Source organism: Cololabis saira, chromosome 3 (assembly GCF_033807715.1).
Source record: "Cololabis saira isolate AMF1-May2022 chromosome 3, fColSai1.1, whole genome shotgun sequence".
Taxonomy (NCBI): Eukaryota; Metazoa; Chordata; class Actinopteri; order Beloniformes; family Belonidae; genus Cololabis; species Cololabis saira.
In genome coordinates, this window is record NC_084589.1 from 43,708,541 (window position 1) to 43,780,629 (window position 72,089).

The window sequence follows — 72,089 nt, forward strand, 5'->3', positions numbered from 1 at the left end:
TATTTAAAGAATTCTAAGCATGCACCTTTATCATCCCTTGCAACATCTTGTAATCCTCATCTCCTCCTTTAGTAAAATCTGGCCTTTCTTTTGATTAGCATCAGCAGGCACCACATGGCTGCAGCAGAACAAAGATTATTCTGTGACCCATCTGTTTCTGTTGTCACCGTAAAAACAGCTATCCATGTGATTCGTGAACAAGTGAGTCAAACCAATAATCATTAATCTTTTTAAAATTCCAGCCAACACCAGACTAATCAAATTGATCTATTGTCAAATTAAACTACCGGTAATCTAATTGTCGGTTGTTTTCTAGCAGCCCACGGAGGCTAATGTTAGGTTGTTGAACTATTAACTGACTGACTGGGTTTGACATGTCAGATGAAGTTAGGGCCAGTCCCAATCCCTCCTAGTCCTACTTTTCAGCACTACCCCTAAATTTTGCGTGTTCCCGTGAGGGTAGTGGTGTCCCAATTCCTCTTTGCATGTAGGGCTAGTGGGGATAATGAGGGGTAGGGTATATGAATCTATCCCTTCACAGCAAGGGTTTTCAGATACTGACTTCGCGACCGAGGGCAAGAGAAATTTCCCAGAATGCTTTACGTCAAAATTTGCGGACTGAATCAAACAAAAAAACATGGTGGACATTTCTTATTTTTCAGTGAATAAAATCAATATTTTGAGTTAGTTTCTGCTTAAAAAATGCGTTTTGATTACATTTCTAGCAAGAAATATATATTTTACTTTCATAATATTCACTCAGTGAATGTATATAATCACTCGCTTGCCCGTTGTTACGAAGTTTTTTCATCATCTTGCCAGAATAAAGGCTGATTTATGGTTCCGCGTTACACCAACGCAGAGCCTACGGCGTAGGTTACGCGGCGACGCGCCCTGTACGGTGCGCGTCGCCGCGTACCCTACGCCGAAGGCTCTGCATCGATTTAACGCTTAACCATAAATCAGCTCCCGAGCCGGCGGCTCTTCTCATCCCGAAAACATCGGAGCAAATTTCTTAACAGGCGTTATTTGGATAAACTGAGCCCAGGTTGGGGATCTTAACGGTTACTTTTACGCCTGAAAAGATATTACAACTTAATAAAGTGGCATATTAACAGCACTACAGCGGAAATTAAAACAGCTTTTAGCTCTGGGCTTCCTGATATGGTGTGACGTATGTGCAAACGTAACTACGCAGTCGCTTACGTACCCGAACGTAAACCACGCAGTGATGTAGCAAGTGGTGTCCCAATCCCTAGGGAGGATTACAAGGGCCCTACGCCTGTGGCTTCATTATTAGGGCTAGTGGTAGAAAGTAGGGGGTGTATTAGGATTGGCCCTTAGTCAACCCAACATTTTTTGATTCTGCAAATTGCAGACCTTGAAGTCTATTATTCTCTTCTCTTATTTTTCCAATGTAAATAGTTGCTGCAGCCAAACTTTATCACCAGAGGTATTGCAGCCACAAGTGGGTTAGCCATTGTTCCTGCAGTCTTCTATGGCACATTAATGGTAGGGAAGCGAATGGCATTTAAGAAGAACATGTAACACAAAGGATTAGCCATATTTTGAACTGTATCACTTGACTTAGGGCACTAGCTACTCACCAACCCTCCTGCAGTCCATAGTGTCCTGGAGAAGCTTCCATCAGCTGGAGCTGGCTGGCATCTCCCGCCTTCTAGGAGTGACCTTTATAAGTCTTCTGAGGTTTGATAAACAAATCAACATTGTGGTTAGGACTATTTTCAATTCAATTCAATTGAATTAAATTTTATTTATATAGCGTCTAATACAACAAAAGTTGTCTCTAGACGGTTTCCAGAGACCCAGAACATGAACATAAAGCCCAGAGCAGTTATTACATAAACAATGGCAGGTAAAAACTCCCATAGTGGGAGAAAAACCTTAAGCCAAACAGTGGCAAGGAAAAACTCCCCTTTAGGAGGGAAGAAACCTTGAGCAGGACCTGGATCATAAGGGGGGACCCTCCTGCCGAGGGCCAGACTGGTGGGTCAGGGACGGCAACAGCACAGCAGGCAGGTGGAAGCAGCAACGGGATGACTGGGGGTGGGGACCGCAGGCCAGCACGCAGCTCCCGAAGCTCAAACCCAATCAGCAAGCCCAAGGTTAGGTGCAGGGTCGGGGAAAGGTTGAGAAGGGGTAGGGACAGGGAGAGGAGTCTTGACGGACAAATCTCTCCCCCGCCTGACCTGGCCGTTACCCTCCCCCTCTCGCTCCCACGCTGCAGGTTCCGGTGTTGTGCATTCAGAGATGCTCTTCGCCATCGGCAGAGGATGCTGCACCATGTACAAAAGAGAAAAAAGAGAAGAAAAGGGGGGGCCAGCACAAGAAACTACAGGAGCGACTCTAACACACTAGAGATTTAGAGGTTTACTAAACACTAACTATAGGCTTTACTAAACAGAAAGGTTTTAAGTTTAGTTTTAAAGGTGGAGGTGGTCTCAGCCTCCTTAACCCAGATTGGAAGTTGGTTCCATAGTAATGGTGCCTGATAGCAGAACGCCCGCCCTCCAAATCTACATTTAGATACTCTAGGAACTACGAGTAAACCTGCACTCTGAGAGCGGAGAGCTCTGCCAGGAACATAAGGCACAACTTCCAGTTGCATGTCCTGGCCAAAGTTAAAATGTTTCTAAGTTGACGTGACCTAGAGAAGGCCACCCATACCCTAATTAACTCACAGTTAGACTACGACAACGCACTTTATGTTGGAGTCTCCCAGTCTTCTCTTAGTCACCTTCAACTGGTGCAAAATGCTGCTGCTCGTCTTTTAACCAACACTAACAGATGTGTGCACATCACTCCTGTCCTTTATAGAATTGATTTTAAACTTTTGATGTCCATTTTTGAAGCTCTTAACAGCCTCGCACCCTTGTATCCATCTGTGCTTTTAACTGACTGTAATCCCACTAGGTCTGAGGTCAACAAATCAACTTTTGCTGGGAGTCCCGAGGTCAAAATGAAAACACTGGGGTGACTGAGCCTTTTCCGTTGCCGTCCCCAGGCTCAGGAAGAAGCTCCCCGCCGAGATGCAGCTTATTTCTGACCTCGGCATCTTCAAATCTAGGCTAAAAGCCTACCTAGGATGGCTTTTATCTTATTAGATTTGGTAGTATTTTATTGTTCTTTCATTGTTTTTGATTGTTCTTATTTATCACCTGCTGTAAAGCACTTTGTTACACCGAAAGTGCTGTATAAATAAAGTATGTTACACTACATTACATCAGCCAGGGGAAGCTGAGGCCACTGCAGCGGTGTGTGTACAATATGACAAATCCACTAGAAACTTTATTTCCAACTGACTTTTTTTAAATGCTATGTTTTATTCAACGCCAACTGAATAAAGTAGCCAGTGATCAGAGTTGTTAAAAACGTGTCGCTGACTCTGGACTGTGAAACAGAGAAAGGGGACTTTCTTTAGATTATGGAAGGCTATAATGCTTTGTTAAAACAGGGGAAGGGAATATTATGCCTTCCTGAGATCAATGTGAATGCACAGATGGAGAGAATGGACAGGGGGTTTCCAGTATCCATGGCCATATGAAGGTGACTCAAGCATACAACAACTAATTTAACATATTGTGATGCCAGCGTTGCACTCTCCATTAAATTATCTGTGTTGTATTACATAGTACAACTCTAATTCTAAAAAAGTTGGGATGCTGTGCAAAATGTTGAAAAGCGTTGATTTTTTCTTTTTTGTCAAATGTCATAAACCTGTATTTTATTTCCAATAATATAAACATGTAGGATGTTGAAACTGAGGCATTTCTACCTATTTTCTTTTTAAATATTAGCTCATTTTGAACTTGATGGTGGCAACACAACTCATAAAAGCAGGAAGAGGGTGATGTTTACTTTATGTAGCATCTCACTGTTGAACAGTGTATGTGATATTTACCCAGTAAGAGAATGACATTAACCAAGAAGGACACTGATTTGTCAATTGTATCTATATAAAAAATAATATTAGCGATTAGCGAATAGAAACATGTGATCAAGTGATTCAAATTCAAATCTTTGTCTCAAAAATTCAGCGGTTGGATACTTTTATTTAACCTTTATTTAACCAGGCAAGCAAATTAAGAACAAATTTCTTATTTACAAGTGCAGCCTAGGAGGGTAAGGGGAGGGAGCTAAGATGAAAAAAAACAAAGTTATATAAATACACAAAAAGACATTAAAACACAATACAAAAGATAAAGCAATTAATCAAGTAAAACAGTCAGTATGCCTGAAAGAGGACTAAAGGCAAGTGCAGGAGTCGGTTGTACTTAACAAAAGATGTAGTTTGAAGGTGGAGATGGAAGTGAGAACAGAAAGTTTAAGGCTTTTTTGTAGGGTGTTCCAGTCAGAGGCTGCAGCGAACCGGAAGGTTCGCTGCATTACATTTTATTAATCAATTTAAAATGAGTTTCCTTGACTTTGGGGGAATGGGCCATTTGATATAGTTTGATTGGGCTTTTTCTGGTGTAGACAAACTTGTGAAGTGTCAGAATATAACCCTCTGTGATAGTCGTTAAATGATCACAACTTCTCTCCCCATAAATATATTATATGGAACAACAAGGATCTACTCTTTAAACACAAGTCCCTTTTTATTGAACATTGGTTTAAAAATAACATATTTGTGGCTCAATTGTTTGACAGGGTTGGTCATCTCTATTCTTACATTGAGTTCTTAGAAGAATATAATATCCCTATATCACCTGGAGACTATGCAAAAGTTTTTGGAGCATCCCATTTGGAGTGTGCATGTTATTTAAGTCTCAAATTAGAATGGAAACCTGACAATTAGCCTTGCTACCTTTGATTGATACGACAGTTGGCAAAATTTCCCTATCCTGCAACCATAATAAGAATAACTAGACAATTTCCTCGCAGAAATTTTGAGAGTGCGACGGCGGGCTGCTGCCCATTTGTGTACATTGTTGCATTTTGCACCAATGAAGGTCAAGGAATCAATACCGAGTCCAATGACACCACCCACGACTCTCTATGTCAAACCATTCAAAAGTTATTTGAATATCACATATCGGCCAATCAGAAGAAGGGGCGGGGCTAATTTGTATATATAATATACAAATTTATATATAATAATAATAATAATAATAATATATATATATATATATATATATATATATATATATATATATATATATACCATGAACCGGTTCCCAGCAGGACAGGGGATCGTCTAAGGTCAAAAGGTCAGGGGTTAGATTTCTCCATTTTCCAGGTTAAAGTATATGAAGTCTGGACTGATTGAGTCATGTGACCAGTTCTGGGTCAGTAAATCACTCAGCAGCTGAGCTTTGGTTGCCCCGGCAACAAGAACCTCGACTTGAGGAACATGCCGGTATGGCTGTGAGAAAAACCCAGATTTTGACTTGTGACAAGTTCTCAAATAACTTCGATTTGTGAGAAAACCGTAGCTCCTGCAGAAAAACAAAGACATCGTGAGAGACACAGAACCCGGCAGATTCTGACAATCTTAATTTTATTCAGATATTCCTTAAAATGTGTTAGTAACGGCAGTGCGAAAACAAAGTGTGATTTCTTTGAAGAAAACTTTTGATTACATTACAGTCAATGGAGACCGAGGCAGGAATTTGCGCCGCTTTAGAATCCCCCCCCCCCCACCGTTTAAATTTTGTGCATAACCCGCCTGTCAAAGTCACATTTTATGAATCCCAACACGTATGTCTACATTCTGACCAAACATTATTGGTCTCCTTACAAATAAAAATTACGGTAATTTTTTTACTGTCTCTCCCACTCTAAAAAATGACAGCTCCACTCTAAATTTGACAAAAAAGTGATTTCCATCCCTCGCTTGAGTGTTCATATCTTGAAAAGTGTACATTTTAGGAAAAGACTGTCTGGTGTTTTGGAGAGAACAGAAGTTTTCCTCCGTTTTGAATTCGAATGACATTTCTACGTGCAGGTATGGGAAAGTTAGATAACTCAGAAAAAAGGTGATTTTTTTTTGACGTTTTCCCATTCGCTTTGAATGGGTTTTTTTGGCCGTTTTTTTGGGAATAACTTTGGGAAAAATGGGAATTTCAACACCAAAAGTCATAGCACACCATTCCCGATCGAGCCGCACGTTTTGATATATGATGCGCCTCGGTCGTCTGAAATCTGTAGGAGGAGTAGCAAACCGAAATCTTTCCGGAAAATGAATAAGAAAAAAAGAGGCACTCCTCCTCCATTGCTATGGCATAGCTATGGAGGAGGCGTGCCTCTTGGCGCAGCCGTGGCACTAATAAAACAATTAGAACTTTATTTTAAAGGGATATCTCTTCAGTTCCATACGTGATCCCATATTGGAATAAATATGTAGAAAATATTAACTGGAAGGTCTGGCTGTCACCCAACCAATACCTGGTGACAAACAAATGAAAACAAATTTCATTCAAGTTCATTCATAAATTCTATCCTACAAATGATCACATTGTCATTGACATCCACTGCCAATCCAGGAAGCAGGAACACACGGAGGCACACATCAAGCACTGGAAATCTGCAACAAAAACCACAGACAAAACACAAAACCAACACGGAGCCGACCAAAACACGAGCATCGATTGACCCAAATCTCGAGATCCAAATACGGTCTGAGCTAAACTACCGCTAACTAACTTCAAAAACTACAGAGCAAGCGTGCAGGTGAACAACCCAGTGTATATATCTATGTGTGTGTATGCGTGTATGTACTGTATATGACTATGTGTGTGTGTGTGTGTGTGTGTGTGTGTGTGTGTGTGTGTGTGTGTGTGTGTGTGTGTGTGTGTGTGTGTGTATGTACTGTATATGTATACGTGCATGTGTATGTATATGTCTGTGTGGCTATTTGTGTGTGTATATGTGTGTATGTATTTTTGTGTGTGTGTACGTATATGTTTGTGTGGCTGTGTATGTGTGTGTGGCTATGTGTGTGTATGTGTGTGTGTATATGAATGTGACTTAAGTGGCTGTATGTGTGTGTATGTATGTGTGGCTAGGTGTGTGTGTGTGTATGTGTAGCTATGTGTGCGTACGTGTACATGTATGTATGTATATATATATATATATACATATATATATATATATATATATATATATATATATATATATATATATATATATATATATATATATATATATATATATATGTATGTATGCTTGAGAGAGTGTGTGTGTATATGTCTATGTGGCTATGTGTATGTATGTGCGTGGGTATGGGAGTGGGAGTGGGAGTGTGTGTGTGTGTGTGTGTGTGTGTGTGTGTGTGTGTGTGTGTGTGTGTGTGTGTGTGTGTGTGTGTGTGTGTGTGTGTGTGTGTGTGTGTGCGTAAAAATCCTGTCAAAGTTCCACCTGAAGTATATCTATAGTGGGGGAGGGGCGGAAGCAACCCCGCCACCCGCGAAACCAGGGGCCGACGAGGAAGAACCCGGAACCCAGGCCACCAGCAACCCCACAGAGGGGAGAAGTAGGAGGGAGGCAACCCACCGCCAGCGAGACCCGGTCTCACTTATCCGATATCTATAATAATAATATAATAAAAAATAATATAATATATAATGAATAAAAAATAATATAATATACTAAACACAATAATGAAAATAAAGATAATGATAATAATATAATTATTATTATTATTATTATTAAATTGTTGATTATCCTTGCAAAATTCCACATCCACAAATCCAAATTCTTACACAAAAAACCTCTTTTTTTACTTTTCATTGTGAATTCAATCAATATCTGGACTCTATTAAGTGTTCTACTTATTCAAAAGCAATCAAAACCATAAATGTATGTAAATGTTTTGGCTTTCTGTTATAATTTCATCCCCCCCTGGCTGCTTATAATGTGTTGTGCTTTTTGTTTTGTTTTTTATTTGAGTTATACTCTTTATATGTTATAATTCAACTTGAAATTGCATTATGTGAAGATTTGTAATCATTGTACTTTTTGCAAATGTTAAATAAAAAAAATAAAAAAAACTGTGACACTGTACATCAGGGGGGGTTGCATGATGGGGGAGGAGACTCAGAAGTCTCACATCTCCGAGGATTTGTGCAGGCTGATTTATGGGTCCGCGTTACACCAACGCAGAGCCTTCGGCGTAGGTACGCAGCGACGCGCACAGGCTACGCCGTCGATTTAACGCAGCTCCATAATTGAGGCTTCACGTGACGGCGAGGGGCGGCCGGAGCAGAGCTCCGCCAGCTGATTTCAGACGCTCATTCAGGGCGGTGGACGAGCAGAGTCAGGGCGGACGGTCCCTCCTCACCATGTTCCTCTATGAAAACCCCATCTTTTAAGCAAATGCCTCAGGTTTGAGAGCAGACGTGCGGGTTTTGACTCCATCTCTCGGCGACAGGAGGAGACAGATGAGTGCGCGTCTGCCGTGAAGCTGCGTCTTTGTTCGGCTGTGGTTTGTGTCCTGCAGCAGCAGCATGGAGCTGCAGAACGAGCTGCAAAAGGAGCCTCGATCCGAGGACGAGGCTGACTACGAGGACGAGGAGGTGGACCCCAGAATACAGGTATACCGTTTTTATTTTCTGCATTTTCTACCTTATTTTAATGAAATAAAGGCTTGTTGCAGCTCAGCCATCCAGTCTGCCCCCAGACAGCTGCAGCTAAACCACAAAGTCCTGGCTGGTACTATCAAACAACAGAATAATTTCAGTAATTTATTGAAAATATGAGCAAAATAAACATAAAGTATCCTGTTTACTTATTGTATCTTAAGATAATTCGTTTGGTTGCGCAGTTTAGGTGGTGGCTTTGTGAGCAGCTGATGCCAAAATGTTTTACAAAGACAGTTTTATGGCTCTGCTGATGTCATTCAAAAACAGTTAATTATGAGAGTTAGTTCAGTTCTATGAGCAAAACGTCCATTTTTTTTTACCCAAGACATATCAGTTTATAATTGATATTAGGGCTGTTCGATTTTGCCCAAAAATAAAATCTCGATTTTTTTTCTCTCAAAATCCGATTTTCGATTACGATTATTTTGTGAATTCACAAAAGGCAAAGAAATGATTTCAAATATGCTTTTTTTTTATTGAACATTTGCCCCATTGGGCATTAAGTGCAAACTTTGCTCTTATTAAACCAAAAATGAATGAATAAAGTGCAAAACTCTGTAAAATAAGTTGAAAAAAAGTTTAAAAAAATATGATAAAATATAAAGTTTTATCTCTGAAAAAAAAAATCAGCAAATCAGCACTTGCAAACATACAGTAAGTTATATTTCCAATTAAATAAAACAAGACATTTTCTAATTAAACTAAACTGGGTCTTTGCATGCTAAATAATAATGCACTAAAGAGCATTATCTCTGCATTAAATGGGGCATTTGTCGCAGGTATTGAGAGGTATTTCCATCAATCATTAATATGTGTGCAGACAAGGTAAAAAAAAAGTGAAAATTCGATTTTACGAGTTTCACGTTTTAACATCGTTCTAATTACATAATCGCGATTACGATTTAAAATCGATTAATCGAACAGCCCTAATTGATATATTTGATTGCAGAGTTGTTCAGAGAAACAACACCAGTCTTAATAAGTGACCATGAGCCATGAAAGAGGTGGTGAAAATAGTGAGGCAATGTGAATAAAACTCCTGAGATCAACAGACAGTGAAAGGACTATTGATTGAGAGCTTAAGTCAGTTAATCAGTAAGTCTGCAAAAGTCAGAAACCTTGAAAACAAATGGGCTTTCTCAGAACTCCCATTAATCTCAGCTGATCCTCATAAATAATCATTTTTACTGACACGTACTGTGAGACGGAGAAAACTGAGGCTGGAACTGGATTGTGTATTTTGTAGTGAACATAAGGTAATCATTACAGCTCTAGATATTTAACATAACTTGAGTCCACAGTTTCTTCATGTAAGGCCTAATGACGTGATGTCTGTCAGGACTGGAGTAGATGGTTGTTTTTGAAGCCCATGTTAAAAACATTCCCCTATCTGAATTTTACTGATGATTACAGTAAGTTACTCGCAGTCTTTCCTACTAAGTAACTCTGTAAATTGCAGAACTGAGTTATTTTTATTCGTGCTCTTTCATCCATGGTTGCATTTATATGCCAGAAGAGAAGTGGTCCCCCTTTGTTTGTGTTTGACGTTTAAACAGTTTCATGTTGGAATGACTTCCAGTTAATTCATGAGGGGAAAGAAGATGAGGATCAGAAGTCAGGACAACAAATAGTTTGGTTTGGGCAAATATGCGTTTTCTGTTATTGCTATATTTTGTGTGGTTGAATTGCAAAGGGAGTTTGTACATTTTGAGAAGTTAATGTTTGTTATACTTGTGTAGAAACACTAAATGACTCGATCTGCTGGCTTGATCTTGGATTTCTGCTGATGCATCACATACTCCTCAAATTCACAACAATTGCTCCATCAATGTGATTTAGAATGTCTGTGTTTTGACGTGTCGTCATTCAGGAGTCCTGTACCTAAATATTATTAGTTGTTGTTATTGTATTAAGTCCTGCCACAACCTCCTTACAGAAAGGATGCCATGAGTTCATAACAGTGGATTTGTACCTGCTGTTGGGCTTTTGTTGAGGCATCAAGATCTCCTTTTAGAGATTTTGGGGATGATAAATGTGTTGCCTGCAAAGTTAATTTAAATATAAGAAGGAAAACAAGTATTTTATGAGTAATGCTATGTTATTTATGAGCTCCAAAGATTTTTTTTTCTATAAAAATAAGATTACGAGGATCTAAGTTTTCACATTCCTGACTCCCAGCTCATTAAATTCATTCCAGATGTTTCATACTCCCTCTCCTTAACTTCCAGGTATTGTAACTCCCCTGCCATAATTTTCTGTATCTCATTGTGCTTGTATCTCTTTCAGGGCGAGCTGGAGAAACTGAACCAGGCCAGCGACGACATCAACAGATGCGAGACAGAGCTAGAGGTCAGACCAAAGAGCTGAGTTCAGTCTGTCAGTTTGGCTTTTCAGAAAAATGTGTTGTCATGAAACGATCACTTTCTGCAGATGCAGCATTTAAAAATGTCTTCTTTTTTTAACTGAGTCAGATGGACCTTTGCTCTGATTCCCAGCTAACTGTAAATTTCTCATCCTGTGTCAGCAAGTTTCAACATACTGACAGTTGATGGGGTTTTTTTGTCAGAGAAATTCACATAGTAGAGTACTACAGTAAACTACTTTACAGGACTGTCTCAGAAAATTAGAATATTGTGATAAAGTTCTTTATTTTCTGTAATGCAATTTAAAAAAAAAAAACAAAAAAAAAACACAAATGTCATACATTCTGGATTCATTACAAATCAACTGAAATATTGCAAGCCTTTTATTATTTTAATATTGCTGATTATGGCTTACAGTTTAAGATTAAGATTCACAGAATATTCTAATTTTTTGAGATAGGATATTTGAGTTTTCTTAAGCTGTAAGGCTAAGCCATGATCAGCAATATTAAAATAATAAAAGGCTTGCAATATTTCAGTTGATTTGTAATGAATGCAGAATGTATGACATTTTTGCATTACAGAAAATAAAGGACTTTATCACAATATTCAAATTTTCTGAGACAGTCCTGCATGCTAAGTAAGTAGTATACTTAGTTACAATATCACTTGAACTTAGACATTGTACCACCTATCAATATGATGTCAAAGCATTTAATCTAAAACTACAGGTTCCAAATTGGAAACTCTCATTAGTGCAACAGTCTGAGAAATGTGAATTTCCGATTATAAGACTTGACATAGATTGGGAGGGGGCAGCTTGCTGAGAACTGCTGTGGAAAAACTAATCAGAGCCTTAGCGCTGTCCTCTCTGTGGGATTTATGTAAATGTATGATGAAACCTAACGCTGAGGGTTCTCTCTGGAGATCCCACTGGGACGGCTCAGCCAGGTGTTTCTGGAGGTTTAAGAGCACAGTCTTGCATGCTCACGGAAGATTAATTTTGGCTTAAAAACACGATGAGTATGAGTATTTGGACTATTTTTATTTATTTTTTAAACCATATGTGCAAATAATGAACTGGTTTGAATCAGTCAGGGTCTGTCTTGTTTTACATGAGCAGGACTTTTACTGTGAAGGCATACAGGACTGTCTCAGAATATTAGAATATTGTGATAAAGTCCTTTTATTTTCTGTAATGCAAAAATGTCATACATTCTGGATTCATTACAAATCAACTGAAATATTGCAAGCCTTTTATTATTTTAATATTGCTGATCATGACTTACAGCTTAAGAAAACTCAAATATCCTATATCAAAAAATTAGAATATTCTGGGAATCTTAAACTGTAAGCCATAATCAGCAATATTAAAATGATAAAAGGATTGCAATATTTCAGTTGATTTGTAATGAATCCAGAATGTATGACATTTTTGTTTTTTCAATTGCATTACAGAAAATAAAGAACTTTATCACAATATTCTAATTTTCTGAGACAGTCCTGTAGTCTAGTGTGGTGATGACTGCATGTGTGCAAAATGTGTTGGAAAAACCTGCTTTTATTTATATAAAATAAACCCGTCTACGCCACATTTACACTAGGATTTTTGCTGCGTAGTGTAATTTTTATTGTGGACTGTATTTAGATGAATTAAGAGTCATCGAGCAGGCAAAGTTCATCTTGTGTCCGACCTGTGAACCCGTCAGACGTAACGCGGAGATGAGGCTCATTCAGGTCCAGAGAGGCATCTCAAACGCTGCACAGCTGATCTTTGAATCTCTGTAAAGGCTGATGGCTTACATTTATGTAGGTCAGCAATAAACGAGCACTTTTATAGAGCTGAAAGTCCAAACCCCCGTGGCACTTGGGAGTTTAAAGCCCTACATGTGTTGGGCAATGCCTTGACAGTTTAACCAGAGGTCGATTCTAGATGGAAGGGAATTCCAGTTTCATGATCCGAGTAGGGCTGCAACTGACGACTATAACGATAGTAGGGATGGGCGGTATGGACTAAGAAATGTATCACAATAATTTCTGGCATTTATCCCGATAACGATAAAAATAAAAAATACCAATTCAACTCCACCTTTTTAACTATAAATCTATCATCAAGACATTCAGTCTTTGGAGCCCCCAAAACACTGCTCTAAAAGAATACTAAATGCTACTAAACTACACCAATTAAATTGAATTAATAAAAACCAATTAAATTAGTACACCTGTACTGCAAAACTGTAATGACTGAAATGAAACAAGTTTGAAATGTGAGAACCGATTCAACATTTATTCAAACTGTATGGCTTAAACAGTGGGATAACAGTGCAAACAGCAAAAGTACCGGTAACATTGTCCTTCAAGTTTTCTTAGCTTATAAAATCACAAAATAGAAAAAAATACAACCTGATAAATAAAGAAACGGGACAAATAAATAAAAGTTCACTGAAAATAAAATCCTATCAGTGATGACTCTTCTAATATAAATAAAATGTTCAAATTAACCTGTGGTTGGAACATGCCACAAATTAGATACTATTGCAATTTTGTTTCGTAATAGTCAAACGTTATATCAAAATGTAACAACCATTTCCTTCTGTTTTTGCAGACTCTGCACATAATAGATGATGTTTGCTCCTCGTCTCTCTTTTTAAATCCAAACCAGTTCCAGATAACGGAGCTGGAGCCTCGTTTAACAACGAGCTCCTCGTTCTCAGATCCGCCTTCCGCCATGTTTGTTACACAAAAACGTCATCAACGGGAATTTATCGTTTTTACAGCGAGATGACTAATTCTTACTGTGGGGAATTTTTTTGACGGTATATCGTGAACGGTAAAATATCACCCATTCCTAACCAATAGTCATCGACTATTAGCCGAATAACCGGATTGTGAATCTCAGAATTATTAATTGGTTCTTATTTAGCTCTCTGCCTTTACATTTTGCATTGGGTTGTTTAAATTATGTGCTGGTTAAAGATAAAAGACAAGAAAGATGGACTCTGCTATTGCTTATATGCAATTCTTAGCAGAGATGAGAAGGAAGGTAATGCCTCTCTCTGTCGTTTTATTTTTTTGTTGACGATTAAATGTGTTGCCGACTGTTTTTATTATTGATTTGTGATTGCTAAAATCTACAGGTGAATTTGCTCTATTGTCCCCACGGTGACATCTTTGCAAATAAGAAAAATGTGACTAAATGTCCATATTGTCAGCATCGTATCTGGATTTCAGTTCATTACCTTTTGGCATCAATACACACATTGTGTGACTGCATGAAACAGCTCAGTTTTAATTGCTACTCTGCTTGGTGCTGTAACAATGACATGACTTGTAAAATATATAATGAGATTGCAGGTTTTTGTCACATGAGATTATAAACTGTAACCTACTGAGTGAAGATGGGAATAGATGTTCAGCTCAAATTTGATCTAGGTGATCATGTAGATCATGTCTCTTGAAGAAAGAGCTGAGGAAACACTGCTCTACTGTTTCTTTACCCCGTTAATTACTTTAGGAGTCAGTGCAGTCTCTTCAGCTGAGCTTATTGTCTTGTTGTCGTGCAGACTGGGATGTAAGAAACCTACAAATGTGGTTTGGTGTCTGTAGCGTCAAACTGGCAGAGGTGTCAAGTAATGAAGTACAAATACTTGTAATTTTGGTTATCTATACTTCACTGGAGTAATTGTTTTTCAGACGACTTTTTACTTTTACTCCTTACATTTTCACGCAATTATCTGTACTTTTTACTCCTTACATTTTAAAAACAGCCTCGTTACTCTATTTAATTTCGGCCTTTAAAAAAAAACTATCCAGTTAAATTGCTCCATCCGGATAGAGTGAATTTGGTTGTGGTTGTTTCAGATGTTCTTGTCCAGTTTTGTTCTTACATCCGTTCCCTCAGATTCCTGCAACTAAACTTGGATGTACATTCCAATAAAGGTTATGATAAATGATAACATGCCTCTGAAGATTGACTTTTTGCACCATTACAATACTTATAGGCAACTAGTCATCATATCTCCTGCTCTCTGAAACACATGTTAATGCTCAATAGTACACATATATGGTTCTTTAATATATTTGCATTATACTAAGATGCATTCATTTTCAATGGCTTTTGTCCTTAATGGTTTTTTTCCCCCTTACATTACTTTTACTTTTATACTTTAAGTAGTTTTGAAACCAGTGCTTTTATACTTGAGTAAAAAACTTGAGTTGATACTTCAACTTCTACAGGAGTATTTTTAAACTGTAGTATCTATACTTCTACCTGAGTAATGAATGTGAATACTGAAGACACCTCTGCCAACTGGTGCATTAGCAAACTGAAAGAGCTTATTACAAGAACAAATATTTGTCTGTTGCCACATTAGAAGATCACTCCCATCACTCTTGGCTACGCGGTCATTGTTGTATTATTGTTTTATTTCTGGCCACACAGTCAGATTCTACTGCTGTCTAAAATCCCAGGGAGATTAGGAGATATTCCTCTGACTTGCAGCTGCACGTCTGTCGGCTGAGGTTTGGGGATATTGCAGATACTGTAGTAGAACAGCAAGAAAAGAGATTCTGCAAATGGAAAAACATCTGCAATTGCTCTGTGGTTCCAGTACATAACCTTTGGTTGCTGGCCAGTGGAGCAGCGCTGTGTTTTTCTCTGTCAAGGCTCCTAAATCAGAAGAAAATGACCGTCCAGTGAGACCGGAGTGTTTTTCTGAATGATTAAAAATGTAAAGCATAACTGCAGCTTTACTGGTAGGCAGTAAATATTATCAGACCCCAACTCTGCAGCGGACTAAGGCGGTGGGAGTGACGTACAGTAAATGAGGCTTGTGTTGTGTTTGCAAATTCATCTTCTGCCTTTTTAGAAAACTATTTTTCACCAACGCTCATGTACTGTAAGTAATGTTGACAACATTACTGTTAAATCAGCTGCTGGTGTCGTATATTTAATGCCCAACCGTGCATTCAGTTGGTCAGATTTGATCTTGCTGGTTTGGACGGGGATAATAGCAGGTATTTCACATATTTAAAATGAAAAATGTAAGTAAATCTAAGTTTAAATAAGTCATTTCCTTCAGCAACTCGTGTACCTGATTCTGTTAACTTTCTTGCTATGATTTATATATAAAAAAGACTTTCTGTGTACAGTCTCCTCTTCTTTTATCTTGTAATTTGTTGTTATGATACCAGTATAGTCGGTTGCACTTCTTTTCGTGTCCTATAAATACCTGATGGAATCAGTACCAGTCTGACCTCTTTTCTATTTACTTTCTCTAAAATGAGATTGTTTTAAGTGTTAACATTTTTCTTCAGTACCATGAAGGTCTTCTCTTAGGGGAAAAGGTTTTGTCACAGGTAAAAAATTGTAATGTTTTATGGGAGTTTTGTAAGATGGAGCCTGACATTGATGATGGGGGAACATTGTGTTAGGGCTGGGCGATATATCGAGATTTTAATATATAGATATATTTTCAAACGCGATATGGTACGAGACAATATCGTTTATCGATTAAAAAAAAATTATTTTTTTTTTTATGATTTTGATATAGCTTATTTTGTGACAAATTGACTTGAATGTTTTATTTGAGATTTGCACAAATGTTTTGTTATTTGCACAACTGTCAACCTCAGTGGAAAAGTCTGCCTGTTACTGTCTACATTGTATTAATTGCACAGTGTATTCTAATTTAATTGTTATGCAGGAAAGGGATATTTGTTTTATTTTATTCAAGAAGCATTTTTATTCTATATATGCAGGCAGTTTATTTTTATTTCATTTGTTTTATACATTTTGATATTGTGCAGACCTCTGTTAATAAAGGAACCTGTGTGACATTTGGCACGAGGCTTTGTATTAAAACTGACTGTTTTTTTAAAGGTTTGCCTCAGAAAAAATGAAGCTAACAGAGATGCTATGCTATAATGCTTTGGGGGAAACCCCAATTATGCCACAGAGAAAATATTGATATATATCGAGTATCGCCATTTAACTAGAAAATATCGAGATATGACTTTTGGTCCATATCGCCCAGCCCTACATTGTGTAACCTGTTGGTTGTTGCTGAAGGGAGATGGCATCACTTCTTTCCCCCACTAAAGGACACAGTCTTCTTATTTGAAGAAACGGCCAGAACTGGGAAAGCTGAAAATGGCTCTTATTGCATTAAACAGCTGAGAAATCAATGCATTGGTAATTATGAGCTGAATTGTGTTACATTTCTTATATACTTACCATTTTAGTAGTTATATAAGTACAGTGTATGGAGTGACTTTTATGGCTCAACTCCAGCACAGTTCATGGGAAATGATGTAGAATTGCTGACTTGAGTTGAAATGAAGGGTGTGCCAACCCACATTGAGAAAGTCTGTGGTAACCGTGTTCCAGTTTTACATTCATGACCGAGTTTAAAAAGGGTCAGCATTCCATTCGATGTTTAGTCAAGTCAGCATTTTAACCTCCTTTTACTCTCCGTTTCCCTTGAAATCCGGTCGAGCGTAATATCAAAACAAAAGGACTGTGAATATTTTAGTTCCGTTTTTGTCTCTAAAGTAGTCTTGGTGCCAGCAAGTGGATTTACCAAACACAAGTCTTAAATAATTAAGATAGCTAGCAAATGATTTATTGCATTCATCAAGAAAGAAGGAACATATTTGTTTCTTTTGTGTGTACCATTTTTCTCAGCTTCTCTAAATATGTTTGAGCTGTAAACTCTCGATTAGGAAGCATGTAATTCCAAGAAACTGCTCTGCACTTTTGCTTATAAATGCAACTCAAACACTTAGTAAAGTTTGTATTTTGTCTTGATGACTTGGCTCTAAAAATAAGGGTAATGTGAAATAACTTTACATAGATTTGATTGTAAGTTCAACATTGTTCTAATGCAATGCTGTGCCATGATGCAAAACTGAGGCTGAATTTAAAGGTAATTTCAAGCTATAGTTCTTATAGAAATACTGAAATATGTTGTCCCTTTGGTTTTTCAAGGATGGGAACACAATTTAGATGATTTTATAGTTGACTACTGTTGCCTGTATGCCAACTTTTGGTCTTAGAATTGGTGCATGGCTTTATTTTTAGGAAAAATGAAAAAGGCATGACACCCTGAATACTTTGTGTGTTCCTTCAACATGAAAAAAAGATCTTAACCATCACAGCCTGCCGTGTGGGTTTTTTTTTTTTTTTTTTTTTTTTTTTTTTTTTAAGCTGTGATTGAACTGCTGCTCCGTAGGACTTCATTTTTCTAAAAGTGTTAGTCAGTTGAAGTGTTAGACATTATATCACATCAATTTTAAGTTTCAATAAAACATAGTTCTGGTCTTGAGGGAAATTACCCAAGACTGTACATTTCAAAACAAGCAAATTAGCAGAAGCAACATGTACGTAGTCATAGTCAAGAAAACTTGAATGTATGAAGGGATTAACATATGACATTTTTAACAAAAGTAGAGCTTTCATTGAGTAAGGGTCTGATTGATCTACCTTATTTCAGATGAATTGAAAACAGTCTTTACAAAATATCCTACAGTTTCATCCAGAATTGACAGATTTTAGGAAGCAATAATTAAAACTCTTCTGGTTCTCAGCTCTTTTCACTGGCTTACTTCCTCCAAATTTGCAACATGCATGCAGGAACATGCACGTAACATCAGTTCCTCTTGCTCATTTTTACATCCTGTCGATCAAAATCCTATCAATGTAGCTTATAGATAAAGATGCAGCTTCTGTGAAAGTTGTGATCTTATTATCTATAAGTTGTAAGTGGTAGTTGTGAAGGTTTTTCAATTTAACATGTTGACTTCTAGCCATACTGAAGCTTTATTTTAATCATACTCTTTGACAAGACAGACTAGACTCTATATTGATTCTTTACATGTTTATTAACAGGACAGTCAGAGTTGTTGGCCTCATTCAGCATGTCTTAATCCTATTGCCCTGCATGCTTTTGATGTTTCTCTGCGTCAACACACCTCAAATTAATGGATCACCATCAGCCTGTCATCAAGGTCTGCAAAGTGGGTTATAAATAGAGTACACATACAGTATGCAGAATAAGAAGTCGTGTTTGTTTGTTTGTGTGAATGACTAATAAAAAAAATGTTGCAAACCACTTTGAGGAACTTGCAGAATGTGCGGACCATTTAGCAAGTAACCAGTTTAATTTTAGGCAAATGATGTGCAGCAGCATGGGAACTGACTTTAAAAAGAAGTTCCCAACTTTATCTTTTTGATAAAGTTGTTTTGGTTATGATGAATCTTTCTTTACATAATTAATACTGCATGTAGTTGAATATATCCACGATATTAACAGCATGCCTTAAGGCCATACAAATGTACAGAGACCATAATGTAAAGTCACCATTTCTGTGGAAAATCACGCATTTTTTGCACTTCTATTAGTGAGCTGGCCTGGTAATCTACAGGACTGTCTCAGAAAATTAGAATATTGTGATAAAGTTCTTTATTTTCTGTAATGCAATTTAAAAAATTATGGTTTACAGTTTAAGATTCCCAGAATATTCTATTTTTTTTAGATAGGAAATTCGAGTTTTCTTAAGCTGTAAACCATGATCAGCAATATTAAAATAATAAAAGGCTTGCAATATTTCAGTTGATTTCTAATGTAGCAGATGTAACTTGGTCAGAGATTTATATGGTACGAAGGATTTCTTTTTTTCTGGCTGTTTTTCTTCTTAGATGACTTGGCACCCTTTATGCCATTTGGATCATCATAATTACATTTCAGAGTTAAAGGTCAGAGAAATTCCCCTTAACAAATACCAGTGGATTAACAAAGATTTAAAGGCTCCACTTCTTGTCGGTTAACAAAATTGCACAAGTCATACATTCTTCAGTGTCGGCTCTTTATCTGATGGGGTTTTTTCTTTCTCCAAAATGGTTATTGAGAGAACTTTTGACTTTGTTGAGTTGACTTTCCCCACATTCAGTAGAATTGAATAGCTGGAAGCTAATGTTTATCACGCACTATTTACTTCATTGTTTTTCTCTTTTTTATTTTGGACCTTTTAATGGTTTTGGTGCTTTGGGTTTTCTTTGCCATGACCAATATTGGAGGCAACAATAGCTCGCTTCCTTTCCTCTACTCGTAGCAACTTTACAGTCTTTACAAATTTATCAAAATCCTTTTTAACAGATTTCTGAAGTGTTCTTACTAGGCCTGTGTTGAAAAGATCGATTCTCCGATTTTAAATCGATTCATATGTCTAAAAATCGATTAAAAAAAATAAATAAAAATAAATACTTTTTTTTTTTTCATCATTACATTACAACTTTTGGTACTTTTTTGTTTATGCCCAAAAAAGGAATGTTTTGTCGGACACGAGAATAACTGGTGCCATGTTTTTGCCTTTAAATATGTTTAAAGGAAATTTTCAGTTATAATTGCATAAATTGTCTATATTTCTTTGCTTTATATATTGTCTTGGGGTTACATTTGCATAAATGTTAAAAACCTAATTCTCATAAATGGGGAAAAAATAAAAGCGATTTCTTTCGTCTCTGTTTCCTCCCTGGATCTGTTTGGTAATTCTGACCGACATGATGTTTCTGAAAGCAGTTCTATCAGCATTCTGGGAGCTGATTGGTCCTTACAGCATCATTAGCTGCAATACTTGCTGTTGAATCTCAATATAATACTAGTATTAATATGTTGCATAACTAGACAGTCATATAATTCATGCAACAGCTGAAAAAACAGTTTTATTAACAGTAACCCAAATCAATATCTGATCGTGATAATCGATTCTGAATCTTAAGAATCGGAATCAAATCGATTCTTGACATTTGAATGGATCCCCAGCCCTAGTTCTCACATCCTTCACCAACTGAAATCGGGCCATGCCTTGCTCTTAGCTGCTTCTTTTAGTTTCAGAGTATTCTGCCGCCAGACGATAATGACTCTCTTCTCCGTTTTGTTCAGGATGCGAGGCAGAAGTTCCGCTCGGTGTTGGTGGAGGCCACGGTGAAGCTGGACGAACTGGTCAAGAAGATCGGCAAAGCTGTGGATGAATCCAAGCCGTACTGGGAGGCTCGCAGGTTGGCCAGACAGGTCAGTCATCGATAGATGCGTGGAAGACCGGGATAAATGACAGAAACAATTAAAAATCGATATCAGATCACAAGTTCAATATGCAAACTTCCACTCAATTGTGTGTCAGATGTGAAAGCAGACCCAAAATAACATTCTCTCTGCTGCATTTCCATAGTTCCTTAACAGAAACTGACATAAATAATGGCATAATAGTATAAAGTTTAGCTTTACATGTGATATATCAAGCTGACATGCTTAATTCTTCTACAGGACTGTCTCAGAAAATTAGAATATTGTGATAAAGTCATTTATTTTCTGTAATGCATACATTCTGGATTCATTACAAATCAACTGAAATATTGCAAGCCTTTTTATTATTTTAATATTGCTGATCATGGCTTACAGTTTAAGAAAACTCAAATTTCCTATCTCAAAAAATTAGAATATTCTAGGAATCTTAATCTTAAACTGTAAACCGTAATCAGCAATATTAAAATAATAAAAGGCTTGCAATATTTCAGTTGATTTGTAATGAATCCAGAATGTATGACATTTTTGTTTTTTAATTGCATTACAGAAAATAAAGAACTTTATCACAATATTCTAATTTTCTGAGACAGTCCTGTATTTGTGTCAAGTTGCGCCTGGTCTGGTTATTGTCTTATTCTTTAACAGTGAGGGGTTGACCAGATCAAACACTGGGACTTATTTGCTTGTAAAGCAAACGTGACGTGAAGTATAATCAAGTCTTTAGCCACTAAACATTCATTTTGAAAGTAAAAAACTGACTTGTTTGGTCAGAGCTGAAGTGGGATGGCTGGATATACAGTAACTTATAATTGACAAAACAAGTAAGGTCACCATTGTTTTTGTACTTCTTCTCAGAGTATTTTCCAAGTCCTGATCTTAAGGAGTCTGACATTAATTTCCACCTGTGTCGTTTTTCTATCTTTTAAACGGTGCTAGTCTCTTGTAAATTCCCTGCCCCCTCACAGGGAGAGAGGATTTAACTTCAGAGTGATTTCAGACTCCAGCCTCACTTCCCTTTTCAGCTCGGCCTCGGTGAAGAGCGTGTTTGTGTGTGTGTTCACACGATATCGATGGAGGAAGCCACCTGCGTGTCTCCATATGAGCCCACGCAGCTGTGAGAGGAAGCTCAGGGATCGGCTGCCATTTTTAAAGCTCTTATTGTGTCCTCCTGCGCCCTTCTATCCCATGACATGATGCACAGACGCCAGCTGTCGTTGGCGTTTGAGTTATGCAGTTACTCTGAACGTAAAGGGTCTTTTTTAACGCTATGCTGAAATGGAGGCAGTGGTGAAAGAGTTTCTGTGAAGTAACACTGCAACAACTACACTTCCCTGTTTTCAGCCGTAATGCCCTTTTTTAACCCACATCAACAACGTCCTCTGAGAAACCGCTGCTGCCGTTTTCATTAGGAGTCACATGAAAATATTCACATGTTAATTTATCAAGAGGGTGCACGTGCATAGAGCATCTATGGGAATTTTTAGAAAATCCAGATTAGATCTGAATGCTGACATCAGCTGTGGATTTGATTGTGATCTTTTATTTATTTATTTTTTGCATTGGGTATCCCAACTTATGAATCTAAAATTATCACAAAACTCAAATTATTATTAAGGAGTTATCAAGTTTTCAAGTCAAACTGCCTAAGTTTGTATAGTTATGGAGGTTGTTGTGGAAAAACCCATAAAATGCTCTTTATACATTCTTTCCAACTAAGTGAATAACTGGACTGAAACTGAGTGTCTAAATTACCAGGAATAAGACTTAAGAGATGATCCAGATTTCAGTAGATTTCATTAAACCGTTGCATGCAAAAGGGAGAAAATACATCAGGTGTCTCGATGCAGAATGAAGATGAAACAAAGAAGCATAATGATTTTAAGGCATAAAGGATGATTCTTTCTTAGAATTCGAGTGGACAAACACATATTTAAGGTCAGTGTTAATCTTTTTCTGAGCAGACGACCAGTGTTTACACTTTTTGGCCACAGCTATATTTCGCTGGTCTTAGCAGTTTTGTGCCAAGGCAAAATTTTCCATCACAGAGGTGGAATAATTGGGCAAATAAACTGAAAATCTGATCATAAATGAAAGATATTGGGAATGTGGCTGTGATGAAGGCAACATAAATATGATAACGGCCCTGGAGGAGACTGAGTTATAGATGCTCAGTTCATTTTAACTTGCACCTGCTGTCTCACTTTTATTTTGGTCTTCTCTCCACATTTATTCTCACTCTTTAGTGTTTGTATGAAACAACTAAAGTTTAACATTCATAATGGATGCTTTGAAAAGACATGCATTAAGACAAGAAACAAAGAATATGAGGATGGGAAGGTCTTTCTTAGAGAGAGGGTGGGATTACAGACGGGGTAAAGCTTTTGGCTGATTCCTTATAGGATCAAATAGTTTTAACCTTTTCTACTACAGAAACTGTAGTAGAAACTGCTGTGAAAAGTAATCGGTTTATATTTCATTGATAATTTTAGTTTGGCTTCATCTTACCTTCTTAATTACTCTATGGAAAAGCAACTGCCATTTCTCAATATTCAGTTTATCTTAATCTCCAGTTTTATTAACACAAAGAAGATAAAACTGCTGTAATTCCTTGTTTACAGTTCAGCTTTTTCCCTCATTTGCACGCTGTAATCGCACCAAAATCGCACAAAAATCTTTGAATGATGGCTGATGGGTGTCTAATTTGTAGCACTCTTAACCAAAAAGTAAAAAAGACAGTAAAAGTAACCAAAAAATGTTTTTGGTCCTGAGTTTGCTGATTATTTTACAGAGAGAATCTCGTACCCTCATCTTCACACTACTCCAGAATTGATCTGATTGTTTTAATGTTTATTTCAGTGTTTGGATGTTTCAACCACAGCCAGTTTGGTAAGACGGTGTGTCCAACTGATGTATCTGAGATTAGAAAACTGCATTTTAAATCATAGTCAGCTTTTCAAACATCAATGTTAAACCCACTAAACAGTTCCATCTGTTGAATGGATGTGTGTTTGCTGTGTTGATGTTTCCCAGCTCTTCTAGTTGTTCAGCTTTACATCAGCATAGAAAGACCCATGGCACTTTATTTCAGATCTTTTCATCAAAGTCTCTATTGTTCTCCGGCTCTCTTTCCCTCGTCCTCCTGCTCCCTCATGGAGCGGTATCTTTTCATCAGGTCTCTGCGGTAGTTCACATCACTAGGCTGCACCCAGGCATCCTAAAGCCAAGGCTTAAGTTTCACTTAGAAGAGAAAGGAAAATCTGAGTGGATATTTGGAGATTCATCATTCAGTAGTTGCTACAGCAGTAATGTTTAACTGGCAGAAGAGCTTTCTAGTGTGGCCTTTGTTTCCTCATCTCAGCTCTGCCCATCTTCCGTTATTCAAATATGCACTCAAGAGAGTTTGATGCATAAAACTGAGATCTGAGTCGTATTTTACTGCAGCTAATGTTTACCATTTTTCAAAAATGACACTTTGGATGGAGAGTTCTCAATAATTTGGGGCAAACAAAGGCCTTTTTTGTCATTGCATGCATAATGTCATGATGCAAATGTTAGAGCTTTGGAGTCTCATGGGAGTGGTTTTGTTAGTATTAGTATTTGTACAGCGTTTAGCACCTGTGCTTTAGTAATGCTTCCAATAATTTAGTTCTGCTGACAAACTGACACTTAAAATGATGATAAAAGCGTCCTGATGCTGCAGAGGACGTTCCCTCTGCTGCAGCTTCCACACACTCTGTACAGTCAGTCTCTTAAAACCTGAAGAACTGTTTTCCTCGTAGCCCAGATAATTCGGTGATTCAGAGATCCGGCTGCTGAGAGGAAGGACATTTTTTAAATATGCTTTTTCATCTCTGCACTCACAAGCTCGCTCATTAGAATATGCAGTGTAACTTTCATAAGAAGATGAAAGAAGGGAACTGAAAAAGTTTTGGCAACATAATTCGTCTCAAAATCTCTTGCTCGGTGTTACTTTAAAGCATCAGAACATGCCCGACAGAGCTTTATAGGGGTTTTAAGGGTACTTTAAAGTTTAACCAGTCACAAATGGATAATTCCAATTCAAATCTCTTGGTAGTAAATGAAACCTGTTTTGAAATAATTTGTTTGTTGCACTTATCTTTTTTTTTTCTTTATAAATTGAGTATACTTCTACTTAAACCGATGAGATGCCTCTCTGACGTCATTATTTTGTCTGCTCCTCCTTATTAATATGATGGGAATCAAATGTTTTTGCAGTTTCAGACGAATAGAAGGCACTGCCCAGGCAGCGTCTCTGATAGCGGTGGCTGGGAAGAGATAAAGACTTCAGTCTGACCCGTCTGACCCGTCTGACCCGGACACAACAGTGTTCAATAATGTGCTTTTACATCAGGCATTAGTGGATCTAATGCCTCATGAATGAGTCATCGTGCAGACGAGAAATTAAGATTTCCTCGCTGAGTAGCTCCATCATTTTTAAAAACATCCACAAACCTTTCAGGGTTTTAAAGGTTTTTAAATTTAAGATGTTCAAACACTGTTATTGCATGTTCTTCTTCTTAAAAGGCAACATTTGCACTTTTAAACAAAGGTGAACAATTGTGGATGCAGTATTTTGTTGAGAAAATTGACTTTATTTTCCAGACACAGTTATCACAGTAGTATGGAAGCCCATAAAATATATTATTTATAATATAAATGACATAAATGAGATAGAAAGTCATAATTATGAGATAGAAAGTCATAATTATGAGATAGAAAGTCGAAAATTATGAAATAGAAAGTCGAAATTATGAGATGGAAAGTCGAAATTATGAGATGGAAAGTCGAAATTATAACTTTCTATCTCATAATTATGACTTATTGTAGGGATATTTTTATTTTTAAGGCTAAGTTTTCATCTTATTTTTTTTTTCTTTTACTGGCAGAAATGGGCTTCCATACAGTAGCTCAGTATTTTTTTTTTTTTTTTTTTTATTCTTCCATTGTAGAGTCAGTTAAAGATCAGTCATCAGTTAAAGAGTAAACGAGTGCAACCTGAAGAATCCAGCTATCAGGAGATCTTTTTTTTCTTCAAGGACTCCTCTGGCAGATGTAATGAAAATTGCATGAATCAAACTCTCGACCTTTCTGGTGGAGAGAAGTGTCTGCAGGCATTAACTTAAATGACTGCACTTCTCCATGATGATCTCACTGACAAAGTTTAGTCAAGTGGCCCTAAAAGGGGGTTGGGAGAGACTTATCAGTGACTTGGACAATAATCAGAATGGCTGAAGGTGGCAAGGTGAAAAGTTTGCAGTGATTTCTCAAGAGCACATATTACTTCAAAGGGTTTGAGTTTAAGTGCTGACCTTGCTGTTTCTCATGTTAAAGTTTCAGTAGAAGGGTTTTTATTTATTTATTTTTCTTAAACTTAATGAAATATGCATTTCGCCCCCTTTTTATTCCAGTTCATCTCGGAGCCACTTAAGGATGGAAGTGAGGCGGTAGCAGACACGGTTTCTCCTCTTGCTGCCAGACTGGCATGTCAATTCAACTTCTTTTTATTGGTTGCACTTTTATAAAGTCTCTTATTCTGCCATCTGTCATGATGGATGGATTGGGCAGAGCTGCAGTGAATGTTCTGGTTTTATGCCGTGATGGTGCAGTGGAGTCTTTAAAGTGGACGACTCGGTGCTTTTGATGAGTCTTGTGACGGCAGGATCAGAAGCCGCTCTTGTTGCTGCTTCACGCTGTGCGTTTACATATTTGCTGATTTCTGAGTGAGGAGAGAGTGAGTAGTTGGACCTCAGACACGAAGGGATGCAGTGCAAGTTAATGATGTGCAGCGTTTAGGCTCAAGAGTTATTTTAGATGGGCAAGTGAAGAGAAATGTTGTCAAATATTTAAACCAAACTGAAATTTAGCATAAGTGTATTTCTGCGTTTGGGGAGGAAAATACAAGCTATAATATCAGCAAATCAGTTTAATAACTATGCAGTTTGACAGTTTTACAGATACAGGACTGTCTCAGAAAATTAGAATATTGTGATAAAGTCCTTTATTTTAAAATGTTATACATTCTGGATTCATTACAAATCAACTGAAATATTGCAAGCCTTTTATTATTTTAATATTGCTGATCATGGCTTACAGTTTAAGAAAACTCAAATATCCTATCTAAAAAAATTTGAATATTCTGGGAATCTTAATCTTAAGCTGTAAGCCATAATCAGCAATATTAAAATAATAAAAGGCTTGCAATATTTCAGTTGATTTGTAATGAATCCAGAATGTATGACATTTTTGTTTTTTTAGTTGCATTACAGAAAATAAAGAACTTTATCACAATATTCTAATTTTCTGAGACAGTCCTGTATACACTATATCTCGAAAAAGAAAATGCTCAATTACGTTTTTCTGCGTAATTGTATAATGTCTGTTAAATGGGAATTGCCAACTTTTTTATCTAATGTTAAATAATTGAGATATTAAATGTCAAATGAGGATGACTCGTTAAATATGCGGCGTCCTCACAAAACACTTCCCTCAGTGACCTCTCAAACTTCACCTCCTTTGACTTCTTATCAACCTGCTTTCCTCATCCGTTATCGTCTCTGTCTCTCTTTATCTCCCTTTATCCCCTTCGGCCTGCGCTGCAGTCAGGTTTGTCTGGCAGGCGGAGCTGGCGGACGGGGGGGATGTTGATGGATGAAGTGACATGGATATATGGATGGATTGAAAGATGGAGGGATTTAGGGATTCACGGGAGGGAGGGAGAGAGACAGACGAGGTCACAGACATCTGCTCTGACATTTACCTCCTGGGATGCTGCATGCGTGTATATTGTACTCGTTTGTGTATTGTTACTTAAAAAAACATGCATTAGATCACGTGGGAATAGAAATGGACGGATGATTTAACGGATTCGGTTGCAAATGTGAACAACAGAGCATCACTGTAGTGACATTTTTACGGTGGCCGAGACCCGCCATTGCTGAAAATAAAAGTAACGCTGCAAACAGAAACAAATGCTGCTGCAAATAAAATAAATGCTTGGCAAATAAAAGAAACGCTGCAAATATAAAGAAACCCCGCTGCAAATAAAATAAAAAAATAACGCAAATAAAAAAGCCACAACGGAAGTGAATTACCGGGGACTATTTTTGCCGATGCACCGGTGTTGCACATTAAAAATTACACGTAGCGACGTTGAACACTAACCTTTTCACTTATTTTCTCGTTCGTTGTTCTTCTTATTCCTCGCTCTTCTTATTTCTTCCTTTTCACTTACGTCTCCTTCGTCTTCTCCTCTCACGTAAAAAACACTGGTGCATTTTTTTTTTTTTTTTTTAATTTGCAGCAGCGTTTCTTTATATTTGCAGCATTTCTTTTATTTGCAGTGGCGTTTGTTTTAATTTGCAGCACTATTTTATGTGCAAAGCGTTTATTTTATTTTCAGCTGCGTTTATTTTTATTTGAAGCGTTTCTTTAATTTTCAGCAATGGCGGGTCTCGGCCAACGTACATTTTTCTTTGAACTTTGTTTATATTCATGTATTCAAAGTTAGTATCATTTCAAAAACCGAAGGGCGAAAGAAAACGCATACCTGTCACCAGGAGTTTTTTATTTCTTTTTAAAGCAGCTTTGCACTGGAACCTGCCATTCCAACAATCAACCCGTAGCGCATTTAGAAGTTGGTCCATATAGGCCGTACGTCTTACAAGTATCTTCTTAGAAATGTAAAACTCACAGGGCTGGACTGAAATAAGCCCAGGACTTATTTGAAGGCACTTCATCAGCTGGCAGTTGATACTTCTGCCATCTGAACAAACTTTGTTCATATAAGCAAAAGCTTACACAGCCGGGGATAGATCAATGAATGAATAGGAGGGATCAGCACAAACTGTTCATGCAGCAACTGTAAACAGGTGATGTAAATATGTGAGATCGAGTCACTTACGCGTGTGATTCATGTTGTCATCTCAGTTTGCTGTTTGTGGTCTCAGGCTACATACAGCCCGGCAACGACCGGCTTCAAACGGTACTGGATGTAATTTGTGTGTAAAATACATTTGCATGGTCCTCCAAAACCATAAATTAGTACTGGGGGAAAAAAATAAATAAATAAAAAAAGCACACTCTGCAGAAGAGGGGGTCATTGAGTGGAGTTAAATGGTTCACACCACCCACTAAACTAAAGCAACTTTCTGAACATAAAGACTTGACTGCAGAAACAGCTGTGGGTTAAAGAAAAACCACCTCAGACGTATTTCATTATCAAACTTCCAGAAAGTGTCAAAATGTGGCTGTTTTTTAATCTTTATGTTTTTGTTTCCATTTTCCAATCCATATATTGGAAGCTATTATTGTACTGTAATATAAGCATCTAACATACAGGGAAATCTTTACTACATGTTGCCTGAGACCGTTCTAAAATAAAAAAGTGAGTCTTGCTTTTATTTCCAACTTCTCCCTTTTGAACTCCTCACACAGTTCTACTTTTCTGAGCTTGGACAGACTGTATCTCTTCCAATTATCCCGTTGAAGGCGGTGAGAGACTTCAGAGACTGCACTTTCCCTCCTGCTGAAATCTGTGTCTCATTTCAACCCAAAGCTCCAGCATATCTGGGCCAGAACCATTTAGTTCCACTATCTTTCGCAATAAGCTGAAATTGAAGTCTGCTTGAGGCAAGAGGTAATCAGGCTGTATTTATGTCTTAACCTGGGACCTTATTTTCCCAGGCTAAGATTCTTCAGAAATAAATACTCACATTTGACAAGGGAGCAGAGATTAGCCTAACTTTTCCTGGAAAGTGGATGAAATCAAGTCATTTATTCCCAGTTAATCCTATTTCTGTCTTCGGTGTTGAAGATGCTTATTCATGTCGACTCTCTCGACAGATTGATTTGATTTTGATAGCGCTTTGATGCTAATGGCAGCTGCTTATGACGATGTGAAAAACCTACTTCCAGAAACGCCTGAGGGAACAGCCCAAACACAGACTTGTGCTTCAACAGGGGCAAATATGTGTCGAGGAACAGAGTGAAACTGGAGCATTTCTTCTTTTCCTCCTCAGAGGAATCGTGTGAAGGGCAACGGCAACTCTTTCTATGATCTAAATGCTCATTTTCCCCCCAGAACATCATTCTTTGTCAGCTTTGACTGATGACACGCGTGCTCTGTCTCCATCCCTCATTTCTTTTTTGTTTTGCTGATGATTTTCTGCAAGTTTTGACTGAAAAGCTTTATAAAACCACTGCACTGGAATAATTTGACTGAAATCGATTCATACATTCTTGATTTCAAACGGCTTCAGATTAAACCATCTTCTTGTGCCTCTTTACTGGTGTTTACACACAAACAAGATGTTAATCTCTCTTTGATGAAAAGTACCATGTTAAAACATGTTTCTGATGGTTGTTTAACTGCTTCCTCCCAAAGGACAAATAACCTACCACGAAATGAATGGATGTTACACTTTATCCTCCGGGAGGGTTTTTTCTGATTAGCTTTACTTCCTGAGACAATTATATAAGTTTATGATGTGTTATGTATGACTGTTCACGTCTGGTGTTTTCTTATCACTGCCAACTGGAGCCAGAACTGATAAATACTCACAACTGCTGCAGAATCCTTATGACATGATTGACCAACTCAATGACTGCGTTTACATGCACTCAATAACCCTTTTAAAACCTGAATATGACCCCTGGGTTACTCCTTTTAAAACCCAAATATTGGGTCATGTAAACGCCAAACGGAATATCCTGATCAAACGGAACATGAATTTGTTTTCTGCACATGTTCTGTTCACAAGGAATCCTGGTCTTTTGAGTCCAGGAAGTTCTTATAAACACGGAGAAACCAAGACCAGGAGGAGACTAATCACTTCATAAATGTAATGAAGGATATGAACATTTTAGCATTTGTAGACGGTAGAAAGTACCGGGATAGCGAGATTTAAAAGAAGGTGAACGAAAAGTTGCGTGAAGCAGCATTTGTTTTGAATTTGGATACAGGAAGAAGAAGCAGAAATGACGGTAATTGCGTCATCACGTTCTCCATGCGTCGCTGGTTTGATCCAGATATCCCGAATGATTAATTACCATGTATACAGGGATAACCCTGTTTGCTTACGCATGGAAACAGAATATTCCCAATGTTTCAGTGACCGGAATATTAGCAATAACCCAAATTTTGACTGCATGTAAACGTAGTCAATGACTCGTGCTTGTGTTAAAACCTAAAAAAATGAACTTTTCTCAACTTCTGACAGTTGCAGTGTTTCCCCCGCTATGCAATAAACCCACAATTCAGTTTGGCAATGATCTGGTCCAGAAAATGCTGTCAGAAATCAGAGAACTGTCATATATTTTAAAAGGAAAAAGCATCATAATATCAAAACATTTCTACACCTCTAATTTGCACTGAATTTAGTCTTTTATAAAGCTTCTTTGTGTTAAGAACCCAATACTGATTGGGATAAAATAACATATTTAGAAAAAATTCAACTGAAAGTAGAAGGTGGAAGGAACTTGGCCTATATACTAGTGTATATAAAACAGTTTTTATTTCTGTGTATACAAAAATGGATAAAGTAAAAGTGACATAAGAAAGAGTTTAGGATAGAGGACTGTCTCAGAAAATTAGAATATTGTGATAAAGTCCTTTATTTTCTGTAATGCAAAAATGTCATACATTCTGGATTCATTACAAATCAACTGAAATATTGCAAGCCTTTTTTTATTTTAATATTGCTGATCATGGCTTACAGCTTAAGAAAACTCAAATATCCTATCTCAAAAAATTAGAATATTCTGGGAATCTTAAACTGTAAACCATAATCAGCAATATTAAAATAATAAAAGGCTTGCAATATTTCAGTTGATTTGTAATGAATCCAGAATGTATGACATTTTTGTTTTTTTTTAGTTGCATTACAGAAAATAAAGAACTTTATCACAATATTCTAATTTTCTGAGACAGTCCTGTATGTTACTCTGAATGTGGCTGAGCTTAAATGCATCGTCTGTCCTACTAACAAGCTAATGAGGCTCATTTTTTGACTTGAAGTAAATGAAGGACCTGTAAAATGTTGTTCTCCTCCGCATGCAGACATCACTCCACGTTCTTTGTTACTTGGACATCTGCTTCCCTCTGGAGTCTCGCTCCTCTGAAGATTTTGAAGTAAAAGACCAGATGGGAGGATAAAAAGGCTAAGAGATGCTGAGATGGAGAGCAGCTTTAATAGAGACGGAGAAAAGAGGAAAAGGTTGAGCATGACGTGGAGAGAGGGATGAGAGAGAGGCAGACAAAGGCAGAAATATTACAAGCACAAGAGATTAAGATGGATATTGGAAGTGACAGGTTGGGAACGAAGACGAGGAGCGATGGATCTGGATAAAAGGCTGGGTGGGGAAGTGGGAGAGAGATGGAAATGGAAGAATTGAGAGTGGAGAATAAAAATGACAGAGGAGGAATAGTTGAAGAGACTGTGTGATAAGAGATGAACAATCATTTTAAAGAGAAGAGGAAACAGAAAATGGCGCATGATGATTTTTATTTTTATCCCTTTCTTTCCTACCAGCTTGGTCAGTAATGCATAAAGCGTAAGAAAGCAGAAGTGATCTGATGTAATGACACGTTTTGGAGATAAAGTACAGAACAACAGGAAGCAGTAAAGTGTACTGTGAGCTTTGAAAGAACAAACTTTTGAGAAATAGCGTTTTTCCCCTGTCTGTGTAGGTTTGGATACTTTTTATTCTGCTTTACATGGTTTTTGACTCCTTCACCATGATAGAGCAGTGTTAAGGTCTGAGTACACTTGATTGTGGAGAAGGCAATTTCTTGAACTTTGGGTTGGATTAAAATTTTCTTTATTACGTTGCGTGAGAGTTGTTGCTTTTTAATTCTTCTTTTTGTAATTGCATGATTATGTCAAGCAATATTTAGCTGTGCTTTTTATCATTGGTTTAATATGGGCTTATTTAATTCCCTCAAAGGAGACGTAGAAAAACAAGGCCTTAATAAAGGCTCTGTCATTTATTTAGTTTATATTATCTGAAGTAACTACCAACTCCAAAATGTCAGCGTACCAGGATTGCATGGTACTGTCTACGGAGGAGTATTAGGGCCAGGCAGGGGAAAAATAAAAATAATATTTTAGAGGAAGATTTTTTTTTCATTGTGCGCTTCGAGAAAAAAGTCAATGTCGAGAATAAAGTTGAAGTACAATTTCGAGAAAAAAGTCGAAATGTTGAGAAAAAAGTCAATTTCATGAATAAAGTTGAAATGTTGAGAAAAAAGGCTAAATTTTGACTTTATTCTTAAAATTGTATTTCAACATTAATCTCGACATTTCGACTTTTTTCTCGAAGTGCACAATAAAAAAAATCTTCCCCTCTCAAATATTTTTTCTACTCCATGGCCCTGATACTCTTCCGTACACTGTCACATAAGAACCCAGATGAGATTACATTCTCCAGCCTCTCCATCTTCATCTTTATCCAGCTTCGCTTTAGAAATGGGACCTGGACCGCTGATTGTATCATTGTTTACATGTCTGACATGGGTGGGGCACCAGGACACGCCGCCCACCAGTCCTGCAAATCCCAGCTCACCATTACACAGTTAGTCTTCAGTTGCAAAAGTTATCAAGAGCATTTGTACATTGGAAGGAAGTGATGACGCATTGTCTGCATGCAGACATCGTCACACACGATCATCATCATCATACCGAGCCATAGATTAGCCATAGATAGTTAGTGGTTAAAGCATGACATGCAGTACTGGAGATGAGGGGGGATGGCATCCCCCCTGAAATAAAAACGGTCCAAATCATCCCCCCTGTAAAACTGCCATCCCCCCTTTCCATCCCTTATGTCATTTCATCAATGAATGTGGTTTTACTGCTATTTCAACATTTAGTCATCACCAGAAAAATTACTTATTTGACAGTTTTCACCTGTTTCAAGTAAATTTTCACTTGAAATAAGTAGAAAAATCTGCCAGTGGGACAAGATTTATCTTCTCATTACAAGCAAAAAAATCTTGTTCCACTGGCAGATTTTTCTACTTATTTCAAGTGAAAATCTACTTTAAACAGGTGAAAATTGTTGTTTTTTTCCAGTGATGAGTCTTGTTTTAAGTGTAATAAGATTTTTTTTTTTTACTAAAATGAGACATTTTAACTAGAAATAAGACAAATATTCTTGTTAAGATTTTGAGTTTTTGCAGTGATCCATTTTACTTATCCTGTAAAGGACAGAGTCATATTGATAAGTTCAGAAAACCTTTTTATTGTTGTGTTTTGATGTATTTGATGTAAGCCCAGTGGATATTTAAAGCTTACAGAAGGCTGCATTTAACTGCTGCTATGTCATTCCTGCAGTATTTCGGTCAGTGCTATTATTTGTAATACATTATATTTGTAATCGGCACAAATTATCTGTCCCAATAAGATAAAATCCAACATCCCCCCTGATTTTTTTCTTTTTTTCTTTTTACAACTGGAGTACTGATGACACGTGATATTATTGGGATGTTCATCTATATCACATTTTATGTTCAGTTTAATATCCGCAGCAGCACCTCGTCTTTGCTTTTATTCTGTCATTTCCCTCTCCAGAACTACTTAGCGAGTGAAGTCTTTGAGCACATCAGTGCTGCATGACGACAGCATTGAAGTTTCACTTGCCTGTAGCCGAGACGTTGGAACTGCAGAGAAAAGTAGGACAAAGGCACAGAAGTACATTGTTGTTTCATTTGGCTACAGTTTCTAAACACGTGACACGCTTCCTAACCCACTAACCAAGAAAAACGTGACCGAAGATCTGGCTAGCTGAAAACCAGACGGATCAGAGATAATGGGTTGTTTATTTGGAAAAGTGTTCACGCACATCATAATTCTCTCTTTTTTTAAGTCATTTATTTTTGCCCTTTTCATCTTGCTAGAAGCATCGTGTCTAATGTCTGTACTGATGGGATGGGGGAAGGATGGAAAGGAAGTGGAAGATGGGTTTCATGTTGGCAACGTGACTGAAAACCAGACTGAACTCTTACCGGTTAACTGGTCTGGCTCCGGGATCTTTAAAGATGAGCCAAATCTAGAAACGTTTGAGTTCTCAAATGTATTTGATGTCAAGATGGTGCAGTTTAAACTTGGATTGTACAGAATTAACAATGTGTTCATGCACAAACAAGTGAAATAAAATAGTGCAACAACTGACAAGTAGCTCTGTAAAGACGAATACATTTTTTTACCCGAGATAAAAACAGGTTCACGACCCAATTTTGGGTCGCGACCGTCACTGCACTAGTCTAGACCATCTCTTATAGCAAAGATCCCCAGCTTTTTGTGCTTTTCTAGCCTTTTTTATTGCAATACTAATTCAATTCTTAAGGGCTCCACAACAAAAGGAGACCGGGGCAGTTTCAGAAACCACACAAAGAAAAGTTTTACACTAGTAATTCTACTAGTGTATCACTAAATCTACATTTCAACATTCACTTAAAAACTTTATCTGCAATAGAAAGGTTGCATATGAAGGTTTTTTTTTTTTTTTAAACTGGAACATTTCTTTTTCAAAGTGGACTACAGAAGTCACGTGTACACTAAGCTGCCCCAAATACCTACAAATTAAAAAAAACAATCATCAATACTTTTTTCTTTTTTTGTACATTGCAGACAGTATAAATCCCAGTTATATAATGCTCTTGTCATTCTAATTTGATTTTATATACATCCCTTTTTGCTTTTCTACGACAGGGTATTAGGGCCAAACTAAGACAAAAAAAAATTGGAAATTACGAGAATAAAGTCGTAAAATTACGAGAATAGACTTTATTCTCATAATATTACGACTTTATTCTCGCAACATTAGGCTATGACTTTATTCTCGTAATTTTTACGACTTTATTCTCGCAACGTTACGACTTTATTCTCGCAACGTTACGACTTTATTCTCGCAACGTTAGGTTTTGACTTTATTCTCGTAATTTCCATTTTTTTTTGTCTTTTCTGGCTAAGTAATACTCCGTCGTACTTTTCAGATCTGATAAACTTTCCAAAAAAGTTGGGACAGCAAGCACATATGGTTGGTAACGAGTGATTCGTTTCCATTTGAATAATTGCTGCGTTTTAACTGTCGTGACTGAGACACATGCAGCAGACGACAACATAAGACGGATTACTTGAGGTAATTCCCGACCCTCTGTTGTGTTCAGTATGGAATACAGAGCCGAACACATGACGGCAACAAGGCAGAAGTTGTTTGGATGTTGCTGCACTGGCATGTGGATGAGCGGAGCTAATGGAATTACAGCGAGCATGTGGTGATGTCAGAGAATCTGCAGACACAAGTCTGACTGAAGGAGCTAAACAAGACAATATGTGGATTTTAATGCTGCTACTTGTTGACGTATTCTTGGAAATGTGTTTGTTTTTCACAGGACGATGGAACAAAACAATAATGAACAGAAATACCACGCAAATAACACGCGTTTGGACTCGTCTAAGGAGATTCCCCTGGTGTATTTTCAGACGGGCTGCCCTCATTTACAAACATTGGCTGTTTTGTAAAAAGATGACATTCATTACAAATTAAATTTATTGGTCTTTGGCAGAAAGAAGTTGCTATTCAACCACTTGTAAATTGACCTGGATTTGCTTTTTCCCTGAAATCTTCAGTTGTTTACAAGTTTTTTAGACATAAAAAGCATATTTAGAGGTTTGCATAGAAATAACATTTTTGTTTTGCACAAAAGTTGCTTAAAACTGTTTGAGACCGAAATCTGTGTTGTAGTGAATTATAGAAGTGCAATTGCTATTTTTCATTCATTATTATTATTTATTTTTCTCCATGGGTAAAGTCGTGGTGCAAGCTAAAAGCTTGATTAAGTATATGATGTGATGGGCATGCCAGACTTAAAGGAGCATGAGGCAGGATTTATGAAAAAAATTCGTATACGTTTTAAGTTTTCTAGTAATGTCAGATGAAGCGTTCCAAACCCAAAAGAATGAGCCCTCTAGTGTATCTCTCCGTTGCCTTGAACAGGCTGTGTGCTGCAAAATGTGCTGCATTTGTGACCGGAATTCCCCGCGCTGTCCTGCGGATGTGACGTCACATGACGCTGCATGTGCGTTCTCCCCGTTCTCCCGTGCCGGCTTCACTGTTGGCTGCGGTACCCCCAACGGCCGTCGTGGCAAAGGGTGGCGCTAGAGAGTCTCATTTCTTAAAAGGAGCCTCATGCTCCTTTTAACTATTACCCGTATCTGAACTATTTGAGTTAGTCGCGATCTGCATGATCATCTTGATGGTTTTTATTAATATGAATAAAAACAGCTGGTGATGTTAACAGAAATGTCAGACTTTCTGTTTGTTTTTCCTCCGTTTTGCTAAAACGAACTGAATGGAGTTTACTCTCTTTTAATGACCTTATTATAATGCTGTCATATCTGCGTTTTTATTTATTTTTAAAGTCTAAACACACTTATCTTTTACTTCATAATCCTTTTTTCACTTTTAAGTAATTTTTTTTTTTAGAAAGTTTTTTAAATATTGGTAAGTTTATACTATACATTAAGATTTGTATCTTTACCCAGACAGTAATCAGTTCAATGCAGTCCAAATAAATACTGTCCTTATAAGGCCTATTGTAGTATAGTATGTACTGTATCTCTGTTTGACTATTTGACTTTGTATAAAACCCTTGAAACTATCCATACAAACCTCGTATTTGTTTCTATGTCAAAAGTACAAATATTCCTCAAAGATCTCATTTAATTTGTTGACCTCCCTTTCTCAGAAGAAAACTGACCATGTTTTTGACTGTTTGATACTGAAATACTTTGAATCCCTTTGGTCTCCAAAGTGGCTTCTGGAAAACTGAGATTACAAAGACTTAATCACTTCATCTAGTAAATAACTAATTTTCCTGGTTTCAGGATTGATATCTTTAAAATAATTTCCATGAATTTCTGGGAAAAAGAATACAGATGACATAACAGCATTTTTAATCAATTCAACCATTTTTTTAATCTCTGTTTTCTTGAACTGGAATGTTTACAGACATTCCCATTTTTCTCTTTATTGATTTCCAAACTCACTAAAGGTTCTGGATCTTCACATCGTTGTTTTTTTTTCCTCCTGATCAGTCAACGTATAGTGGCTGAGAAATATTGTGCGTTGAGTCTTTAAGTGCAGTGCTCCATTAAAGTGTTTTCCTTAAAATGAATAAAGAACTGGAAAAGTTATTTAGCTCAGGGTCTGCGTGGCTTTACACACTGTGTGAGGTGAATGAATGTTGTTGCTCCAGCAATATCGTTGGTTTGTTTATCTGCAGGAGTGCAGTGACCATGTGTTGACAGATAACATGGATTGTCTCCATGAGCATGAAAACAGCCGTATCTGTCGTATCTGCAGCTGCAGCAGGAAAACTCTCAGCTGTAGCTTCACACGGGTCTTAAGATGATGTCAGCTGTGTCTTATGCAACACACATGTAAACATAACAACAAAGAGCGTTTCTGTTAGGGGTTCAGTTCTACACAGGAAATACAGTCTAACCATATTTCATTTTAATGCTATAATGGTAAAGAAAATTATGATCAAACTGACCTGATGAGTAATATAAATGGATTTAAAATTGTTTATACTCTGCACCCTATAAGTTTGCACTCTACTGTATAGACCGGGCAACCCGCGGCTCTTTAGCGCCGCCCTAGTGGCTCCTGGAGCTTTTTCAAAAATGTTTGACTTTTTTTTTTTCCTTTTTTTTCCCTTTTCTTTTTTTAATCTCGATATTTCAACTTTTTTATCGATATTCCGACTTTTTTCTCGAAATTTTGACTCTTTTCTCGACATTTCGACTTTTGTCTCAAGATTTTGCTTCAACATTAATCTTGACATTTCAACTTTTTTCTCGACACTTCGACTTTTGTCTCAAGATTTTACTTCAACATTTCGACTTTTTTATCGACATTGACTTTTTTCTCGAAGTGCAAAATGAAAAAAAAAAATCTTCCCCCAGTTATAACTAATATAGATACATGCAGCATGTGTTGCCTTCATTCTAAGGTTTATACAAGACTTTTCATTTTTTGCGGCTCCAGACATGTTTTTGGTCCAATATGGTTCTTTCAACATTTTGGGTTGCCGACCCCTGGTATAGACTTATTTTTTTCCCCACAATTACGCACCACTGAGCCCATTGGACAATAAGGACTTAACAGCTGGGAATAAAAAAAAAAAAAACTCTCTCGCTTGAAAGAGGACCACTGTCCATGTTCATGAAACCTTTGTAATCTTAGCTTGTATGTGAACACAAAGCAAACCCAGTTGTGTGTGTGTGTTCCCGGCAGGCCCAGCTGGAGGCCCAGAGATCCACCCAGGACTTCCAGAGAGCCAGCGAGGTTCTCCGAGCAGCCAAGGAGACCATCTCCCTGGCCGAGCAGCGGCTCCTGGAGGAGGACAACCGGCAGTTCGACTCCGCCTGGCAGGAGATGCTGAACCACGCCACGCAGAGGGTGAGGAGGGAGGGAGGGAGGGATGGGGACGGGGTCACTTCACTTTCTTTCCTTAATTAAGTGTCTCAGCTGCTTTCCTTCATGCAGCTGCTAAAATAACCCATTCAGACTTATTGTAAAATGTAAGACATACCTGTTTCTATTTCTTTAGGTGGAGGGGTCTGGCTAAATCACAATTAATGTACTACTTTTAAGTTATTTTACCCTTTAAGAAAGAATGGATCACTAGCCTGTTTAACAGACTTAAAGATCCCAAAAGCCAAAAACGTTCATGCCAATTTATTTAGATCCATTTTAGAAATGTTGGAAAGTCTTTCATCTTACTGCCGTCAAAATCTAAGTTCCACGACCAAAAAGTGTTCATTATGCTCTTATGTATAATATTAACACACGTCTAAGACTGCGACGCGTTGGATTTTTCTGTTATTAAACTTTTGTTCATAGTGATAGAAAAATGGTGGAAAAGCCAATTAAACTTTGAAATGGCTTAATTTGTAGTCAAAACAAATAATGTTGGCAATATTATCTCAAAAACCCACAAAAAATAAAAAGTATTTAAAAAAAAATCTATTAAAAAATATCAAGATAAATCTTTTGAAGATATTTTATTGAGTACCATGGTGAGTTTTATTACACTTTTTCTTTGTTAATCCAAAAAAAGAACCTTTTTAAGGTGGTGGTTGTTTGGAAAGAACCTTTTAATCCCACATCTACTCATCAGATACCCTGCTCTTCACAGAACATTTAAAAACAGAGAAATATCTTTAAGTGAACTCTGGCCTTAAGTCAACTCGGAGTGCGTTGCTGATGGTGAGTTTGTGTCGGTTGCAGGTGATGGAAGCGGAACACACCAAGACGAGAAGTGAGCTGTTGCATAAGGAGACGGCGGCCAAATACACAGCAGCCACGGGCCGCATGAAGCAGCTGGAGAAGAAGCTGAAACGAACCATCAGCAAGTCCAAGTAAGAGCTCGGTTTGGCTGCGTACAGGGCACTTGAAGGCTGCACGAGATCCCGTCCAATTTTTATGTCAGACGTGACAAAAATACTGTAATCACAGGTGATTTGGCTTCAGCTTTCCCACAGCAGAGGGAAAAAAAAGAACCAATTATTCGACCAGGTGACTCAGTGTAACGCTTCTCTTTTCAGCTGAAAACGGTCTCTAAAGCAGTGAAACCTGGTTTCAGTCAAAACCACAGTCGACTAGTTTGTTTATTGTAAGCAGTCAGGTGTTAAAAGAGGAAGCCTGGCTGAATCTGGTAAAGTCACGAGTTGTTTCCCTCTCACAAAATCACAAGACGAATAGTAATTTAGATCTACTACGAAACTGATTCCAGGTGAAGCGTCGAGGCTCGTGCAGGTGAAACACAGTCATGTCAGGACTGATACGTTCCATAATGAACTGTGAATGAGTTGAATAAAGTTCAACTCACCAGACTGTTTTGTTTTGCTTTATCTATGTTTTATCATGCGCCTTATGTATGAAAATAGACCCGTTCATTGATTTTGCCTTATAATGCGGTGAATCTAATGGCCTGCAAAACCCAGTATGTGTATAGGGTACATGTTATTATGAGAAATGGTTTGACTTTTTTGATAACATTTATTAATGCAGAAAATAATCAGTTGGTATACTTTTAGCTAATTCTCTGGTCAGTTTCTTAGACTCAAATGTGCTGGCGATTACCGTTCTCTTAATTTATTTAAAAGCAACAATATATATTATTTTAATATTGCTGATTATGGTTTACAGTTTAAGATTAAGAATCCCAGAATATTCTAATTTTTTGAGATAGTTTTCTTAAGCTGTAAGCCATGATCAACAATATTAAAATAATAAAAGGCTTGCAATATTTCAGTTGATTTGTAATGAATCCAGAATGTATGCATTACAGAAAATAAAGGACTTTATCACAATATAAAATTTTTTTGAGACAGTCCTGTATTTAAAAAAAAACTGTCAGTTTTCCAGGGTGTTGAGGTCAAGAGATTTTTTTTTATTTTTACAACCAACTTTTAAAGTCTTGCTTTATTGTGGAATGTTGCAAATGTTGAAATGTTTGCAGTACTTGAAAGAGCTACTCTGGAAACACACAGACGTGAAGTAAGAGTATGTTTTGAGACCTGAGGGTAATTCTGAAATTAATCTCAATTTAAATCTACATCTTAGCAGCAAGTAGTTAAGCATGACCCTCAAAAAGGTTCGTCTATGTCTGTCTGCCTGATGTTTATCAGACAGTGTAGCATCAATGCAAGTAATTTAGTATAACGACATAGACGTGCATTTAGAAAACGGGTCAAGCTGCGTTTAGTGTCATTACAGTAAAACATGCTGCACATTAACTTTGATATTTTACATGCAAGTTATCTTCAACTGGCTGAATCCAAAGCTGGACAATGGATCAGTTAACGTATGATTAAAAATGTATTTTTGGATCCAGTGGAAGTGTATTAGAGGCTCCAGGCTGTGTGTGTGTGTGTGTGTGTGTGTGTGTGTGTGTGTGTGTGTGTGTGTGTGTGTGTGTGTGTGTGTGTGTGTGTGTGTGTGTGTGTGTGTGTGTGTGTGTGTGTGTGTGTGTGTGTGTGTGTGTGTGTGTGTGTGTGTGTGTGTGTGTGTGTGTGTGTGTGTGTGTGTGTGTGTGTGTGTGTGTGTGTGTGTGTGTGTGTCCACAGTTAATCCGCTCTGCATCCCTCGCTCATCCAGCATCACGACCCCTTTATCTCCCTCTCCTCTGTCAGGTTGCCATAGCGATGATGTGGGTGCTGCTCATTTCTGGGTTAGTCTGTATTTTTCCCCTCTGATCTTGTCTCTCTCTTCTCTGCAGGCCTTACTTTGAGATGAAGGCCAAGTACTACCTGCAGCTTGAGGTGCGTGATGACACTTTGGCTCTTGTTTCTCAACACAAATGTAATCTCTACAGGTTGTAAAGCTGTTGAAACAGAGTGAACTACCTTGATTAGAAAGAGAAGGGACTTTTTTTGCATGCATTTTTCTAATGATACGATATATTGGTCTTTTGGTAGCTGTTTGTTTTTCCCTTCTCTGATCTATAACCAGTACTGGAGTTGTAAAAAGAAATCAGGGGGGATGGTGGATTTTATCATATGGGGACAGATAATTAGTGCTGATTACAAATAATATAATATATTACAAATAATAGCAGTGACCAAAACACCTGCAGAAATACTGCAGGAATGACATAGCAGCAGTTAAATGCAGCCTTCTGTAAGCTTTAAATATCCTCTGGGCTTACATCAAATACATCAAAACACAACAATAAAAACAGTTTTCTGAACTTATCAATATGACTCTGTCCTTCACAGGATAAGTAACATGGATCACTGCAAAAACTCAAAATCTTAACAAGAATATTTGTCTTATTTCTAGTTAAAATGTCTCATTTTAGTAAAAGAAATCTCATTACACTTAAAACAAGACTCATCACTGGAAAAAACAACAATTTTCACCTGTTTCAAGTAGATTTTCACTTGAAATAAGTAGAAAAATCTGCCAGTGGAACAATTTTTTTTTTTTGCTTGTAATAAGAAGATAAATCTTGTCCCACTGGCAGATTTTCCTACTTATTTCAAGTTAAAATTTACTTGAAATAGGTGAAAATTGTCAAATAAGTTATTTTTCTGGTGATGACTCTAAATGTTGAAATAGCAGTAAAACCACATTCATTGATGAAATGACATAAGGGATGGAAAGGGGGGATGGCAGTTTTACTGGGGGGATGATTTTGACCGTTTTTATTTCAGGGGGGATGCCATCCCCCCTCATCCCCCCTCAACTCCAGTACTGGTTAACGTGTAACAAATTGTAGTCATCATGGGATTACTTTGTTTTATCTGCATGTCTAGTTTGATCCAAACACCACGAACCTACACTGAACATATTTAGTGGGATAACTACAGTACGTCAGCGACTTTTCCCTGCACACAAAGCATGCCAAGAGATAGATTTCTGATATGGTATCAGTTTTGTGACTGCCTTGCGGTGTTCATCTTTCACGACAACGTTCTTCCCCCTTATCTCTTCTCTAGAACCTGAAGAAGAACGTGGATGAGCGGCAGGCCAAGCTAACCCGGGCAAAAAACGAGTACAAAACGGCTCTGAGAAACCTGGAGATGATTTCTGACGAGATCCACGAGCGCCGGCGGAGCTCCGTCATGGGCCCCAGAGGCGCTGGAGTCGGCGCCGAGGGCGACAGCGTTTCTGGGGACGACATCTCCAACTTTAAGATGGAGTCGGATGGAATATCAAGTGAGTTTACTGTTTCTCTCCCCTTTTATCCTGTTAGAGGAACTTGTGGTCGGGCAGAGTGACTAAAACCCAATTAGTAAAGGTTAAACCTTCTGCTGCTGCTACAACAACAACTGCTCACCTGGTGATTCTAAATGTCAGCCGTAGCTGTGTGGCATTTTCTTCAGAAATCACAGCCAGTTTGCTTTGTTGACTCCTGATGTGATTTCTGTGAAATCTAAAAAAAAAAAAAGACAAATGAAAGTAAATGACGCATGTCCGTAATTCATAAAGTTTAACTTGGTTTCAAACACTTTTTTTGTCATTTATACACACAGAATGCCTGTGTGTAAATGACCCCCAAATTCACCGTCTACGCACCGAACAATAACCTGATTTATGGAAATAGTTCTGCCCACTTCACGTCTGTTAAAGTATCCTGTTGTTTTTCTTGCCGTCCACATCAGAGGGTCTGAATGAACCTCAGCCGGAGGAGAAAAAAACCAACCGATGGAGTGAAAATCTTTGCTTCTTTGCATCCCATTAATTTGGCCTGCAGAATAACTGGGGATTGCATCACCATGGCAACAGGAGTCCACTCTGAGCAGAATAATTATAAGTTGAGGGGGAATGTGAGGTTGAAAATAACTCTGCTTTCTTCTTTACATGCACGTGTTTGCAGTGCACATGAAGTGTCACTTCTGACTGTGGTGACAGTTCAGAGAACCCTCAGCTGCATTTACAGGACTGTCTCAGAAAATTAAAATATTGTGATAAAGTTCTTTATTTTCTGTAATGCAATTTATAAAAAAAAAAAAAAAAAAAAGTCATACATTCTGGATTCATTACAAATCAACTGAAATATTGCAAGCCTTTTATTATTTTAATATTGCTGATTATGGTTTACAGTTTAAGATTCCCAGAATATTCAAATTTTTTGAGATAGAATATTTGAGTTTTCTTAAGCTGTAAACCATGATCAGCAATATTAAAATAATAAAAGGCTTGCAATATTTCAGTTGATTTGTAATGAATCCAGAATGTATGACATTTTTGTTTTTGTAATTGCATTACAGAAATTCACATTCAAATTTTCTGAGACAGTCCTGTATAGTGTCAAACAGTGACTTTCTCCTTCCACTGTTCATCCTACTCTTCCCCCCCATCATATTTCTTCATCTCCTTTCATAATTGCTTACTGCTCCTATCTTCCTCTCTCATTAACGCCTTCCTCCCCCTCCCTTCTGTCCTAAAGTGGCGTCGGTGTGTTTCGACGACGAGCCGTGTGGGGGAGGCAGCGTCATGTCAGAAGAAGACTCTGAGACTCGCTCCACCTGTAGCCTCGGTTCATCCCCATCACCCAGCAGCCCGCAGGAGCTCCTGTCGCCCAGCCCGTTCGCCAGCTCCTCCTCTTCCTCCGGTTCCTCCTCCGGCATGTCGTCTTCTGATTCCCCGTCGCCCACACCCTCCTCCTCCTCCTCCACGTCCTCCCCGGCTCTGCTGTCCCGGCCCTGCAGTCTGGACCTTCCCAGCACCGTGTCGCTGTCGGACTTCGGCCTGATCTCGCCGGTGCTCGGGCCTCGCAGCCAGTGCAGCGGCGCGTCGTCGCCCGAGTGCGACCTGGAGAGAGGTGGGTGACACTCTGGGATTTATTAAATGTAGCACGGCTTGAGGAAAATCCTCCTGCCTTGGAACCTCAAACATTTTCATCACACCGTGTCATAACTGCACGCGAGCGCCCGACTATCATGTCGCACTGCGTGACATCGGCGGTTCTCTGTCCACACTGAAAGCGTTATGGGCCCCCACGTTATTTAGATTGACGCGCTGATTGGCTGGAATCCGCGCAGCTCAGCGAGGTCAACGGATGAGACGAAGCGAGCCCGACTCCCATTGGCCAGTCCCTCACTAAGCAGAGACTGGTTATAACATTAAAGGTAAATGATAGGGGTGTAACGATACACTAATCTCACGATACACGATATTGCGGTCACGATTACGATACGATATTATAGCAGTATTTTTTTAACAACCTTGAATGATGAACATATGACTGGAAAAAATTGTATTTTATTTGAAAGACACAAAATACAGTTTGTAATGCTTTATAACTGTTTAAGTTTTAAAGAGAAAGCCAGGCCAACCATTTTCCACAAACTGAACTAAAAGTAAATGTCAGGTTTGCATTATGCATCTTCAGTTTCATACAAGCACAAATATTTTGCAACAAACTGAATAGTTTCTCTCATGTATGATTTGACTTTCTTCTTTTCCCGAAATGTATCAACTAAAATTAAATAAATAAATAAAAGTAAATAAATACATACAATTTTACATCATAAAAAAGATTGGTTCTAAAATCCTACACTGTTGAGGGACATTAAAGTACACTGGAACTCAGCAGAAGTTTCCCTGTGTTTATCCTACTCACGACCCCAAAAAGGTTTAATTTAATAAGGTAAGGCTTAACTCTACACCAGCCTTACATAAGTAAAAGTTCAGAGCTCAAAACCCTGCAAGAGTCCCGTGATCGGGACCAAAACGGTACTAGTTTCTTCTGAGCGGAGGAAGATTTTGGTCCGCGGGTCGAGGCGCGGTCGGATGCACAATAGATTAATATTAATATTCCAATATCGCGATACACTTTGTCACCTCCACGACACGTATCGTGACTTTTTTGTATCGCGAAATTTCGTGGCACGATATATTGTTACATCCCTAGAAAATGAAAAAGACACAAGCTTTAGATAATAAGTTGTGAAACTTCCAGCTCCCTGTCCATCTCCCTCCAGCAGCTGCCACTTTATTGAGGTTTTTGTAGTGAAATGAGGAGGAATCATAGAGATAACGTCTCATTTCAACTAACTGGATCAGCCGTTCCTCATCCATGACTGTTTCCTACAGCACTTTCAACCGGCTTTCAACGCGAGCAGCAGGAAGAAAATAGAAGCAGGGCGTCCGACAAACGTTCAGCTCAAAACGTTGCGTCGCTCGCGGCCAGTTAGGACAGTCCAATAGAAAATAAAGCAAATGGAAGTGATTTTGTCGCTGACGCTCGCTCGCATCGCCTGCAGTTATGACACGGTGTAAGACATGTCCTTTACAGTGTTCCAGACACTTAAGACGGCTTTTTTCCTAATATTTTCAAGTACTGTTAAAAATAGAATAAAAGAAAGGTGTGACATCAGAGAACACAAGAAACCAAATTGAGATGCAGTGTCTCCCTTTTTCCCCCTCATATAAATAACCACATACAAAGAAAAGCTGTTTCCTCTAAGAATTGGATCAAAATGGAAAGTCACTGTGTTTAAGAAGGGAAATAAAAGTAATGGCTTTTGAGTGTGTGCAGCATGTGCTATTACACAGGAGGGAAATACAAAAGTGAGATGGATGTTAGTCATGTTCTATTCTGGGAGAGATGCAGCACCTCCTGCTGCCTTCATGTCTCACACCTGCTCTACTGAAGCACAATATTAGTTAAAGTGACAGGAACTGTGAGCCTCGCGTGCAGAGAGGAAGCTGCTCAGCTTCAGGGTTATTCTAGACCTCAACTGTTTCACCTTTTTTCAGGTTCTCACTTCCCGTAGAGACAATGTCATTAAATTTGAGATAACTATACAAATGTCTGCTTCCCTCAAAATCTTTCATATGGTGTTGAAACGAGGCTTTCATGTGACAAAACAGAGCAAGTTTAAAGCACTTCTTCATTACAGTTTAAAAATTCATAAAATACAACTAAAGCTGTATTTTGGGGTGTAAATAATGGCATAACATGATGCACCGGGGTAACAAGAAGTTGATGGAATTTTACGGGATTATTTAATAGTGGCCCACGTTGTCTTACCTTAACTAGTCTTTGATCATTTTGTTCTGATAAATGACAATTAGAAATGTAGCTTTCAGGGTAGTTTATAAGAAAAACCTGACTATTATTCACCATAATCCGGTAGGCAGTTAGCTAATACTGTCCATAACAGCTTTGTAGAGTAGCCACAAGTCATGGCGTGTGGATCAATTCATCCGCTGCTGATTTTACCCTGAGTCCATCACTCTGGAATAGGACAAGGGTCAGTCCCAATCCCCCCCTAGTCCTACTTTTCAGACCTACCTCTAAATTTTGTGCGTTCCCGTGAGGGAAGTGGTGTCCCAATTCCTCTTTGCATCTAGGGCTAGTGGACTTTTCGAGGGTTAGTGTGTATGAATCTAGCCCTTAAGCGAGGGATTTCAGATACTGACTTCACGACCGAGGGCCAGAAAAATTTCCTAGAATGCTTTATGTCATCATTTGCAGACTGAATCAAAATCAATATTTTGAGTTAGTTTCTGCATAAAAATGCGTTTCGATTACATTTCATTTTCATAATATTCACTCAGTGAATGTACATAATCACTCGCTTGGTCGTTGTTGCGTTGTATCTTCAGATGTCGCCTGAATAAAGGCTGATTTATGGTTCCGCGTTACACCAACGCAGAGCCTACGGCGTAGGTTCTTCGTCGATTTAACACGGAACCATAAATCAGCTCCCGACCCGGCAGCTCTTCTCATCCCCGAAAACATCGGCACAAATTTCTTAACAGGCGTTATTTGGATAAACTGAGCCCAGGTTGGGGATCTTAACGGTTACTTTTACGCCTGAAAAAATATTAAAACTTAATAAAGTGGCATATTAACAGTACTACAGCGGAAATTAAAAAAGCTTTTATCTCTCAGCTTCCTGATATGGTGTGACGTATGTGCAAACGTAACTACGCAGTCGCTTACGTAACCGAACGTAAACCACGCAGTGACGTAGCAAGTGGTGTCCCAATCCCTAGGGAACATTACAAGGGCCCTACAGCTGTGGCTTCATTTTTAGGGCTAGTGGTAGAAAGTAAGGGGTGTATTGGGATTGGCCCCAAGTCTGGATTCATAAAACCACATGACGTTTCCTCGCTGCTCCTTGCAGAGACCAATCTTTACGCTGCCTTGGTCATCAGAGGGAAAAAACAAAAACTTCCATTTCCATCATAAATGAGGAGTCATGGAGTAGATGTTGACCTGGCGTCCACATATGTGGACATCACATCTTGGATGTCTATGCCATAATTTAATGATGCTTAATGGGGGACTGAAACAATTAGGGGGAAAACATCCAGTGCATCCAGTGCGTGTTGGAGCAGCAAAACATCTAAAGCTTGCAGGGCAGTGTTACCTGAAGACCAGGATAGAGAAACGTTGCTTCCTCCTGATTCAAGTGAATAGATCACCTCATCGGTCTGAAGAAATCTTTTAATGACCTTTTATTTGAGCCAGATGTTGAAACAGGGCAATGTGGTTTAAGGAATGAGAAGTTCTTTATTGTATTATTTATCAATCCATCAAAGATACTTCCTATTCCCGGTCATGGGGTCCTTTACTAAATTTGTTATGGTTAAATAACTTGTTGCCAGCTGAAACACAATCATGACCGAGGTATTTTCCAGTGGGAAGCTCCTACATATCAGTTTAATCAAATCCAGCTGACGACTACGTGTGTGACATTAGAGTCAATGCCTTTTGATGTTTTAAAGTTCGTTTTTTTATTTAATCTCCGAATACATAAAACCTTAAATTGAAATGTGTGTAATATTTATTTCATATTATTGGGTTGGAAGAAAATAATGCTAACTATCCAGTTATAGTCTGGGTTTAACTGGTATTTTTATATAAATAAATCTTGTATTTTGATGTTGCCTAAAAGAATAAAAAATCTTATAATAAGATTAATTCAGAATACTTCTCAGCCGTATTAATTTTAACATGCCCGTTTTGTCTATTTAGATATCCAACAGTCAGTTAAAAATCACCAAAACTTTTGGTCTTCTGTTACTTGAACTTAACTACAGGACTGTCCTCAGAAAATTAGAATATTGTGATAAAGTTCTTTATTTTCTGTAATGCAATTAAAAAAACAAAAATGTCATACATTCTGGATTCATTACAAATCAACTGAAATATTGCAAGCCTTTTATTATTTTAATATTGCTGATTTTGGCTTACAGTTTAAGATTAAGATTCCCAGAATATTCTAATTTTTTTTCAATTTCAGTTGATTTGTAATGAATCCAGAATGTATGACATTTTTCTTTTTGTAATTGCATTACAGAAAATCACAATATTCTAATTTTCTGAGACATGAGATGACTTTGGCGTGTTTTACGTGTATTATTAATCGTCCACCGACCTCCTCGTGTGCTGCAGGTGACCGAGCTGAAGGTGCAGAGGGGGAACTTGACAACGCTCCGTCTGGAAACAACAACAACATCTCTGCTTCCAGCAGCAAGAGGAGCTTCAGCCTGGAGGCTCGGTTCAGCTTCCTGAACCTGCGCCGCCCGCGGCTCAACGGCACCAAAGCGGCGGACAGCAGCTCTCAGAAGACGGAGCCGGGGCAGACTGTGGTCCTGCTCAAAGGAGTCTGAGGACGGGGAAAAAAAAGGAATTGGTCAGAGGGACTGTGACTCGGATCAAAAACTGAAACTTATGAGGCATTTATAAGCTGCCTGCCGTACTGCACACCGCCCCCCGTCCCCCCCACACACCCCCAACATCCAAATGGACTTTAAAGCCTTTGGTGTACATTAAGTTTCCTGTTCATCGCAGCAGCAGCAGCAGCAGCAGCGTCACTCCCTTCTCCCTTACTGCACCTCCGGACCGTCACACCAGAGAAATGAAGAGCACTGTTGTATTAAAATGTGTTGGTCACAGTTTATGAAAGTGTGGAAGGAGGGAAAAAAAAGAAAAAGTTGTATTTATTTAGTTTTTCCTCCACTAGAAACCGGAAAGGGTTGTCTAAAAAACAGTATGCACTAGCTGCCTGCCGCCAACCTCTGAATATCTGAACTGATCCAAATGTACAAGTTATTACAGTTAAATGCCACATACATGTAGCACGCTGTAAGCCATGCAGGGTTGATGTTCTGCCTAGTTAAATATCCAAAAAAAGGAAAGCCACACAGTGGAGAAAAGAAACTGGAATTTTAGTCTTTTGCTCTGTACTTGTGTATTTGATATAACAATGCTGTATTTTCGACATGTCCGTGTGTTCCAGTTTAGGATTCAAATATTAAAGTTTTATGTAACAAAGTACAATTTAGTAAAGTATAATTAAAGCTTTAACTCTTTGTGGGTATTTTTTTCCCCAGTTTAATGATCGTGTGATTATGATCGCATCACAACCTAAAATGGATGTTTAAAAGTTTTGGTTTTTTTTGAAAGCGAAAATAGCTTGAAGGCTAAACTGACCAGAATTAAAAAAAAATAAATAAATAAATAAATTAAACTACAGGACTGTCTCAGAAAATTTGAATATTGTCATTTTCTGTAATGCAATTACAAAAATGTCATACATTCTGGATTCATGACAAATCAACTGAAATATTGCAAGCCTTTTATTCTTTTTAATATTGCTGATCATGGCTTACAGCTTAAGAAAACTCAAATATCCTATCTCAAAACATTAGAATATTCTGGGAATCTTAATCTTAAACTGTAAGCCATAATCAGCAATATTAAAATAAAAGGCTTGCATTTCAGTTGATTTGTAATGAATCCAGAATGTATGACATTTGTTTTTTCTTATTGCATTACAGAAAATAAAGAACTTTATCACAATATTCTACAGTAATTTTCTGAGACAGTCCTGTATTTCCCCTTGCCCTGCAGTTCCACTTGTGGCCACAGAGGCCGCTGTTGAGCTGAGTGCAACATTTGGCCGTGAGGTTTCCTCAAAAATCAGTTTCAAGTGAACAAACGGGTCCGAAGGATTCCTCTTAGCTCAGCCTGCAGATGCTCATAAATTAACTTCACCTTCAGAAATGCATAATTGTTACATGCCATCTCCAAAACACTCATATTTAAATCATGACGTTCAATAATTAGGCAATCTGACTTCAATCGGTCAACATGTGGCAGCGCTTCAGACGAGCTGTAACTGATTCAAATTAATAATAGAAAGCACAACACAAAGAGCCTCTTGTCCTGAAAGTAAGACATAAACTGTGCTCTAAATACAGTGGAACTGCTTTTTTTTCTTTTTTTTATTAAAGATGACATGTGACAGACAAAAACGTGTCTCTAGTGCCACAATAACATGAAGTTAGTTTTGTTTTAAATTTCCAACAGACTCAGAGGTTTCTGCTTTCACCACTAACCAGGAGAAACGATCAGGACTGGAGTCTCTTGCAACTCATTTTCTTGATGAATCCAGGCTGATTAATGCACTGAACATTTCTGCCACAGTTTCTCTGCAGCACGTGCCACAGGAAAGATCAAATGATGCAGCTTTCAAATGTCTCGGCTCTAAACTTTACTCTAACAAAATTCTAATCATTATAAAACTAACCCTGCTGACTACTTGCACAAGAATAAACATTTGTTTTACAGGATTTTACAAATATTAGTTCAATTTCTAAGCCAGCTATTATTCAGCTGCATGTGCACAGATTTACAGACCACAAATCTGAATACTGGTTCAACAAAAAACCTTATAACATTTAAGATTTGAGTCAAATCCTTTGTTTCTATGGTCCATCTCTCTAAAGTCAGACAAAAAAAACAAATGCCTTTTTGCCTGAATAATGTGTTAATTTTCATAGAAAGGATGCATTGATATCAAAATGATGACATTAATTCCCCAAATGTAAATATATCCATCAAATTCACACATTTATCCTATTTATTATAGTATTCAGTCATTTAAATATAATGCACTTATTTGCCATAATGCCCAGTAGACAAAGTGTGGGTATACACAAACAAGCAAGTTGATAAGAATTCAAGTTTGATTCCATTTCTTTTTCACAGAAAAAAACTTTGAGAATCTTTTAAAAGTTTCTTGCAGAGACTTGATAATGCAAACTGAAAATGTGCCAATTAGCCTTGTTGCAAGTGTCTCATGTGCTTTGTGACGGCAGGGAAGCTTTGGCCTCTTAATACGATAGTCTTTCTCCCTTTTGACGCATGTGTCAAATGTTTCTGAGAAATCTTCATTCAACTGTTCATTCATCTCTCTCTAATTCACTTTAATGGCTTCTATTGGCCTGCAGCTATTCACGCTGGCCTTGTAATTCTTTTATTTTTTCTTGTGTTGTTTACACTTAGGAAGTAAAGCGTGTCTTAAACCAATCTGGGTGGAAATGAGAGACGCATCTCAACTGCTCTGAAAGCTGAACTTCAGCCTCTCTAAACTGATGGGAGGAAGATGTTGATGGTTAGACTTTAGATTTAGACACTGTGTTTTGATCAGTGAGAATATTTGGGGTGATGCTTCACTCTCACCTTTGCCCAAATCAGGTTTATAATAATAGATAAAGACAACTTACCTCTCTCCTTTAGGCATAATCTCTGTGACAAGCTCTGCACAGTCAGAAACTCCATCCAGATGATCTGGAAAGCAAATTTTTTTACCTAAAAAAAAACCTTCAAACAGTGAACAAATAATCATAAAGAAAAGAGAGATGTGCAGCTTACCCAACAGCTTTCATGTCAGCAGATTCCAGGTGGATTTTATGGCATCGGACGTCTCTGAAACTATGGACGCCGTCACAACTGCATTCATTTAAATGTACGGTCGCATGGAAAACGATCTTGCCTAAAGCGAGCCTCCTTTCAGTCGTAAGCATGTAAGTATAACGACATATTACTAAAAATAAATCATCTTGTCCTCATCAGGTATTAAAATTAGGTCACTACAACCTCACATGAAGACATAAAAACTGTTTCTTCACCTATGCCAGTGTTTCCCGACCCTGGTCCTCGGGGAAAACTATCCTGCATGTTTCCTTGCATCAACAAACCTGATTCAAGTTAACCCTCGTCACCAGCTTGTCATCCAGGTCTGGACGGCTCTGTTTTTGACACAGCTACCGTATTTTCCGCATTATAAGGCGCACCTAACAGCCTTTAATTTTCTCAAAAACCGGCAATGCGCCTTACATATGATCATTACGGTAATGTCTGTTACTGTAGTCAGGGGGATTGTGGGTAATGTAGTTGGTGTCGCCAAAGTAATGGCGCTAAAAACGTCAGGAATCGTCCCAGACGTTCAAGACAACAGCAGCGACGCTGACTCACATAATGGCCTTTGACGAGACGGAGCAAAGCTGGTTTTTATTTTGTTAATAAAGTTTGACATACGGTACTTTTCTTGGTTTTTTTTTTGTCATTTGCTGTAGGATTTTGTAACATTTCCTGTAGCGCAGTGTTGACTGAACATCTAGATTTGATTGTCATTTTACTTTTTTGTTTGGATTTCTAACAAATTTCTGATTTCTCAAGTCAAATGATTACATTAAATAAGCTTGTATTGACAGCAACGTAAACTGCGAGGGAGAATTTAAGTTCCACAAGGACATTTAATTGTTCAACACTGTCAATAGTGACTTCAAGGACCAAAAAGAAAGATAGAGAGAGAGAGAGAGAGAGAGAGAGAGAGAGAGAGAGAGAGAGAGAGAGAGAGAGAGAGAGAGAGAGAGAGAAAGAAAGAAAGAAAGAAAGAAAGAAAGAAAGAAAGAAAGAAAGAAAGAAATCTTCAACAAATGAATTCAAGCTCAGACAGAAAGTGATATAATTTGCTGTATTCATAGTTTAAAAACACAATTCTACCCAGCATTTAGTGCAAGTTCTGCAAACATGACAACATTCATACAACCAAGATTGTCCCGGCGCATTATTAAATCTACTGGCTAGTAGGGAAATAAAAAGACTGAACATGTATGATGACGGGAGGATGTGGATTCTTAACAAGAAATGAGCATTAATCAGCAGGTGAAAGGAAATACTTGGCAATGGATAGTTTAAGATATATTTCACTTTAAACAGATTTCTGTTAACCCTTTAACACGTTGGGACAGACACAAACAAACGTGTAATTGTATTTGCTCGTGCAGTAAAAGGTGCAGAGATGTGATTTTCCTGGTAACTTTTCTCAGTATTGTGTGGTGATTCAGAGACAAAACCTGATTGAAGCACAAAATCAAGTTTGCAGGAAACATGATGAAAAACGAACCGTTTTATCTGCTATATCGGGAAAACATAGCAAAGTGAGCGAGCTGTTGGATACGACTCAAGAGCCTGTGGGATTCTTTACTCTCCAGCTTTTCAAGCTTTCTGGAGTAAACAATCTCCAAATGAAATTCAATTTGACCACTTGAACACTTGCCAGTGAAAAGGCGTTACACAAGTGTCAGCTGTCTGCTATTTAGCTTTATGAATTTAAAAATCAAACTAGAGCAAATCCACTTGAACTCCATCAACTCTGCAGCTTCTTCTGGGCCTTTCTGTCTGTCGGGGAGAGGATTCAGCCGTCCTCACGACAGTAACCGTCTCCGCTACATTTGTAAAAAAAAAACCCAATACGTAGACGGGGGCGGTGATAAAAGTTCACGGAAAAAAAGGCAACGAGTGCACCTGAAATTCTATTTATCAAACTTTTAAAGTAAAAGAGCTGGAGATTTAACTCACTGCAACACGAGTTGCTGACACACTGACCACGTCTGCTAATCGGATTGAAGGTCATTTGATTTGTGTTTCTGACACAGATGCTGTTGCTTGAAGTGTGATGCAAACAGACTGCTGCCTTGAGATGCAGCATAACATTTATGTGAAGTCATTCACATACACGTACACCGTGTTAGGCAGCTCTGATCCAAATCTCTGTCAGCTGCTTCGTAAAAGCAACCGTGAGCAGCAGAACACACGACACTGAAGCAACATTTGACTTTGCAGCAAAGTGTGGACACCTGGAGACTTTAGACGAGCCGTGTCTTAAGCTGAATCAAATCGACATTTCCATAAAAAACCAAAAACAAAAGTTAGTTTTTCTTTCCCAAAAGTGCTGCAGAACAGAAGTAAACAGGATACGAGTGCTTGGCAAGACATTTACATTTACAGGCCTGTCGGAGGCGGCACCGCAGACAAACATTTACACGTGGAGAAACAAACAAACGTGCGTGTCGCTCAGCTGTCGTAACCGCAAACGGCAAAAGACGAGACTTCGTCCGACTGCTGAACACAGGGTTCCCTGTGATGCGGCTCTACCGCACCGCTCCTGAGAGGAAAAAGCTGTTGAGGTTTTCGCGGAGGATTACCGTCAGTACTCGAGTTGAGGGGGGATGAGAGGGGATGGCATCCCCCCCTGAAATAAAAACGGTCAAAATCATCCCCCCCTGTAAAACTGCCACCCCCCCTTTCCATCCCTTATTTCATTTCATCAATGAATGTGGTTTTACTGCTATTTCAACATTTAGAGTCATCACCAGAAAAATAACACCAGAAAAATAACTTATTTGAAAATTTTCACCTGTTTCAAGTAAATTTTCACTTGAAATAAGTAGAAAAATCTGCCAGTGGAACAAGATTTATCTTCTCATTACAAGCAAAAACATCTTGTTCCACTGGCAGATTTTTCTACTTATTTCAAGTGAAAATCTACTTGAAACTGAAAATTGTTGTTTTTTTCCAGTGATGAGTCTTGTTTAAAGTGTAATGAGATTTTTTTTACTAAAATGAGACATTTTAAATAGAAATAAGACAAATATTCTTGTTAAGATTTTGAGTTTTTGCAGTGATCCATTTTACTTATCCTGTGAAGGACAGAATCATATTGATAAGTTTAGAAAACAGTTTTTATTTTTGTGTTTTGATGTATTTGATGTAAGCCCAGTGGATATTTAAAGCTTACAGAAGGCTGCATTTAACTGCTGCTATGTCATTCCTGCAGTATTTCTGCAGGTGTTTTGGTCAGTGCTATTATTTGTAATATATTATATTATTTGTAATCAGCACAAATTATCTGTCCCCATATGATAAAATCCACCATCCCCCCTGATTTTTTTTTTACAACTCGAGTACTGATTACCGTCCCTCCCCGCTGTTACACTTTAATGGTTCTTCTCGTGCATCCCAGAGAAAAACTAAACGACGTGATGTCCCCACCTCTGTGAAGGTGAGGCTAAAATATCAACCGCTTTGATTACTTATCATAGAAAACTTGTTTTCTTTTTCTTAATATCAAGAAAGTTCTCGTACAATTCTGGATCTTAAACATCTGGCCAATACTTTAGTCTAATGTATCTACGTGGGGTTAAACTTCATCCAATTTCATTTTTGGCTGGTTTGTTTAGTCATTTATACAGGACTGTCTCAGAAAATTAGAATATTGTGATAAAGTTCTTTATTTTCTGTAATGTAAAAATGTCATATATTCTGGATTCATTACAAATCAACTGAAATATTGCAAGCCTTTTATTATTTTAATATTGCTGATTATGGCTTACAGCTTAAGAAAACTCAAATATCCTATCTCAAAAAATTTGAATATTCTGGGAATCTTAATCTTAAACTGTAAGCCATAATCAGCAATATTAAAATAATAAAAGGCTTGCAATATTTCAGTTGATTTGTAATGAATCCAGAATGTATGACTTTTTTTTTTTTTTTTTTTTTTTTTTTAAATTGCATTACAGAAAATAAAGAACTTTATCACAATATTCTAATTTTCTGAGACAGTCCTGTATATATAGTTATATATTATTTATTTATAAGCTAAAATTTTACACTTTTACACAACCAGTTAACATTTCAAGCTATATGTACATGTATAGTTGTGTATTCAGATCACAAGGATCAATAAATGTCCTGATTTTCTAACGTGGAAGAAGGTAGAAGTGAAGTTTCAACAAAAGTTAAACATGTTTTTGCAAACTCATGGGTATTCCTGTACAGTTGAGGAGTTTACTGCATCAATGCAGGACGTGTGAAGAGGAAAATGTCCTGTCTCTATCGCTTACAAACATCCTTGGCACTAGTTTTGCAGCTTTTTTTCAATCATTCATGTTAATACGCAATCAAATGATCACATATCTCACGATGTCCATCAGATTTAATTGAGTCCAGAAGAATCTGGTGTAGGAGATGTTGCTGCAAATAAAAGTTGGACATTTTTGTGATGATGGTTTTTGGCAAAAAAAAAAACATTCCATCCCTTAAGACCTTGATTCTTCAGGGTTATTCCACACTCAAGTGCCTCTTCATTAATCCTCTGATAGTGTGGGTTTTCATGACAGCCAGGTGGTATTTTGGAGCCAGCTTTGAAATTCATGCTCAAAAATCGGTCCATTAATGTGAGCAGAGAAGAAGGCAGAGAAAGTGGAGCAGCAGTCACATACAGTGAAATCTTGGGGCTTTAAAGAGGCACAGATACCTCGTCACATTCAAACTGCGGTTTCTGAATATTCCAACGCCTTCAGCGTTCAAGTACCTTCCTCTCGGCGTCAGAGCTCGGCCTTCATTGGAGCTGTGACACCTTGAGGGGCAGCGTGCTGGAAAAGTCCAGGAAGAAAGGTCCTTCTTGCTTGGGTAGAAATGTGGTGGGGATGACGTTGTAGATCCCTGCTGGGACGTGCTCGACCTCCATGTAGCAGAAACCACATCTGAGATGGAAAAACATGTGATTGACATCAGTTTAGATAGTAAACACCAAGGCATTTCAGTGTCAGTGGTCTAATATATATTTTTTAATTACCATGACTTAAAGGGGACCTATTATGAAAAACACGTTTTTTCTTGTTTTAACATATATAAAGTGGTCTCCCCTCACCCTGCCAGCACAGGGGAGACAAAATACCATGGAATTCTGCAGGGTCTGCTCCCCCCCCTGACTGAGTCTTCCAGTGTCACGTGACCTTTTTTTGAGCCATTCTGAATCTGCGCCTATGGTGACGTCACCATAGGCGCTCATTTCCATAGGTTCGGCCTCCGCTGCTGAAACCACGCCCACAACCAGCTCTCTCCGCTGCTGGAGCGGTGCTTCCTTCAGCCAGTCGGACGCGGCGCCGCGGCGGAGCGGATCCGGGTTAAATCATCCAGGTTCCCGGGTGGTTTGGGAGCTGGGTCCTCGGGGGTCTATCTCAGGCTGGACCAGCTTCACCCTCCGAGGTTTTCAGGCAAATGTATCGGTTTGATCCCCGGTAACGGGCGATGCGCCGCGGATGCGCTCCGGAGCCGATCTGTGCGCCCGCCGTGCGGTTGCGGCGCCCGTCGCGCAGCATCCGCCGGGTAGATCCGGCTGAAATTCCGCTGGTCGGTCCCTGGGAGTCCCTGCTACCAGTCCAGGCCGGTTCCTGCGGTCCCGGCCGTTCGGAACCGGTCAGATTCCCCCGTTAAAGCCGCGGTGATGCGTGCTGCTCCAGCAGCGCTGCTCCCGGGCGCCCGGCGTGGCTCCGGGGCCAGCGTTCAGCATCCGCCGGGTAGATCCGGCTTAAATAGTGCATAAATGTTATTTATATACAACTCATATTTTATTTTTTTAACAATAAAGTTTCCATTTGTGAAAATTCAGTGTTTTATTTATTTACAGGCTCGGGCTGCTCTGGCGGAGCGAGGTTTATTCTCCTCCCCTGCTACACATCATTCAGGGAGCCAATCAGCACAGAGCCTCATTATCATACCCCCCCCTTCCCTAAGAATGAGGCGCAGAAAAAGAGGTTAGAAGCGGTCAAACTAGTGACAGGGCCCACAGGCTGGATTTATGATTTATGTCGAAAAAACAAGCTTTAGATTGTTTTTAAGACATTCAAGGCCTGTTTAAAATATACATTAAATGCCATAATAGGTCACCTTTAATCAAAAAATATCGAAGTGGAAAAAAAAAAAACAGTACACATATTAAATTGGACCTATTATGGCATCTAATACCTATTTTAAACAGCCCTTGAATGTCTTAAAAACAAGCTTTTCATTGTTTTTGCTAAATAAATTAGAAATTCAGCCTCTAAACCATGTCTTTATCTTCCTATTCTCTAACCTCATTATCTATGCAGGATTCTGAGTGGGCGGGGCTATGATAATGAGGCATGTGCTGATTGGCTGCCTGAATGACGCGATACACCGCTACGAAAAAATGGCGGAAGCTCCGTCCGGCCAGAGTTAGTTGTGGGCGTGGTTTCACGCATCAGAGGCCAACCTATCCGAATTGCATTTAGGTTACGTAACGACGGGAGCAGAATCTTATTGGCTCGTAGATCCACATCACACTGGATGGCTCATCCGGGCGGCTGTACAGACACTGACTGCGTTTACATGCAGTCAATAACCCTTTTAAAACCCGAATATTGGCAATAACCCGAATTTGCACGGCCATGTAAACACCAATAACCCCTTTGAATAACCCGAATTTGCTCATATTTGGGTTTTAAAAAGTGTTACTCCTTTTAAAACCCGAATATTCGGTCATGTAAACGCCAACAGAATATCCCGATCAAACGGAACATGAATTTGTTTTCTGCGCATGCTCTGTTCACAAGGAATCTTGGTCTTTTGAGTCCAGGACGTTCTTACAAACAAACAACACAAGACGACGCCACACTTTTGCAGTGAGGAGGAGACTAATAATTTTATAAATGTAATGAAGGATATGAACATTTTGGCATTTGGGATAGCCAGATTTACAAGAAGTTGCACGAAGCAGCATTTGTTTTGAATTTGGATACAGGAAGAAGAAGCGGAAATTACGGGAATTGCGTCATGATGTTCTCCGCGCGTCGCTGATTTGATCGAGATATCCCGAATGATTAATTACCATGTAAACGGAATGTTACGAATGTTTCAGTAACCAGAATATTAGCAATAATCCGAATTTTGACTGCATGTAAACGTAGTCAGTGCAGAATTTGGTTGCTTTCCTCCTTCTGAGTTGGCAGGCTGAGGGGAGACCACTTTATATATGTTAAAGCAAGAAAAAACATGTTTTTCATAATAGGTCCCCTTTAAGACGCAAGTGGGCTATGAAACTTCCCCAGCATGCTCTTTTGTGCTCGATTTCCTGCAGTAAGGGTCACAAGAACACTGGACTTTTCATGGGCTGCTGTTGACTCTTGTCTGGAGCTCACAGATGAAATTCACCATAGACGTGACCAAAGGGATTATATGCTAAATATCATCAATTAATTTGTTCATTTTCATGTTTACATTATGTAAAGCAGCTTGAATTGCTTTGTTGCTGAAATGTGCTACAGAGATAAACTTGCCTTCCCTAATGGTTTAAAAAAAAAAAAAAAAAACAGCAGTTTTGAGACATTTGAGACATTTAATTTCAGTGAAATGTACTTTTTTTGCCTAACCGGCCCTTAGTTTCTAGAATAATTTCTTTACCTGCGTATAAATATTGACAGCACCAGTGCAGTCGGCTGTGGTGCAGAATGCTCTTTCACCGCATTTACTACACATGATTTTGTAGGAATTATTATTCTCCATTTTCCAACCATGAAGCAAATTTTAAGTCAGGAATTCAAAGAGTCCATGAGAACTTCTAAAAAAAACCATCCCAAAATGTTACTTTTCTTCTAGCTGCTTTGTGAAATGTGGCAGCTCGTCCCCTGAGGGTTGGAAATTAGGACGACTGTACCTGTAATCTCCACTGCTCTTCTTCTGGAAGGCAGCGGGACCTGGATCGCCCGCCGGCGACACCGTCACCATCTCAAAACCAACGCTGTATTGCCTGTACCAAGGAGAACAAACCAAAAAAAAGACATTTACATATTAAAAAAAGTAGAAAGTAAAAACCTCCTCATGCTCCTTTTCTAATAAAACAACTTTCACAAGACCAGGATGCACAAACACCAGAATATGACTGATTAGCGTGTCATACATATGAGGGCTGTTTACTCTGCTGTTAACCCTACAATCCTGAACAGAGAAAAATATGAATAAAAACAAAAATATATTTATCAAATGACCATTTTTTTGATACAGATTTTGTCTTAAAGTTAAAAAATAAATCAATAAAAATTAGGGGCAGTCATGAAATGTTTTTTCGACCATTTTCTCAAATCTCAGAACATGAGCTTTGAGAACGTTTCAAATTGAAATCATCACAACATAATGTTTGCTAAATATCTTTAAAGTTGTAGATGTAATGTCGAAGACTCAGCAATATTTAATCCCACTATAAATAAAACTACATAAAACAGCCAAACTGACTTAGAAATGCACAGTTAAATGTACAGAAATAAACATTACTTCAAGTTCAGAAGTACTTTGCTCAAGGTTGCTTTTTAAATGTGCCACATAAATGGGTACGAGCAAAAAAAAAAAAATAGAATAATTTCCAAGTAAATTAAGTTCCATCATATCAGATAATCCGTCTGTGGCTCGGGCCTGACCTGGATCCTCGGAGCTCCACCAGGAGGGGGCCGGGCCGCTCCAGATTAATCTGATAGATTGGATTGTGTTTATACGAGTCCTTATAGTTTCCACAACCACCGGCGCTATTCCCTTTCCACTGGCCGTTGAGCTGAGGAGGAAATCACAAACATCATCCGTTTTAGAGAGACTGGTAGCCGGTTAACTAGAGCTCAGTTTTCCTACATCTCTTAATGATCGTTAGGCTTTAAACGTAGCATTGGGTCGACACAAACAACACAATATTAATAAAACAAGTCTTTAAAGAGAATTTAAATCACAGATTACAGTACGGACTTGTCCAAACAAAGTACCGTACTAAACTGTGCAAAATCCCAAGGTACAAGCGAAACTTATCGATACACAGGACGAATAACATACCCTTTTTGTGTGAGTGAAGGGATTTGGGATCTTGGCAAAGTTGAATTTGGATCCAGAATAAACCTACAGAAAGAAAACAATATACATTTATTATTTTACACTGAATAAAAACTGATCGAATCTTTCAGTGTTAAGATAGTAAACAGAAGAAGTAAAGTCAGAAACATACAACAAAAGCTTTGTGAGGTTTAATATTTTATACAACCTGCAACAGAAAAAACAAAACAAAATGAATACAATCTTATTGCCTTAATGTCATTCTGAAGGAAAAAGTTCAGTCAGCTTTTGTCAAGACTGTTTTTAAGCAGAAGCTGTGATTTGAGTCGGGGAGTTGTAAGAGTTGGCGGAGAGACAGAAAGCCGGTAAGAGCCGGCAGCTGTTGCTGTTCAACACGAGTTACACGAACACAAAGAAGGTAAACAGCCGACGGCAGACGAGAGTAAAAACTGCACGTTGTGTTAATGAGCATTTTCCCTGTAAAATCTCCCCACAGACCTTGTTGCAGTTAGCACGGGGAGTCTGAATTATAAATGACTAAAAAGGAAACATATCTGGGTCACATGTGTACGTACACAGAGCACATACAGACACACACTTCAAAGCCCTTCACTCCCTAAACTGAACTTAATGAACTACATTTTTCAGGGAATCTTGAGTGGATTTCGCAGAATTAGATGAGAGCCGACTTTGTATTTACATGGAGAGAAAATAAGAGCAGCTACTTTCCTGAATTGGCACAAAAACATTGTAAACAATGAAAAGGCTGCCAAAAACTAAAGCAGAGATTCAACCAACAGAAGCAGAACATGTTTTAAACCTTGTACATTTGTTTTGGTCATTATGGGTTTGGTTTAAAAATGTTTTCAACACTGAAAGCTAATTTATGGGTCTCAGCCAGAGGTGGGTAGAGTAGCCAAACATTGTACTCAAGTAAGTACTGTTACTTCAGAATAATATGACTCAAGTAGAAGTAAAAAGTAGTCATCCAAATAATTACTTGAGTAAAAGTAAAAAAGTACTTGGTGAAAAAACTACTCAAGTACTGAGTAACTGTTGAGTAATGTCTGATTTATTTTTTTTAACACAAATTCAAACAGACAAAAGTACAAAATAATCATCTTCAGGCAAATTAAATCAATAAAATAATAAAATAAATAAAAAATAAAAAATAGCTTAAATTAAAATAATCTTAAAGTAAATTCAAGTACTTTAATAAATAATAAAATAAATAAATAATAACAGAATAAAAAAAATTAATTAAGCACAAGTAGCACAAAATTTCAAGCCTTTGTACTTTACTTTTTTAACCAGGCAGATCTAAAACAAGCCCATGAACTCATAGAAACTCTGTGTGTTTGAGTCTGTGTAAATGTGACAAAACATGCAAAAAGGGAGATTGAAAGAAAAGTAACGAGCTCAACGTAGCCTAATGTAGCGGAGTAAGAGAAACAGTTTCTTCTTCACAAATCTACTCAAGTAAAAGTAAAAAGTATAGTGATTCAAAACTACTCCTAAAAGTACAAAATTTCCCAAAACTTACTCAAGTAAATGTAACGGAGTAAATGTAACTTGTTACTACCCACCTCTGGTCTCAGCTGTCACTAAAGTGGTTGACCTGAACATTTGAGAGTGCTGAACCAACATTTTTCACTCTGGGACACAACTTAAACCATCAAACAGTTTTATAAAACAATGTAAACGTAAGATTTTGCAGCCGTCTCTCACCCGTAGTGTGTAGTTGATGGTGTTCTGTTTCTCGTACTGAGAAACCACGAGTGTGAAGGTGTGCGTTCCTGCACTTGTCAGCTTCATCTTGGTCAGATAGTGCGGGCTGTTGATCCGGATGCCATCGATGTAAGGAGGGGGGTCCGCTGTGGGAAAAACAGGACATTTTCTTATACAACATTAATGTTTTCCTCCACTGTGAATGTAAATTGAAGTATTTTATTGTATTCTACTCTTTGTAAACTCAGTGATAATATTTTGTTCTCTTTCTTTTAGACATCAGTGCTTGTTATTTGAGTAGAACAGAAAATAAATGTATCAACGATGAACTGCTGCCACCATAAGCAACTGTAGAAGCATCAGCTCAGAAGTGCAGAGAGAAAAATAAATACTTCAAGCGCCTCCAGCCTCACCTGGGTAATAAACCTTCTTGCCATCTGTCTTGTAAACAACCAGGGTGATAAACTCCCTGTTTTGTGCAAAATCATCCTGTACAAAACAAACAAACAAGCAGACAAGCAACAGTGACAGGATAAAGGTGAGGCATTGTGAGAGAAGGCAAACACATTACTGTAATCTAGGCTGAGTTACATTTGAATGCATCATAATGTGTGTTTGTCCTTGTATCTACCTTTTTTTTTTTACTTTATTTAAAAGAATTATGACAGAATAGTATACAGGAACAGTATACAAATAGAATACAGAACATGTGCCAGGGGTGATGTTCGTTATTCAAGAAGATTACACATATTACACAAGTCTACGGTTCTAATAGCCTCTTCATTTGTTGATTTAGTGATTCGTTTTAAGTAAAGTTCCATTTCTTTCTGGAAAACATAAAAGCAAGGGGTTTTCTTTGAAAATTTACTCTTATGAATATGAAATTTGGCAAGAAATAAAAACAGATTTATCAAAAAGTAACATTTTCCTTCTTTCTTAGGGTAACAATGGAAACCAAAAACAACATTTTCCCAATGTAAATTAAAATCTTTAGTGAAAGAGTCAATAATAAATTTGCTAATATCTGCCCATAGTTATTTCGAATGAGAGCAAAGCCAGAATAAATGAACTGTTTCTGGATGTAAATTACAGAAGGGACAGTTCGTATTAATGTCCTTTTTAAATTTCTGCATGTAATGGCTAGCAGGATAATATTTATGTATGATTTTGTAAGAGACCTCTTTAACCTTATTTGTGATTAAAAACTTGTTAGGAAGCATCCAAGTTTTTTTCCAATCAATATGATCTGTGAAACAATTCCAATAAACAGTATTATTAGGGGTAGCAACAATATCTTTTTGAAATAAGGCACGTACCCTTTTATTATTATTCTTTTGGCTCAGTGAAAAACATATTTTACCTACTGGAGAGTCAGTTGAGAATGGGACAGACACATTTCTAGACAAGGAAGTACAGCTGTTTTTTGAAAGCATTAAGGTGCCTGATGGAATAGCATTAGCGACAACTGAGAATTCTTCAGGAGTTACTTGAAGCCTTGTATCTACCTTGTCTGTGATGTGTCTGGTGAGCAGCACCCACACAGCAGCGCCCCCTGTTGGACACTGAACCTCCAGCCTGTACTGAGGATTGTTTGCAAGACTGTAGACGTCCTTCACTGGTCCCTGCTTTCCATCCCAGCTACTGCAGAGTCACAAACACAAAACTCACACTCGATACGGAGGGCTTACCTTCAAGCACATCTCCACATGGAAATACAACGAGACCAGCTCTTTGTATTTATATATTATTTATGACTCACCATAATGGAAATAAATGAAGATTTATTGTTGTCATAACATGAGTGATGCATGTGCACACCTGTGAATGCAGGAGGAATCCTTAAACAGTGCGGGGTTCCAGCTCAGGTAAATGACATCGTAGTACTGACAAAGGTCCTCCCATGCAATCCAGAAGACGCCTGGAGACCAGTATAGCATGGAAGATGCATAGTTAATGTTTCAGTCACTTTTCACATAGTGTTTCAAGATACACTTTATCTATATTAGGGGTGTAACAATATATCGTGCCACAAAATTTTGCGATACAAAAATGTCACGATACGTGTAGTGGAGGTGACAAACTGTATCGCGATATTGGATTATTAATATTAATAGCCTATATTGTGTAGACTAGTAACGCGCAGCGTATTGGTGACGACCACACCTCGACCGGGCCGCGGACGAAAAGTCTGACTCCGCTCAGAAGAAACTAGTACCGTTTTGTGGTCCCGATCACGGGACTCTTGCAGGGTTTTGAGCTCTGAACTTTTACTTATGTAAGGCTGGTGTAGAGTTAAGCCTTACCTTATTAAATTAAACCTTTTTAGTAGGATAAACACGGGGACAACTTCTGCTGAGTTCCAGTGTACTTTAATGTCCCTCAACAGTGTAGGATTTTAGAACATCAACACAGCACCTAGTGCCGTACTGTGGCGTATCACTCCGCCCAATCAAAAACAGACTAATCACTACAGATAAACTGACTAGTGTCATTATACTCCCTGATTTACATCAGAATATAAAGAATATATTTATAAAATAATGAACCCTGAATTACCAAAATAACCTTCTTAACAAAAATAAATCTCCTCTTACACTTATAAGGTGAGCATGAATCAATCTTTTTTATGATGTAAAATTGTATGTATTTATTTACTTTTATTTATTTATTTAATTTTAGATATTACATTTCTGGAAAAGAAAAAAGTCAAATCATACATGAGAGAAACTATTCAGTTTGTGGCAAAATATTTGTACTTGTATGAAACTGAAGATGCATAATGCAAACCTGACATTTACTTTTAGTTCAGTTTGTGGAAAATGGTTGGCCTGGCTTTCTCTTTAAAACTTAAACAGTTATAAAGCATTACAAACTGTAACAATAGGGCAAATGCACAGTATTGTTTTGTGTCTTTCAAATAAAAGACAATTTTTTCTAGTCATATGTTCCTCATTCAAGGTTGTTAAAAAAATAATGCTATAATATCGTATAGTTATCGTGAGATTAGTGTATCGTTACACCCCTAATATACTGTATATGTAGTGGAGTTACATGGTTTTCTTATGTTATCTTTAAATCAAAATCTGCAACACATTCTTAGTTCCTGATCCACAGGTATTAATCAGTTTTAGTACTGATATATAGTGACAGAACTCCGGTAAAACAAGTGACACATTAGTCATGATGAAAAAGATTTAAACTATTATAATAACAACAATAATAATAATAATTATAAGAGTAAAACTCAGAATGGGGTTTTCCGACGGAAAGCATTGCATATACTGTAGCACGAAAAAGCAAAAAAAAAAAATGCACACCGTTATCAAACTTCTGTGCCGTCTTGGGGTCAAAGTTGAGGTATTTCAGCAACTCAGGTGTCCAGTTTTTCTCGTCTCGCTCGCTGTAGCGGCCCTTCCACCGGAGATGGCTCCACGGATTCTTCAGCTGCAGGAAGCGCATTCGCTACAAAAAGGAACACACACGCAGGGGACGTTAGACGAGTTCACAGTATATTAAAAAGGCCTGATGTTGTCTAGCTACAGGCCACGGGGGCTGAGGGATCTTAAAGAGGAAGCAAAGCATTCTTCAGTTAGGATTTATTCCTCGGTGGAAAGTGACACTTGAAAACAAACTGTTTCTATTAAAAAAAAATCACAATCTTCCTGATCTTTATACCTCCGCTCTACCAACTTTTTTTTTTTTTTTTTTTTTTACCCACAAGTGGTGAACTCTTTTGCTCTTCCATTTTAGAGGTGAAATCAGAAATACTCAGCAGGAATTGATGCAACAATGTTTTTTTCCCTCAACCAGGTTTTTTATTATAATTATTATAAATTGTAGATTTATTTTAGATAATAGGATTTTATTGGACTACAGTTCATTCGTATTCGTACAAAAGGCAACCCGAGTTGCCTTTTGTTCTAAAGTGGTGCTATACAAATAAACAGGCAGCCCACATCACATGTTTTGCTCAGGTAACAAAGGGAAGACACAGCTTGCACCAATTTCTGCTGACAGCTCTCAGTACCTTGATGACAACAAGCATTTTGTAGATTTTTTCTGACATTTGCAGTTTATTTTGGAGAACTATGAACAAATTCCTTGAAGCAGTTTAAATTACCGTATTTTCTGGACTATAAGCCGCTACTTTTTTCATAGGTTTTGAATCATGCAGCTTATACAAAGGTGCGGCTATTCTGTGGATTTTTCTTCCACCGCTCGGGGCGCTCTAACCGGAATTAGAATCAAAACTAAGACAAAATAAATGCAAAGAAGAATACGCTACTTCTTCTTTAGCAGATATAAGTAGGTAGAAGCAGATTTCAAACAGATAAACAGATAAATAAATACCGGTTATTTTTTTCTCTTGGTTCTGTCCCGTTTTAATCAGCAAAGTTTTCTGCCGTGTTAAAAGACACTGTTAGGAAAGGATCTATTTAGGTACAAACATGTACATCATTTACAGTTCAAAATCCTTCTGTACATGTAGTAAATATCTAATCTAACAACATCAATATCTGCGGCTTGCATATCTTTTTTTTTTTTTAAATAGAGTGGATGTGGCTTATATGCAGGTGCGGCTTGTATATCTTTTTTTAATTATTTTTTAAAAAATAGAGCGGATGCGGCTTATAGTCCAGAAAATACGGGATATTAATTCTGCTTCATCTAAACCCCAAAAACCTTTCTCATGATCGCCTTCATTTCCTCCACAAGGATTCGACCTAAACAGATTTCTTCACTGGTATGGAGCACATTTGATTGAGATTTACCAGCTTTAGGTTTCTTTTTTTTTCTCCTATTTTTCATATCCACAATAGTTTGTGAGGAATTTAATCTTTAAATTGAATTGCCGAAATATTTGTTAGTGTTTATAACAACAATCAAACTCATTCATGCTCTTTTCTATCAGTGATGAACACTTAGTTGCGAGTGAGCAAAATGAATAAGAGGGAGCATCTTATCAGGACATGGAAACGTCATAATCCAAACCTTGTAATTCCTGATGTCAAGAACAGCATAGGCGTGTGTTGGCACTAAACCCCATTTCTCTCCTTCCTCCTCCGTCATCACCCCTGTTGCTGTGGTAACGAGGACATCCCCCCTGTGAAATCTGGACATGGAGAGAATGATGGAATTAAAGAGGAAAGATGAGGAGATTAGCAGCAGAAGTTATTGATAATAAAAACCTGGAACTTGTCTGTGTAAATTTGTGTGTTGATCACCTCTGGAAGAGCATGCGGAAGGTGTCATCCCCACTGAATGACTGATTGTCAGAGTGCATAGCGATGCGTTCGGGGATCCAACCGGTGAGGGCATGCAAATCAATATTCTGTCAAAAACAAACAGTGTATTGTCCTGATTAACATCAGATCTTAAATCGGAATTTCAAATGGTGACAGCTGAAAGAAGCTGAGTACGGAAGAGTATTAGGGCCAGGCAGGAGAAAAATACAAATAATATTTTAGAGGAGGAAGATTTTTTTTTCATTATGCACTTCGAGAAAAAAGTCGAAATGTCGAGAAAGAAATCGAAAAGTTGAGATTAATGTTGAAGTACAATTTCGAGAAAAAAGTTGAAATGTCGAGAAAATGTCGAAATTTTGACTTTTTTCTCGAAATTGTATTTCAACATTAATCACGACATTTCGACTTTTTTCTCGAAGTGCACAATAAAAAAAAAAACATAGTAGATTCATCTATAAAAAAAAAAAAAAAAGCGTCTTCACATTTTTTTGTCTTCAAGTCTGAGACTGTAAGCCCTCACCGAGTTGGAGCCGGGGAAGTCGTAGCCGCCCATCACCTTCATGTAGGCCTTCTCTATGAGAGACACCCACAGCTCATTCCTGTTACTGGAGTAGGAGCAAAGCAACTCCCCGTTGCGGTCCACTGGTAAGAAGTCATCAATAATCACCTACAAGTGAAACAGGTAGTTGGTTTGACAGAAACAGCTATCTATTAACTTTAAACCCACTTGAGAGCTCTCGGTAAAGCGTTTTTGTCAGCGCAAGTGATCTGTATGCAGGAATGCGTCTTACTTTTCTGGGAACTCCGTTGATGTGAAGCTTGACCATGTACTTCCCACATGGGTTGTACTCTGGTTCCCCTCGTCTGTTTTGAGGGTAGATTATGCTGCAACACAAACACACATTGGCCGGGTTTCCCAGATCAGTTAAGTAGTTCTTAACAGCGAAAGACTTCTTTCAAACCTTCTTAAGGAGCCTGTGAAAGAAAATCGCGTTTCCCGGAGTCGCTCTTAGCTTAAGTATCTCTTTCATTAAGAAGGAAATGAAAGATGCTGCTGACCCAGTCTTTACAACCATCTTAGTGAACAAAGACTCACAGATCCAGCCGCGTCAGGCAAAACAATATTACACCAAGCAATGAGATATTAAAACAATGCACCCCGCACAAGTTTTGATCTATTTTATACTTTAGATTTATATTGTTTAGCATTTATTGGTGACAGCAAAGGGGGGGAAAAAAGAAAAATAAGGAATAACAAGTGTGTTCCTGTATATGCTTTATGCATTACGCACAAATAAAACGATCATCATGAATATCATTTATTTGATGATTTGGCTGCTATACAGCATGTTCTCTCTGCAAATCAACCGCGTCACCGTGCGCGAAGCAGAACTGTTTTTATGAACGCATTCGTGCGTCAGCACTTCAGTCCCCTGGACGTGCTGTCGGACCGCGCTGTCCAGGCAGCCGGGACACCGATCCTCCTGCGCCGCGCCCGAGCGCATCTATGTGATGACAGGGAAGCAGCAGCTGATCAACGGGATCCTTTGATGAATCGTTCATTACAGTCTCAAATATAATCAATGGTGTCGGTTTATATTATAGAATCTTTTTGCCCAGAAGAAAAAAGAGCGAAGACAACGACCCATAACTATTTTCTTCTCTTGAAAAAACCCACCTGCGGGATGCAGCAGCATCAGAAGAGCAGGAATACGTGCGTGGCGGGGATGATCTCTGCAATCTGAAGCCCTCTATAATTGTAAAAAGAATTTCACTTATCACGGGTTCTTTTTGGAACATAACCCCTGCGAAAAACCAGGGATTGCTGTAATTCCACGTTGTGATTTGCGAAACTCGCCTTCTCTTGGCTCATGTTTTTGAACGCACACACACGCCCACCCCGTTTACTCCCGGTCTCCGTGTGTGGGGAAAAAAAGCCTCACTGTAGCCAGAAATAACGGAGTAACGCACCGTTTGGATGAAAAAGGGTCATTGAATTATATTTATCATCTTAATTTTTCATTATAACGCACAGGCAGCAGTGAATTAGTGCGTTAGGTAGCAGTGCTGCGTGTGAAAATGCGCTGATAGTGATCGGTGATCGATTTGCCTGGCATCGATTGATTTGGTTTCAGAACCGGACAGCTGCTCCAAAGAGCGTCTGAAAGAGCGAAACTAAAGAACGGTGTTAAGAAGTCATCTGGGAAACACCCATATCTTAGGGTTCTCTCTTAGTTCAAACCTTCTTTGAACCTCTCTTAAATCCTTAAGAGAGGTTGGATCTGGGAAACCCGGCCATTCTCATTATGGAGATTAATGCGTTCAGCAGATCGAGTCGATGTACTGATGCAACAAAGAGATATTAGCTTCTTATCAAATGGGCATAGAGTCTTTGTAAACGCGCTACATCTGCTGCGTTTTTATCCACATGATCTGAACTCATTCTGGTAGTCTGACATAAAATGAAGAGATAAAAATGCACCACGTCTTCATGTGTCAGCCTCTGACAAAACACGACCAATGGAAGTTGCACACTTACCTGGTGATGAGTTTTTTGTTGTAGCGCCTCTCGTAAGCTGCACTGATGGCCAGTGATGCCACAAAGGAGCAGTCAGAGACCACCGTCTAGATAACAGAGCAGGAAGTCAATGAGCCAAGCAAGAGTTACCGGTTTTAAACAGAATAGATTGGATGCTGTAGATACGCCCCTGTATGTATAAAACTATGTGCAAAAGTAAAACATGTTTTAAATGTGACCAGCT

At 38.2% G+C, this 72,089-nt stretch overlaps 2 protein-coding genes across 2 annotated transcripts in view; one reads left to right on the forward strand and one right to left on the reverse strand.

Annotated features, from left to right (window-relative positions):
- Positions 1-8,229: 8,229 nt before the first annotated feature.
- Positions 8,230-50,919, forward strand: sh3bp5b (SH3-domain binding protein 5b (BTK-associated)). The gene is made up of 9 exons (XM_061717583.1): positions 8,230-8,555; positions 10,890-10,952; positions 20,908-21,036; positions 39,370-39,534; positions 40,366-40,496; positions 42,359-42,401; positions 43,581-43,800; positions 45,035-45,409; positions 50,000-50,919. The coding sequence occupies exons 1-9, from the start codon at positions 8,469-8,471 to the stop codon at positions 50,215-50,217; spliced, it is 1,431 nt and encodes a 476-aa protein (XP_061573567.1). The 5' UTR covers positions 8,230-8,468; the 3' UTR covers positions 50,218-50,919.
- Positions 50,920-57,247: 6,328 nt separating this feature from the next.
- The window catches only part of capn7 (calpain 7), a 24,614-nt gene continuing 9,772 nt past the window's right edge, over positions 57,248-72,089 (reverse strand). The window contains exons 8-21 of the mRNA XM_061717582.1: positions 71,867-71,952; positions 70,119-70,212; positions 69,848-69,994; positions 69,307-69,413; positions 69,074-69,194; positions 67,399-67,543; positions 65,900-65,999; positions 65,587-65,722; positions 64,495-64,570; positions 64,082-64,227; positions 62,357-62,419; positions 61,957-62,087; positions 61,200-61,292; positions 57,248-58,227 (exon numbers count right to left, since the gene is read on the reverse strand). Coding sequence (XP_061573566.1) covers positions 58,083-58,227; positions 61,200-61,292; positions 61,957-62,087; positions 62,357-62,419; positions 64,082-64,227; positions 64,495-64,570; positions 65,587-65,722; positions 65,900-65,999; positions 67,399-67,543; positions 69,074-69,194; positions 69,307-69,413; positions 69,848-69,994; positions 70,119-70,212; positions 71,867-71,952 — 1,590 coding nt within the window. The 3' untranslated portion in view covers positions 57,248-58,082. The remainder of the gene's footprint in view (positions 58,228-61,199; positions 61,293-61,956; positions 62,088-62,356; positions 62,420-64,081; positions 64,228-64,494; positions 64,571-65,586; positions 65,723-65,899; positions 66,000-67,398; positions 67,544-69,073; positions 69,195-69,306; positions 69,414-69,847; positions 69,995-70,118; positions 70,213-71,866; positions 71,953-72,089) is intronic.

What these genes read in the sequence shown, in the direction of transcription:
- sh3bp5b (XM_061717583.1), top strand. Translation starts at nt 8,469, where the DNA reads ATGGAGCTGCAGAACGAGCTGCAAAAGGAGCCTCGATCCGAGGACGAG. An exon ending in CTCGCAGGTTGGCCAGACAG is followed by an intron (nt 21,037 to 39,369) that starts GTCAGTCATCGA and finishes TGTTCCCGGCAG; the next exon opens with GCCCAGCTGGAGGCCCAGAG. An exon ending in TGAACCACGCCACGCAGAGG is followed by an intron (nt 39,535 to 40,365) that starts GTGAGGAGGGAG and finishes TGTCGGTTGCAG; the next exon opens with GTGATGGAAGCGGAACACAC.